The sequence below is a fragment of the Embiotoca jacksoni genome, unplaced genomic scaffold (genome assembly GCF_022577435.1).
Source record: "Embiotoca jacksoni isolate LCO1_2020_lvr unplaced genomic scaffold, fEmbJac1.0.p SCAF_10, whole genome shotgun sequence".
NCBI lineage: Eukaryota > Metazoa > Chordata > Actinopteri > Embiotocidae > Embiotoca > Embiotoca jacksoni.
In genome coordinates, this window is record NW_027185230.1 from 19,302,183 (window position 1) to 19,374,271 (window position 72,089).

Here is a 72,089-nt window from a genome sequence, read left to right on the forward strand (position 1 = left end):
CACACCAAAGCAAAATCACACATATATGCACACAGTAGTGCTAATTAAAGCCCTCAGTGTGAGCGGAGAAATATGTAATCCTGACATTTAGTCAAGGGAGATTTGGGGAGACGAGGAGAAATTCTAGCGCTCGGCTTGAGCTGGGCCTGGGGCAGGCTGGCAGACAAAAGGACAGCGGCAGGCAGAGAGGCTGGGATAGGGAGCGGCGGAAAGGTCATCTCCGTGAAAAGGCTAACGTGTCAGTGCTTTTGTTCCTGGCCCTCGGAACATATGTTTGGCCCTCCTCCACGGCTGCCCCTGCTATCAGGATGAAATCTAACCCCCAGCCCCCCAAACGCAAGAACAAAACACACTTACACAGACTGACACACACACACACATCCACACACTGGACAGTGGTTATGTTACTATACCACAGTTGTTTCAGGAAAATGGATGAAAGTTGGGTTGAAGGTGTTGCCTTACCACTCTCGGTGCTGGAAAGCAACACCAATCAGGAGCACCTGTCTCGACTGTGCTCACAAATCAAGATAAGAAAGAGGTGACAAAAGAGGAGAAATTAACAAGAGTAATACTCAGATTGAAAATCGGGTGAAGGGACATTCACACACATCTTCAGGTGAAGAAATCACTGATGTCCAAAAACAGATGGGCATGTTTGTCCGTCCTACAATACATAGATAGATAGCAGGTCTAGTCCAGGTGAGTAGGTGGCACATGCACTGTGCCTATTTTTAACGGTTATTATACTGTATGTCTATATCCTGATTGTGTGAGCTCAGTTCACAGTGGTGAACATAAATCTATAGAAAACACCTTGGCATTCATTGCAATGGCAACGCAGGTGATATCACATATTGTAGTACGCAACATGGCAGCATCTGCTTCCTGTCAGATAGGCCTGATTAGAAGTCTTGTCTGTATCGTTTATGCTTGACAATATTTGTTCTATGAAAAAGTATGATCACGCTACGATCACACGTAGTTGACTTTAAACTGAGCCTGACATAACTTGATAAAAAATAGCCTCAAGCAGAATGAGTCAATCCGTAGATTGGTTTACAGGCTGCTCAGCCAATACTGTAAATTTCACATTGTATTGGACTGATGATGAAACATAATGGTACTTCCTGTGAGGGATCTTCAAGTGAACATGTTAGTACATTTCCTTTTATCTCAAGAATGCTTTGTGCTGGTCATAAAACGTCATAACCAAAATATTCCTTTGTCCAAAAGTGTAAAGTGTAAAAACACATGACTTACTACTTCCTGTGTATTTCTTCCTTCCTTGTGCTCTTGTTTACGGCCTCTTTTATCCCTTTCCTCATCCTCTCATTCTCACTGACTAGCTCACTAGGAGTCAGTGATCTGGTCAGTGAGAATGAGAGGATGAGACTTCCTCTGCTTCCTCCATCACACTGCCAACACAGCAACCTCCACCCCCGTGAACCGTCCAACTCACCGACCAAACAAGATGTCACAAAGCATCGAGAACGAGGCCAAAATGACGTCTTTGTGTATGTGTCTGTTTGTCAAGTAGAAAAGTAAAGAAAAGGTGGGAGGTCACTCTCATTAGTGAGCCACTGTCACTTCAAGACTGTAGGTAGTCACCAGATCACCAAAGTGCACCAACCGCTCAACTCCAATCTCTAGCTCTGCTTCCATAGCACCCCCCCACCCCCACCCCTCCACCCCTTGGCACCATTTGCATGTGCCAAGCATGATGACCTACATTTGCATAAAGTCCCTGTTGGCGGATTGGATTGGTCAACAAATCCATCTACTTATCACTGTCTGGTGGTCAACAAGCACACCTGTCAGAAGAGGTAACAGTATGAGGAGCGTTAATTGTCAGTGATGTGGTGCGACTACAGATGAGGCTACTGTTCGCTCTTCAATGTGCTTTTTCTGAGCATGTTTGTGTGTGTGTGCATTTTCATTTTGCGTGTCTTAGACCTCGCCTTCGGTGCTATCTGGGTCCTCTTCCCTACAAATCGGGAAAAATCTGAGTGCTGAAAGCAAAACAGGGCTTGAAAAGGGGTAAATAAATAAATGATGGTGTGGGGACAGAGTGCAAATGCGAAAGGCAGCAGGAGATGCGAAGGGTACGAAGATAAAAGAGAAAGAAAGTGATTAGGCAAAAGGAGCTCTGGTGATAGGCCTGTCTTCACAGTGTCTGCGGTCCCTGGAGATGAGCCTGAGAGGCGGTCGGCAGCCGACATGGCAGCCTCTCAACCCACATCAGGCTGTCGCCGACTGTGATGCCCACCCAAGAGACCACGGTATGCTCTCCATGAGAGGGAACAAACTCATAAAAGCTATTATTGCACAGATGGTTTGTGCTCTTTTTCTACTCAAAAGCTGTCAGTGACAGAGCTCAGCATTTGGTGGCAACTACGGAGGAATAAAGTGAAAACAGGGGCAAGAATTTCAGGAGTTGTAGTTTAAGGTAATAAATGTTCAAGTTCTCGTCTATTCAAGGTCATCTTGGTCTAATCATGTCACTGACTGAGCGCCCATTTGTTTGTGCGTCTGAGCCGGTATGAAGAGCTGAGCGTGGTGCTTAGCGTGACCAAAGGGGTGTGCGTGTAATCCTTGGGTACTAATTCTCAGAACATGCTGCTGCCTCAGTGTTGTGTGTTGACCAAAGGAGCTGTCTCACAATCAGGGCGTGAAATGCTAAAGAGCTTCCAGCCAACACGCCTGCATGGTGTTTTCTCCCCACTACTGTTCATTTGACATTTAGTAAATCATTACTGCAGTCATGCCCTCAAGGTACACTCTCACACACTGAAAACACACACCCCGCATGGACATGCACACACACACACACACACACACACACACACACACACACACACACACACACACACACACACACCTTAATGATAACTGTTTATTCACAAGTTAGGTGACCTGATTTCATTTCGTTGCCAAAATTATGTCATCCAGAGGTGTGTGGTTAAAGCCCTCAAGCGTGCTGTCATTTTATGAATCTATAAAATCTATATTTTTCCTCCTCCTTGAAAGTAAAACTGGATGAAATCTGTGTAATTTCCTGGCAATAACTGTCAACATACCAGCCGTGCAAGTCTGGTCTAAAAGTGTTTGAATAAAGACATCAACTAATACTTGATCTTCTGTTCCACGTGGTGTCGCGGCCCATGTGGACAGGAAGGCCCTGTCAGAGTTTCCCACATCACAGATGTGTGATGTGAAGCTCTCTGATGATTGCTGGGTAGGAGGGGGGGTGAAAGATGTTAAAGTCCCAAATGATATGGTGACCACACATCTGTCTGCTTGCCTCTCATCTCCTCCCATCCACACGCTGTCAACAGCTGATGGACGCTTGATGGCGAGAGAACGTTTTGAGATATTGACAGGTGACCGAGGGAACTCTCTCACATGTTAAATGCCTATTTGAACCCAGTAATAACCTTCAACGTGTTTGTGGTCCTCTACACACAAACACTGTTTTTCATCCACTTGATGTTTGCCTTTGCTTGCACATTATAAAAGTAATGTCCTAATTCTACAAAATGCAGACTTATCCTGGTACCATCTTATCATCTCTTCAAGTAGGTCCGACCCTCAATTTATCAGCAGCACTCTCTTAATTGCTACAATACAAATCATCACCCTCTTAATTAATGCAAATGGAGCAAGCAAGCATTGAGTTTTACAAATAATCCTTTTGCCTTTGTCATTATATTGTTTTATAGAAGCGCTTTAAGCCCATTGTCTGTATGATTAGCTAATAAAGAGCTCCTAATGTCTTGTCTTGCACTCACGGCACACATCCTCCTTTTAATCCATAAGCTCTTAAGGCGGCTAATAACTGCCTTATTCATGTCAGGCCAAGAATGAAACCAGTAAAGGGTACTGAAGGAGCCTTTACAGTCCACACACATTCACACACACTTTATATAGAGGAGCGAAGAGCAGAGAATTGAGTGTGTGGGGATGAGAGCAATACCCACCATCAAATAAAGATGAAGATGGGAAGCAAGACATTTTAATGTTGGCCTTGAGAGCCTTGAGTGGGCAGAGACGTAGAATCAATAGCATAAGAAAACAATATATTCTCCGTGTGTATTCCATGTGAAGGGCAAAATACACTTTGGAAATTCGATAAATTATAGAAATATGAAAATGACTCCACTTTTTCCATGTTATTGAGAAATGGAGAACAAAACAAGGACAAATGGTCTCACTGTCCTGCATTTACTTCATGCATTGTGTTTTTTTTGTTTTTTTGTTGCCTTGCAGCACTTTAGAACTGAACTCGGTCTGTAGTCCTCAAAGATGTGACGTATTCAACCCTCGGTAACCCGCGGTTACCTTGACGCCAGCCATAATAGACTGCCCCAACACCTCATCATCTCTTCGGCTCAGACTAAAAACCCCGAGATGATGCTAGATGCTGGCTGAGCTCCCCGTTGTCCTCTCAGTGCGTATTATTTGTGGGCTTCCTCTGTCCGACACACAGGGCTATCTGGACCGGATGAAGCAGAGGAAGACCGCGGTGTCCGTCTTCGAGCCCCAGAGGCAGGATGAAGAAACACGCTGAGGTGGGGACTCCAGAGCAGAGATGCCACGGCTCACACATAGTGGACCTATTTCACCCTCAGGGTATGTATGAGTGTGTGTTGTTCGGGAGTGGGAAGGGGTGTGTTTAGCCGTCTCCGTTGTTGTGGAAGTAAACTGGAGGTAGAGGGACTGAGCAAATGGACAGAAAGAGGGGAGGGGAGGGGTCAGGGGTGGTGGAGGAGAGGAACTAGGGAAAAGAATAGAGGGTCATTAGGATTATTGTGAGGGGCGGGGGCTGAGGAGACGATGCTGCCAGTGCCTCGAGCCTTTGGTCATTTTCTCAAAACAGATTTGAAATTAAAGGGGAGAACCACACCACAGAGGACAGACAGGGGCTTATCTGGGTGTTTAACTATGTTTGACGTGGTATATTTTCACTACATTTACCTTGAGGGCAGAGTGATGAGAAATTCTCTGTGTCCGTGCATCCCTTCCTCCTCTTCCTCCTCCTCCTCTTCCTCCTTCTCCTCTGCTGAAGAAAACCAAGCGTCCTGCATGCACAATAAACACAAATCATGATAAAATCATAGCTGTGATTTCAACAGGTCACATCAACCAAACTCAATTGAACTTCATGAGGTCAATTTCCAACCTTTTTTTTTTTTCTTATTCTAAGTGTTCATCCATGCTAGCAGCATGGCTGCGGGATGGCCTGTCTGTGACTCGGTCCACCTTTCAACAGCAGTTGGATGGATCGGTACTAAATCTTTTTTTGCTTTCCAGATGATGTATGCTAATGACTTTTTTGATCCATTTGTAATTGTTTTCAGTGGTGAGTCTCAAAACTGTGAGATGGATTGCCATAAAAGAACCCTTAATATTTTGTCTGGCCAACGAGATACCTGACTTTCTCATCAACCTCAGATGATAGGAAATATCAAGGTCAACATCATATTTGCTAAATATCAGCACGTTAGCATGATGACATTAACATATTTTCTCCAAGCACCACTTTGTCTAAGTAGATAACTGGCTATGCAAAGTCATACATTGGACAAAGGTCAGGGACGGATGTTAAGGCTCGTTGTTAAGTTTGATACTTGTAGACTGTTTCCAGATGCAGCGTGTGCTGATCGCTCCTCTGAGTAAGTCAGCAGTTCAGCTTCAGCCTGCAGCCTTGGGGGACAGTTGACTTCCTGTCTGGGGATCGATGGCTGTCTGTCTCACATGCCTTCATCATACGTTGGCGTCAGCTTTGTGTCCGTGTATCTGATCCTGTGATCTGTTGTTTGCATGTGTTGTTTGTGGATGTCAGTGTTGGTCCTCCGTGCCTTGTTGTATATACAGTGGTATACTCAGTGTTACAATGTCCTGACAGATTGTTAACTCAACATTGTGACCTTTGACATACCACATGCTGTGCTGCGTTGGTCCTTTTTCTTGCATTTCATTGGGTCAGGATTTCAGTGTAACCATCATTGTCTAGAGAGGCTTGATGTGTATTTTAATAAGGCTGAAACAGAAGAAAACCAGGTCTGTTGTCATAAACAGCCAGAGGATTTACTATTCCATCACTCCCTGGTCACCTAGATTTGGTTTCTGCAAACCTCAATGTGGCCTTTTCTTCTATGTGACTAAGCTAAATGCTGTCTTTCAAGTGTTTGTAACCAACTTCATGGGCTACAAACCACTGTTCCCGGGGGTAAGACCAACATCATCGTTGGTTGCAGCTTCGCTGTTAATGATTAGGGATGCACGCTATTGGATTTTTGGATTGGACCGATATCCAATATGCCAATATTTTCTAATTCTTTTAGTCGTTTGCCGATATCGATATATGCACATTCTACCATCAAGTCTCTCCTGTAGTAGGATTAACACATTTTTATGCTTACTACCATCGTGATGGCCCAGTGGCCGATGCAGACATGTAATATATTCAAAATGTGCACATTTACTGGGAAAAATAAGAAAACTACTTCAACTTAGGTTATGTAAAACATGCTATACATGTCATATTTTTTAAGCATTTAGGCATAACTGAAACATAATTTTATCTGCCAGTCACATCGGCAGAAATGTTCATTTTGAGTCGATGTTGATATTTCATTTTAAAGTTTATATCTGCAAGTACCATTAACTTCCCGTACGATCATGTCTCCCTAATGATGATCTCACACATCGACTTTTGATAACAACATTCAGAAGCCACCTACTGCTGATTGCTTGCCGGCTTCAGCACTGTGTGGCAAAATCAGCACATTATGAAAAGCTGGATCTCTTGATACATAAAAAAATTCAAAATGTAAGCAATATAGTGCAATTTGGCAGTTCAGCTTTATCCTGATTTTCTACACAAATCCTATATAAATGCTGCAGAGCAAAACGCTGTAGTTTAAGGGGATTAATACTACAAATTTAAGCAGCAAACGTTCTTTGACAATTAAATGGGGGTAAAAAAAAAAAAAAAAGGTTTTGAGAAGCCCCTAATCCTGAAAACGTATATTTAGGAAAAATGCACAGAACATTGTTTTCATGTGCAATCCGTTTTTATGGGATTTTTGTTGATCTACTCAAAATAATCCATCATAATTTAAAGAGTACAGGTTGGCTGCATTAATTTCTAAAATGAAATGAAACAAAGATGGGATAGGAAAAAAGGAGGGGGCATTTCACAAAGACATTTTTTTTCCCCTTAAAAACTGACATGAAGTCAGTTCAAAGAACTCTTAGTTATTGCTTAAGTTCTTTCACAAAATGAGTAAGTAACATGATATCCTCACAAGTTCCAGTGCGTAATGCATCACAATATGTTTCATATAAACTACTGTAAAGCGTCTGTTGTTTTCAGCTATTCTTGTTTTGTATACATATCAATTTACTTTAAGATTTTATTCTATTGTTTTGTCAATAATCGAGTCAATATATGCACTAACCAAAGGGAATAGAGAGTCTAAATGGAGGGACGCCTGTGCAGTAAATGTTGTCAAAAGAGCAGCTGGGAACCGGACGTGGATTCACTGGGTTTCACCTAAACACTCTCTGAAGGTGGAAACCTCAGCACTTGATTTGCCTACAACTCGAGCCAGAACGAGATATGTATGCAACCACACATTCCTACACCCGAGCATGTGTGTGCCGAAACATAAACACAGTAAGGCAACGCATGTGCATTTATACTGTGAATGGACATAGAGACTCTCACACGGAGGCTAAGGAGAGGAAAGCACACCATCTCAGTATTAATTTTTCATAACATCATGCTCAATACAAAATGCAATAAGTGTTTCTTGTAAGACGACTCCCAGGCACTTATAGCACTTGAGTATGCGGCGAGGTTCTCCTCAGAGCTCCGGCCAGCATGTTTGTCTGACTTACTTTGTCTGTGGCAGGATGACATCCGATGCTGAAGAGACCCATGGGCTGGAGGAGAGGAGAGGAGAGGAGAGGTGAGGAGAGGAGAGGAGAGGTGAGGAGAGGTTTACATATATGTGTGTATATATACATACACACATATATACACTATACAGACACACTTTCACACACACACACACATATATATGTAAGTACACACGTACAACCCACAGGAGTGTTTTCCCAACCGTGAACCGTGTTGTGCTTCAAGCTGACTAGTACTACTATGACTGACCTTCATCGTCACAGCAACAGAAAATTCAAATATTTTAAAAATGTCCTTGTGGTTGTAGTCTGGAAGGAAACATCGGTGTTCTCCGGGACACCAGATTGTCGTTATTTATCCGACAACTAGAGGTCGCTCAACTTTAAAATGTATCTGTGGGTCGTATTAAGCAGCTGATTGTTGTTTGGAGGGGGACAGAGTGAGGTCCAAAAGTTGGAGACCGCTAGTGAAGATGCTTCTATTTTGCATCTGCGCTGAAATTAATACAAAATCATTATTTACGAATTACGATATCAGTTTAAAATTTTTAGTGAAAAAATTGATGTCTGAAGAAAGTACACGCATTTCAGAAATATGCAACTTTTTGTTATTTCCCCCAATTAACATCAATGACACCATGAACTCAAACTGCATGGCAAGTTTGTGCAAATCCTGATGATCCATTTTATCCGAGCATCATTTGACAATATTCCAAAGAGCTTCTGGTCATGTCAGGAATGTTTGGTTCTTTCCATCTTAAAGTGACCCCATCGATGTATAATGAGGTTTGATCCTTTATCCTGTTCACCCTTCTGTAGCTGCCACAAATCTCAAACTTGGATTTATCAGTAAGTAGGGATTTTTTTTCCACCATCCAAATGCTGGAATATCTTCGGTCACCCCGAGAATCTGGCCTTGTTTCACCTTCTGAGAAAAGGTTTAGAAACCACTCGTCCTCTTTTGATGAGACTTTTGCTGATTCAAGTCTTGAGTTTTTTTATTTGCCAATTCTGGATGTGTGATAAAGTCGCTTTTCTATCTCTCAGTAAATAAAGCATCAGAAGAGGTCTTTCCCTGCCTGATGGTGCTTTGAATACAACTGAACACAAAGCGTTTTAGGGTGTCACGCATTGCTCCCAAAGAAACCGTTACTTCAGCCATAATTTAATGGAGAAAGCGCCCCTTACTTTAAAATAAGACTTGGATTTGACACAGCCATACCGGTATATAAAACGGGTGAGCAATGGCTGCAAGTTGATTTACCTCTGATGAGAAGATCATATTTAATAAAAAAAAAATAAAAAAAGAAGTTGGAAGACAGTAAATTAGAATCACTGTGATCATCCAAATCCTTCATAAGTAGATTCCCAGCACTGAGGAGGAACAGCGTTAATCTCGTTGTCCAAAAACATGATACACAAATAGATTTCCAGTCTCTCCATTGCTCATCTGCACAGGTTAGGCCTTCAGTTTTCAACACATCAGCTTCCTCTGACCTGCTCGGTCTCCTGGATGGATGCAGACAGCTTTAATATTCTTTTAAACCCCACTGACCTCCACCTCTTGGAGATTTGCAATCAACAATCACTTCTGTTACAGCTGTCTTTCTCTTACCTATCAGCATGTACATGATAACGATGATGTAAGATGACCCAGTGAAGACAAGACTCCACTTCCAAAGACGAAAAGTGGAACACTTCATGACTAGCATGACGAACGCACGGCAAGATATGATGGGAAGTAGAATGGCTGTGAAGCAAATTTGGGATTAGGTACCAGGAGGCATGTATACCTGGAACTCTGGATGAAATACTGGAGCATAGATTCTGACATTAAATATCTTAGGAAACATCATTACTTTAATTGCCTCAGTTCAAAATGAGGGATTATTTTGTATTTATTGAAGAAGCTTTTTAGACTTCTCTGATATTTGTTATCCAACCTGTTCTCATTGTAGGGGTTCAAATACTGCCTGTTTGTCACAGCCAGCTGGCGTCGCTGAGATACGTGCACGGTGCCTTCGTATTAGGTACCGAGAACCAAGAACCATGTGGTTATGTGAAAGAAAAGATCATAGTTCGGGTTAAAATATATAATTCTCACAGACTCTGACACTGGTCTCCTGTGTGAAGTCCTGTGTTTGTTCCATCCCTCAACTCCCGATGTCATCTGGCTCTGGGAATGAGAATGGGATATTTTATTGTATTAGGAAAATACTGTTAACTGTGATCTGACAACGCACCATAACATTTATGCAGTTAACTACTTGTTATCTGTAATCAGTTGTTAGGAAGCGACGGGCGTTTGAAGCAGTCACCACGTGGAATAAGTGCATTTTAAAATAAAAAATGTCTTGTTTTGTTTATCTTATTTCAGGTATTTCAACATCAGAGTGCAACATTTCTCTCCGAAGTAGCATCGAGAAATTCCTCTTCGCAATTAGCTTTCTGGCTAATTGGTATTAGTGCAAAGGAATCACAGCAATCTCAGGATTTGTACGAGTCAGCTGTATGTTTGGGAAGGCCTTGAGAGAAAAAGGACATTGACATGCAAATGATTGTCTTGAACTTTATTGAGCGGGTACATTTAAGTTAATTTGCCGTTGGGAGTGGCTAATGGAAGTAGGCTGCTCCAGTAACTCTTAAGGAGTCAATCCACCTGATTTAGAGGAAGCAAGTAAATAGATCTCTTGATTGACAGAGCTGTTACTCTGTGTGTGACATAACTGACTGGCAAGGGGGGGGGGGGGGGGATTTGGGAGGTCCACTACTGGTCGTCCACTTCTTGCAGCATATCAGGACCCCCTCATGGGCAGTATGTTCCAGATGTTAGGGTTATCCTGTTGGGAGAAGTATTGTTTTAAAGCCTTCAGGGTGACTCATAAATGTTGCAGGGGGAGGGGGGAGGGGGGACTTATGAAAAATGCAGTACATACACCCCCTCAACTAAAACAGAGTCCTGATGGACCTCAGGGTATGAAGCATGTTAGTATAGCATCATGCTACATTTACAGTCATAACAAGGAAGGAGCTTCAAGCGGAGACGTTGGACAAACAGGAAGTTAGTTCACCTCGTAATCAGAATCACTGCAGTGAGCTGAAGGCCTGAACTCAAGACATTCAAACTGCATTCTGCAATTTAACAGAGGAAAGAGTCTGTTTGTGAAATTGTGGTGAAGTTGAGTTTGTTAGTATAAGTGGTATTTTAAAGGCTAAAGCTTGCTCATGCCATGTCACTGATGATGCAGCTGGATCACGACTTTAACACAAGATGATGACTCTTATGACGTGACACCCCACGAAAGCTGTTTGAGACAGTTTGATAAAAGAAGTAAAGCTGAAAGTCGTCAGCTCTCTCTTCAAGTGTCTTTCTGGTGTGTGCGCACAAATGTCTTTTTTCAAAATGTGCTTGTCTGATGATGCTCAAACACACTCGTCTAAGTGTGTGTGTGTGTGTGTGTGTGTGTGTGTGTGTGTGTGTGTGTGTGTGTGTGTCTGTTTGCCCTTTTATAGATGTGTGTGAAGGACCCAGCAGAGGAGCTAAAAGTAAAGCGTCAGGGCATAATTGGGTTACAGGGACCAGTGATGGATTAAAGCACGGCTAGGGAGACGCTGCAGCAACATTAGGGTGTCTGAGATGTCAGGGGCAGAGCGCTCTCATTAATCGCCTCGGCCCTTACATTACTGCATTAGTTGTATTAGCAGCTAGGAGTCGGCAAGCACTTTGGGATTTCTCGCTGAGGCAGGCCACATTCCTCTCTTTCCCTTCTGGTTAGGACACAGAAGTGGGTAAGAGCTCTCACTTTCTTAAAGGAAAGTGGGGAAGAAGGAAGGAACGTTCAAACAAGACAGGAAGGACCATTCATTTTATTTGACGTCTATTTTTGTAATGTTTAAAACGTTTTTATTATCATTATTTTGAGCAAAGTGTCTTGAATATAAACTGATTGAAGCAAACATTTTGTCATGTTTTGGTTTGAAGAATATCTCTAAAGTCTAGAAAGTTTCTGTTGAAACTTATTAAGTAATTTACAGTAAGCACACAAACACAAACACACACACACACACACACACACACACTCAATACAGTTTCCAATCCGTCATCCCACTTCTCAATAACCTAATAGTCCTCCTGTGTGAAAATAGATTTTTAGGAGCCTGCTCCGTGACCCCGAGCCCGGACCACCACGTCACAAACCCACGCCACTTTTTCTTCTTTCACTTCCATCCATCTCCCTCGCAGTACGTATATTTACCCTGCAGCTGTTATTAATAAGCAGAAATTGATTTCTCTGTGCAGTAAAAACACTACATGAGGAGTCAGGGTGGTGTCGGTGGCTGGGCCTCGCTGATTGTAGGTTGGGTGAAGTGGGTGGAGTTTCTGTCTTTGCCTGATGGAGAGGACTGGGTGGGGCAGAGGTCATGAGGGAAAACATAGATGAGGATGTATAGACTAACGTTAGTGATCCTGAACGTTCAACCCTTGTCCGCTCCCTCTTTGCACCCACCCTCAACCGCCACCTCCCTCCATCCTCCTCCAGAAGATGAAGTAAGTGACCTAATCACAGCTGAAGTGTCCCTGATTGTCTGAGAACTGCTGGTGGCCAAAGTAAAAACCTGTAATGTTCATCCAAGCAGACTGTCTGATCATGTGATTAATTAGCCTCACCTTTGCTTTGACACCTGTACTCATGAAACCATCCACTTTAAAGGATCAATACACTCAAATTACAAAACACTTTTCTCTTTTCTTCTTTTAATCGTATAGCTATCAGTGTAGAGCAGTGAAATAATTACTTGTTGTGATGAGTCATGTGAAGATTTCAATCACCGGTCGCTCTGCTTTGACAGGTGTGTGAAAATCACAGCTTCAGTGTGAGAACGGGATTTCTGTGTGCGTACGCTCATTTGAGCTCAGATAACTTGTAATGGTTGTAGTGTAAGGCATGTAGATAGTTTTGAAGTTATTGGCCCAGGTTTGAGACACTTATCTCTGGGATTTATTTCATTACAATAGAGGTGAATGGAAAGTGCTGTCACAATTGAAAAATTACACTCAGAAATTCATGAACAGCATCTCTTCCTATAAACAGTGTCCCAGTTACTCCGCAGACATTGTTCTGAAAAGTTTTCATTCAAACTACTTTCTATAGAAAAAATAGACCCTATACAAAATGTTGACCATTTAACGAGGATTTAATCTGTGCCCTCTGAGAGGGAGCAGGAAAGGCCATCATATCGTTTTCTCAAAGAGGGATGAATGGTGAGGAGCTGAGGGCAGCGTGTGCGAGGAGATGGGCAGAGGAAGGATGGTTATTGGATCACAGTCGCATTCAGTACAATTTCCCATGTGTGTCCTTGGGTACCTGATCTGCCCAAAGAAATACTGGACCCCCTTCTTATTGTTCCTCACACGTACATGCGAACGCACACACATGCACCGTGACTACACACACACACACACACACACACACACACACACACACACACACACACACACACACCCACAGGTATCTGTTTGACTTGTGAGCGCCTCTGTTCACATGGAAGGGGTTGTCCTCCTGCTCCAGGACGAGGTATTAGCTTTCCCCTGAGGGAGAGTTCTAATTAGGTAATTGACTGATGTATAAAGCAGGTGCATGTATCCGTTACAGCCGGCTCGACCTGTTCATTATTAAACAGTGACCCTCTCCGCCACTCGTGCCAAAGCCTTCGGTACAGGGGAGAAAGTGGCCAGGAAGAGCTTTCACAGGGGATCAGGCGGATTCGTAATTACACTTGCTGGTTACCTGAGTCTCACTCCTTCACTGTCGCATGTTGAAGGAGAAACCTAGTGCTCCGTTTCCCACTGATTGATTGCATTGTTGCAAGGCTGACATTAAAAATACTTTATGAAAAGTCGAACATGATGTAATTTGAAGGGAACAAATAGTTTCAGTTGTCTTTCCAAGGAATCAATGAGATTTTGTTTTGTGGAAAATGATCACCGATTTGCTGAAAATAGCCTCACATGACAGGTCTCAAAACTTTTCATCGTCACACATTTGTACATTGACAGGCAAATGAAACTTGAGCTACACTTGGCCAGAAAGGAGAGGGGAGGTTTGCCGAGTGCCAGCAGGCAGCACTTCATCCTGACACTTTGACATCGGTGAAATATATAAAGTATTGGGTTGCTGTTCGGCCTGTAGGCCAGTTTATTCACATCAGGAGGCCAAACGATCGAGATATGGATTGATAGAGGAGACTGGAATTGATTCAAAATGTGTGTGTGTGTGTGTGTGTGTGTGTGTGTGTGTGTGTGTGTGTGTGTGTGTGTGTGTGTGTGTGTGTGTGTGTGTGTGTGTGTGTGTGTGTATGTGTGTGTGTGTGTGTGTGTATGCTTGTGACAGCAGTTTCAAAATGTGAGCTGACCCATCAATTTTCATTCAGCAAGTTACACGTTTCCTGGCGTACAAGTTACAGAAGATGAGTGGCAACAGCTTTTGAATGAGTGAGACCTGAACTCCGGCGATCTCATGAAGTGTTACCATAGAAGAACTTTGACTTGTCGGAGGATACCGTAAATCCAAGCAGAAAAAAACACTCAAACCTCCTGACACTACTGCTCTCTGCTCCCCGCCAATGGCTGTTGTGCAAGGATTAGTTTCTGAGTCTTATTGAATGTTTATTCCATACAATCCCTAATCTGATCTACACTATACCTAATCCCATCTACAGAGATTACCGACGGGGGATCACCTTACACACTCATTCACACTAACGCCATCGGCCGACCACACCGCCTCAGAGAGGTAGGAGGGCTCATTTTTGACATTTTTCTTTTCAGTCAAAAAAAAAAAATAGATTTGGAAGTTGCATCGAACAATATCAATAACAGTATATAATTTTTGTTTTGCATTTTGTTTCAGTGAATTTATGAGTAGCAGTGAAACACTACACACAAAATTCAAATTTCGTCCTACAAATGAGGTGCAGCATTTGTGAATTTAGACCCGACTTTGCTCATAGATTTGAGGCAGCACTGTTGCCTTGAAAACCATTTAGTCAGCAATAGAGTCATACAGCATTAGAAAATGATCATCTAATCCACTTTTTTACAATCATTTTTGTACCAAAAGGAATTGTAGTCACTGTGTCCTTTGATATGTACAGCTGTTGCAGACTAGTAGACTGGTGAGGTTATAGTTTTCAGATCCAATCACAAAGGCTTAGGCGTTATTATGCTCTTCATTAGACAGATGCAGCCACTCTTGACCACCGGGCTGGTCAACATCTCTTCCAAAATCTGAAACAATCAACCCTCCCTCCCCAAAAAGAATTACAGCAGCAGTATGGCTAGTGCTTTAGATTGGATTGGTACTGATTACAATTCCCAGAACAGTAAATAAAAGCCTTTGTTGGTATAGCACCCCTAAGGGGATTTACTCGACAGGCAAGGCATACCTATAATCCATTCAAGCCTGTCAGGAGATTTGTTGGAGCCAAATTAAAATGTTTGGTGATTTTGCATCATGTTCTAGTTTTATGGTATTTTTGAAATTGTTCCTACATTTTTATTAAGCAGTGTTAAGCAACAAAGTGTGATTTCTCTCCTTTTTACTTTGAAAAAACTTCATCCTAACTTTAGAAATCGTTCTTTCCTGAATATCGATGATGATGTTTTTTCACAGCTGCTCGGTTGTTCTGTTTCTGACCAACTTCCTTCTCTTCTGAGACTTCATTTAAAACGACTGCAACCCTTGATAACACTTTACCAGTATCTCTGTTTCACACTAGATAAAAAGAAGTCATTAAAACGCCCAAAAGTTCACCTCTATCCAGTCTGAACCTGACCTCTGGCCTTTTGGAAACTCTGAACTCCCTTGAACTCACTCACAACCTCTTCCTCCTGCAACCACTGTGTCCTGTCCCTCGAAGAGAAGGGCAGAGCTTCTTTTACTCCCTTCCTCTTCTTTCAAATACCTGCCTGCGCACACACAGAGAGGATTGTAAAAGTGGAAAAAGGGCAAATAAAAATCATTTTTATGAGATGGTAGAAGGAGGAAAGAGCCCCCTCTCTGTGAGCCTCTGTCAGGTTTGGATTTGACCATATGTACCCCTTCTTTTTGAGTCAGTGTAGAAAGTATCTGCAAGGATGCACAGCAGCCAAACAATAACATCAGAGTCAAAGAGACAACCTTGTAACATGGGGATTAATAGATTAAGTTGATCAATCTATTAATTAATATTAAAGTCTCTATATGCTACAGACTTTATCTTTCATTTGCCAGTTTCCCTTTTGGGCCTTTATCATCGTAAAACAATGAAAAATGGAAGTTCAGTCAGAATGAAATGGCGAGCAGCAGCCACAGAGGTGAACCAAGGCAGCAAAGGATTAAATATCTCAGATCCAAGATGCAAAGGATTGTTGCTGGAAGAGTCCAGAGGTCATAAAGTCATCCGCACAAAGAGAAAAAGACACCTCCCTCTATGATTAAAACAATAAATCCGATTAGCCTTCTCCTTCATTTTTACAAGGAGTCTATACGATGTGTGGGAGCTAGTGGGTATGTTGGATCCAACTTATTTCATTCCTCTCTCCAGGTGTGCCGATGCAGCATTGTGAAACCTGAGAGTAGATTAAAGTGCCAATCCCAGAGAGGAAAAATGCTTTTAGGAACTTTTAAAACTGTGTTTAACAGTGTGTTTTTAGTGCCCACTAAAACCAACACACCGCACCACATGGCCAAGAAGGAGAGATGTCGTCCTCCAGAGTGAGAGAGAGGAGGGGAGAGTGAGATAGAGAGGACGGGAGAGTGAGATAGAGAGGAGGAGGAGGAGGGACTTTGTTTCTTTTCATCAACAAAGACTCACATCCTGGTGCCCTTTTCATGACACAAGTCTCAGGCTGACTTGCTTCTACTCAATGAATAGCAAAGCCTGAGGAGTATAAAGTCAGATGGTCAGTCATCAGTCAAACTGTGTCCATCTATCTATCCAGCATGCTGGTCTAAAGTTTGATATCGCTCAACTTCTATCAGATAGATAACTATTAAGTTTGGTATTGATATCTGGTCCCCAGACGATGATTCCTAATGCTTATTGCATGGTTGTAGTGACCCTCTGACCTTTCATCTAGCACCAGTCATCCCATTAGGATGTGTGTAACTTCAAAACTAGCGACAGAATATCCATAATCTTTGCTGTGGTATTCTTGGTCTCCAGAGGCTAAATCCCCTGAGGTTTCACACGCAACAGAAAGAAAAGCTTTGACTGAGTTACTAAGAGATCCTAAAGAACAAGTCATCGGTAGTTCAACTTTATTTTACAACACGTCTTTGTATTAAAAAGATAAAGAGGTCGATTTCCTCTGATTCCCAAAATGACATGATCATTTTAAGCGCCCTCTATAGGACAAACACATCCTCACACCTAAACACTCACGGTAACGTTAATAAAGATGTGAAGTGATGTAACTTCAGCAACATATGTGACGTATGTTAATTACACGTTAAAATAAGTCAATGTTGACTTGTTTTTACTCTGAACACGAACAGCGGCCTTCTGGGTGAAAAGGATTTTATGATATCGTAAAAGTATGTACACATAACGCTTTTATACAAACACAAAGGTTTTAAAAAGAATTTCCAATTCCACATTACTGGATAAAAGGTGTTGGGGTAACAATACCAGTGAGCTTAACATTCATGGACAACAACCAAAGAGGAAGTTCAGGCTGTAACTATTCAATGGTATCGTAAAGTTGTGATGCCATCGGTATGAAAGCGAAAGTCATAAATGACGAATGAGTCAGACACGCTGGCAACATCGCTGCTCTGGATGAACTGTGGACTTTGTTTTGTGATGGTTTTAATCTGTGGTCAGCTGCCAGGTCAGTATGAGCCACAACAGGGTGTGTTGAGGTGTGAACATTACAAAACATTTGTCAACTTTCTTCCAATAAAAAGACGAAATAACCGATTTGATTTGAATTGCTTAAAAGAAAGTTAAATAACTAATAGTGGTTGTTTTTTTAATTATTTTCATTATATCAAACTTTTCTTTGTAATATTGTGACACACTGTAGGAATTCATAGCACCTTCTGGAGAACTTGTGCTTCATTCAATGGGCGCTGAGTCAGCATGCACTTCCGAAGTGATAAGAATGAGACCATTTCCTTGGTTTGGTGCAACATCAGAAGAGGAAGTTTGCCTTTCTCTTTTGAAAATAAAAACACACAAAATACAAAGTTATATGAATGGTAGCATTCTTATAACCTTTTATAATCAACAAGTCATAAAACAGGAAAGCATGGAAAAACCTTTTCTTGTAAATAAAAGATCCAGAAGTGTCTCCTCCTCCCTCTATTCTCGTCTGTGACCGAGCCGCTGACGACGGGGCTTTTGACCTCTTCGTACCTGTGCTTGTAAAAGAGGCCACAGGGGGTCCCAACAAGGGAAGAAATGGAAGCCATGTGACACAAGACAGTGCCTATAAATATGGCAGAGATCACAGGGGCACTCTATGCAGGGGTGGGCAGACTGCTTTTTTACCAGCGCGTCTACAACATCTTAAAAAGTTTCTGTCGTGTCATATGAAACCAATAAAACCCAAATACTTCCTCCCCGGCAGGGAAAGGCCTCCTAACCTACCACAACTCAGCCTCTGCTGTCCTGCCAGACTGCTCGTTTGATTTTCATTCTTCTGTATTTCTTTTTGTTACTGTTGGTACTGTTTCTCACCACGGCTTTGATTTATTCCTCTTTCTACATTTTCTCCTGCCCTTTGATTACCGTACCGCTCTCTCTCTCTGTGTTCCTGTAAACTCCTTCACATGCAAGCAACGGAGGATACTGTACGTCTGTGGCAGGAAATGGGTGCTTGAGAGGATTAAGGTGAGAAGGAGCAGAAGCCAGAGAATATTATTTTACATGCATGCTGGGTAATCCTCCTGTGACACAGACTCACAGATGCGCTGCATAGACACATACACACAAAGGTAGTCTGACCTCTGTAAAAGCAATAAAGTGATGTACAGGAAGAATCAGAGGGCATGCAAGACTGTTTCATACATGCAGGAACCCACCTCCCAAAAAGGGAAAATATAGATTTAGGTAGCTCATTAAAGAAAAATTTGAAAAGAGCAGACACTTTCAAAAACATATGCAGGTCTAATATCTAATTAATGATGTAATTATTTTCAAAAGGACCAGCAGAACACTGATCAGAAGGAGTGAATTTAGCGAATGACACTATGATGATGATAACAATGACTTTATATGTCATGAAAGAAGTTGGCGCTTTTTTTGGCACCAGAGTTTTTGAAACCAGCCCCTAGAGGTCCTAAGTAGCATTGCACTTGTAGGCACTTCTGCATTGACTTCACTATCAAGACACGGAGACTACATTGAATTTTATATGGTAAGTTAACACTCCACCACCTGACCTCCTGCGGTGCTCCTGTTATACTACGGCCACTTGAGGTTAAAATAAATGTAAATAAAGATTAATTTAACAAACTTCAACAATCAACCAATGGTTTTTTTATTTTGGTTATAAGGACAGGTTCAACCATACGGTTATTCTTAACATTATGTTCTGAGATCAGGGTTCTGTGGAGTCCAACCATCTGCTATAGGACTCCTTCTTGTCCCTGGCAATAGTTTTTGACTCCATAATAATTACAGATTTCTCCATTTATATAAATTCTGTTTTGTAACGTTATGATTTTCAAGCTGCTGCCCTTCAGACATGTCATTACACTGTGAACAAAGGGACCATACAAAAGCAACAACACCTCCTCTAACTGGGTATGCACTTGCGGTGTGCAATACATAAGGACACGTCTTCATATTTGCATTTTCAACTGTATGTCTACTGTGTAAAATTGTATTCAGTGCCACAGATTTTCCAACAGGACACCTGCTGAGCAACAAGTTCATTCAGACTACTCACTGAGATTTGTATTTGGCGCTGGAGTCCTTCTTCATACCAGAAAAGTACCTCTTGTGCCGGTACAGCTGCAGATTACGGCTTTGTATCTGTGGACAGAGGGAGGGAGGAAAGAACAGAATGGCTCATTAATAACTTATAATGTATACTGTGTGATGAGCTCAGTGTTTCCACAGTGGCCTGTCAGGTCACACTTAAATTGAATAAATGTTTCAGTGTCTTTATCAAGGTGTCAGCTGGATTTTACTCAAGCAAACAATTTAATGTTTAAGCATGTTGCTGAAATGTTGTTTTCGCTATAACATTTTATCAGATTTTATAACCATTTATAGCAGGAAATGAGAAAAACGATGCAGTGGTGGTGGAACTTCCCCTTAACAACCTTCGGCTGGGTTTCACATTCTTAAGGGTTTACACACTTGTCACATTAAATGAAAATACTGCAGCAAAGCCAGGATGGCGATAAATACACAAACCTTATCTGATGTATCACTGACGTGGACAGCAGTGGATTGAAGATCCTCCGTCTGTGTCTCTCTTTGGGACAATGAAAGTCTTTAATCAGGCCATGGCCTGCTAATGAACGGAGGCGGGTAGACGGCCTAAGGAGAGGAGAGGCAAAGAGGAAGGCAATTTCTGGAAATGATTACAGACTCATTTCCTTGTTTATCCTGCCTTTGAAAAGAGAAAGAAAGACCCCCTGCCCTCCACCCCCACAGGTCCTCCACTTATTGTGTCACAACCCCCAATCCACCCCTCCCCGCCCACCAACAGCACCCGTCTAAATCCCTCATTGGTCCATCCTTAATCACTCTCGCTCCACGCTCTTTCACTTTTGCTCCCGTGCTTTGGCAGATTTGTTTCACTGTTTCAATAAACTATTTTCTTCTTTCCTCCAACCTTTCTTTCCATTTCTCTTGTTGTCCCTCTTTCTTGCACTCTTCTCTATTGTACAACTGAGGGACCCACTTGTAAACAATTTCCCCACAAGATCAAGCTGGGTCCCGTCCCTTTTCATTTCGGGGCTCTGGCCTGCCCCAGCTCTTGTCTGCTTCAAGTGGGCGAGCTGGCTAGGACTGAAGCTAATGGCTGGAAATCTCTAACTAACCTCTCCAACAGCTGTCCCCATAGTTCCTTCTTTTTTGTGCGCTCCTTTAACCATGTGTCCCCCATGCTTTTTCTTCCCCCCTCGCCATTTTGCACTCTCCTTCTCTGCCAAAAAAGTAGGTGATGAGGGCGCTAGCTGATTGGGGGAATAACCTCCAGGAATTTTTACAGAAATTTGCCTTTTCCTCCAACAAGTGGCTCAAGGCCGGAAGAAAACGAAGGCAGTAGAGCAGGAGGGAAAATGAGGCTCTAAAGCTTCTTTTTTCTCCCTTTCTCTCTTCTCTTTTCAGTAAAAAGAAGAATAAGAAAAGACCCTCCATTGGACATGTCTTTCATTTTGAAACACAGGTTCAAAGGCACTGAGGGGATTTGGGCCCTTTGTGAGGGTTTGAGGGTAATGATGAGAGGGGAGGAACAACATCCAATTCCAAACAGCTTCCTGGCCTATTCTGCATAGAGTCTCTCCAAGCCCTCGGCTGTAGAGCTGAGGCCTAATCCACACAAATCTACACTAGCTCGAGAAAAGCTGTTTCCAGTCTTCAAGTGGGTGAAAGTACTGTTGGAGTGGAGGCTGCTGGCTGACTGCTGAATCCTGGTGGCTGCCTGTTTAGCTTTCGAGCAAACACATAAATGGAAGGTCAACAGCTCCTCTGGGTTTATAAGGTAATGGGTACAGTCATTAACACAACAATGAATTATCATAGAGAATTAACGCAATTCCTCTGTGGAGGGATAAAACACAGATTTTCTGATAAAATAAGTAAAAAAAGACGGTTGAAAATGTGCCTCAACAAAGAAGTTTGAGAAATGATTTTATCTGGTTCTTTGAAATACTGAGGGAATATAAGAAATACCTTCTCTCCGGAAAGCCTGAGTTATTGGATAAGAAGTGGGCATAACTGCTTTTGTTTGGTACGCTGCTCTAAACTCGAAGGAGTTTGAATGGGTCCAAATTCCAGCTCAAACAGCAAAAATGTCTAATACGAGAAAAATTCGTAAAACATGGGACAATGCAACTTATTACTAACAACAAACTTTTAGCGTTTATTTTGATATATATCAAATGTGACCATGAGCTCCAACATGTCACATGACAAACAGAAGAAAATGTGTCAAATGTGTGCTTCACCGTGATCACAGTAGACACAAAAGGGATTTTTATATTACTCCACCAAATCTCATCTGTGTTTCAGGATTTGTGTGTTTTCAGAAAGACTATTTGTTTGTCTCGTGACTGTACAATGAGAGTCCACTCTGCCGTCCTCAGACACTCAGATGCCCCGAGGAGATAGGTGACAACCTCCCATCAAGCCACATCACGCCCTCTCGGTGCTGGTGACACATTTAATTTGGCCTGGCAAGTACAGTAAGCATTTAACCCAAGATTACATTCGCTGACATTTTAGGCCAACTGGCATACAAAGACGCAGACTGCACATGGACTCACATACCTGCACACGCTGTCACATTTGCACCGGGAAAATGAACGTTTGGACAATTTTGTGTGTTTGGAAATCTGCCACCAATGCATCTCTGTGATGCATTGTACATTTCCTAAATTTAAGCTATAGGCTCTGACTTATACTCATTCACACACCGGCACAATAAAATGCAAATCATGTCCTTGCTTCTGTAGGAACACTACGTGTACATGCATACACATAAACAAACACACTGGCACGTGTATGTGTCAACGGCTCCGAGCACACGGCAGCGTGAGGTCCCTACACACTAACACAAGGATGACAAAAACAACTTGCAAATGTGTAAATATGGACGAGCGCACACGCTGCCCCTGTCCTGTCACGCTGATGGTGGTCGCAGGCCATGAGGAGTGATGAGCAAGATCTCGGCCGACATGCCCTGAAAGGAAGGATTTCTTGTCCTCCTTCATCACACCTGTTTTTCTTTCACTCTTGGCTTCTTTCGTTCTTTTCCTTCCTCTCTCAAGCCCTCGTTCCATTTTTCTTTCACCTTGCTGAACACATATTTCAGTGCCACAGGACCCTTCAAACCAGCCCCTCGTCCCTCCCTCCCCCTCCCTTCGTCCGGTCATCAAACATGGGCCCCGGCTCACGATGCCACCCCGTTGCCACCTGCAAACCACAAACAAAACCTCCTTCCTTCATCTGTCCTCAAACAAAGAGCTCTCCCTCTCTCTCTCTTTTTTTCCCGTGGACTGTCAGTCCTGTCCAGCTTTTCACTTACAATTAGCTGTGGCGGGCTTCGCACTCATCAACTGTCGTGAGTTTAGCACCCAGTCATGAGGGGCCTTGACAGATCAAGCTAAGGCACCCTGACACCACTGGTGTGAAAGAAGATTCTAATTCCGGATAATTAGCTGACGAGAGCATGTAAGAGGGCAGGGGGAGGGGAGGGGAGGGATGGGAGGGGGGGAGCTGAGGCGAAGTGGCAGTGCGTCGTAAGCACTTTCTGTCAACTTACTGTTGATCTCTATTCTGTCTTGCTGTCTCTCTCATCCATCCATTTCTCTTTCTGTCTGTTTTTTTTTATTATTTTTTTTTTAATCTTTTCCTTCTCTCCTTCTCCTGACCTCGTTTACACATCTCTTCCTGGAATCAGCCATGAATTTTTCACATGATGCTCAAGACTTCATCATAACCCCGCCCCCAGGTAATCCTCATTCTTTTAATGGAGGTGTGAAGTCCATAATTTTGCTTTAAACCAAAATAAACCAGTTAATTAGAGCAATGTGTGTTTGGAGATCAAAACTTAAATTTTTGCGTACAATGAAAAGATATGCCAGAACTTCAGGTTTTACTAAACCGGTACAGTTATAACCATGCAACAATCTAAAACATTTATCTGCATCAATTTTCAGTTTGTTTTTTTTATCAGCCTATGTTTCCTCAAATTAGTTAAACTTCCGTATATTCCAGTTCATTCTCCTCAAAACATTATGACTATCAGTCAAATCTATGAGTACCAGGAATGTCTCCCAGATGTGAAATTGCAAATTACTAATATGCAAGTAAACATGTTTAAAAAAGAAAAAAAAAAGCGTGCATTCGACGATATTCATTAAATATAAATGGTACATTAACTCTTACGTTGGCCAGCACAATGAATGACCTTATTATTTGCTTGTGGCATATCGCCACTTGGCAATTCTCTAAGCAGATTGTCACGCGCTGCTTGGATGTCCTAGTTCTTACAGTAGCAGCTAGTAGTTACTGTAATTACATTGAGCAAATGGCAAAGATGATGCTGATGATGTTGATGCTTCCCTTTTATAAATAGTGGTCCATCAAGGCCAACAACGTAAACTGCCACAACAGGCCCGTCAAAAGCTTTGATCTGTGAGTCTTCTGTATGGAATCTATACTGTCTGCTCGCACCAGGTCGCTGTGCATGATGCACATGCCTGTACATACACACTGGCACACGGATATCAACACGAGTTACAAAATGTAGGTGCACACACTCACACTCACACACACACACACACACACACACACACACACACACACACACACACACGGGTCATTGCCAGAGAGCCTAGTTATCTTGGAGGGAGTCTTGATGTTATGTGGGACTAATGCAGAGTGACATTTGTGATGTCAGATTCTTTGCACTACCGGCTGGGTAGTTAATGGCTATTAGAGGCTGTGTAGCGGGTCTGATTGGTGATAGAAGACAATGTGACCCAGTGTGTGTGTGCTTGTATGCGTGTTTGTGTGTGTGTGTGTGTGTGTGTGTGTGTGTGTGTGTGTGTGTGTGTGTGTGTGTGTGTGCACGCATCAGTCACACCTCCGTGCGAGAGTTGAAACGGTGACCGAACCAAACCAGACACGGACCATATCCGTGCATTTATCCCAAAATTTGTAAACCCACCTCACAATGACGGTGATTACGCCTGACCATATTCTCCACCATGCCCTCACTCAAGCTCTCTGGCCATATCAACACATTTATTGAGTTAACCATCCATGAATGTCTACATATCAGACCGTGACCCAACAGTTAAGCCCGGCGCCGGGGCCCCTGTGTGCTGCACGCGGAGTGGGCCCATCCAACCGTGGTCAAGGTGGGCCCCAGCCACTAGGCTTGAGCCAGACACAATGGGTAGAACCGATGATTTTGAAATGATATCTATTACTGTTAGTGACAGCAGTCCCAGACAGCGTGCTTTGATGCTCCGAGAGACTGACAAGCCGAGCAGAGTGACACTGATGGCTGTGGGCATAAATCAGAATCGCTTTACCGCATCGGCAGCGCCCCGGCGCCGCTACGCTCTCCCTAACCCCAACCCCAACCCTCTGCCCGGCTCGGCTATCCTCCCAAACCGAGGGTGAGAAGTGGGGAGATAATTCAGGAAATGTAGGGAGGCAAGAGGAACAAACAGAGAGGGCTACAGAGAGAGAAAACAAGGGAAGAATGAAATAGCAAAGAGGTGTGAACAAAAGGAAAGAAAATGTGCATTTGTGAGTTAATTTCTGAACTTTTTCTCCTTTTCTTTGTAGGATATGTTTTAAATTTGGACTGAGGTTGTTTTTAGAGATAGAATGAATGCACAAAGATAGAGCTTCAGGAGAGAGAGGACGAGTGAGATAAAGCACAAGAGAAAAGAAAACAAAAGAGGGAAAAAAAGACAGAGAACTGTCAGGATGTGGAGCGAACTTGCTTAATACCTCAAGAATGAGCCATGCTACTGGAATGGATTCCCCAGTGGGGAGAAAAGGCCAGTTAATCCGGGATGTGTTGACATTTCTTTGGCCTGAAGCGCTTCCATTTCCACCTATAATTGAAAACATCTTAAAAAGCGGAAAATTAAAGTTGATCTCCTCTAACACGTAGCCTTAACTTACAGATTCACCAGAAAAGCATTGTTAAAGTTTGAAGAGTGAAGTCCCCAGCTTCCCTGATTTCAGGGATATTATCTGAAAAGATTGCTGCCAGGGGACTGCAGCAAAAGGTCAGAGCAGCATTCACTGATCAAGTTAAAAAATATACATTTGTTATGTTTCTGCCAACATGTGCTAAACATCTAACTTTACCACGACTGGCACGTACATCATGTCTGTCATGTATCATGCACAGTTTGCCCGCTGGCATTGTGAAGAAATCTCATCAGTTAAGTGATGCTGTGGTCTCAAGATGTTTGGACTGATCAGAGCTAACAAAATAAACAAAGAATAGACACACAAGAAAGCACGCTAAATACATAAATGCATCTCTGCGCACACACCATGTAAACACCAGCGCACACACCGTGGCACACACACTGTGGCACACACACCGTGGTACACACACCGTGGCGCACACACCGTGGCGCCCACACCGTGGCACACACACCGTGGCACACACACCGTGGCACACACACATAACCGTGGCGGCGAGGTAACGCAGGCGGCGAGGCCACAGCGCTGTCTGTCGGGACGTGTGCGTGTGAATGTGTGTATCTGTGTGTCAGACACACTTCCCAGCATCTGAGCACCAGCATGCGGCTCCTCGGAGGGAGAGGGGAGAGGTAGTGGTGCCCACTCAGCTGAAAGGCCTCTGGCCACCGTGCCAGCACGATCTCTTCAGCACTTCGGGACCCCCGTCGCTCGCTGTATCTCCCGTTCCCTCTCTGCCTCTCGCCTCTCCCCCAACCCGCGTTTATTTCTGTCAGCTTCCATATTCTTGTCTTCACAGCGTGTTTGCCCGTACTCACGAGACATTTCTAGTCCGTGCAGACGAGGCGCTGCCGTCGACTGTAGGGACCCCTGGTAAGATGGTAAACAGGCACACCAGCTTCTGTAGGCAGGCTCCCCAGTTGTACCCGGGGCCTGGGGACACGTCGGAGTCAGACCTTCCTCTTATCCTTATTCTCTACAGGGACGATCAGCGGGCCTGTTAAGGCCCTGGTGTGACACCGCCTGTCCCATATGATACACCAACACAGGCACCCGGCTCTTCGCCTGCAGTCGTACGGCCTCCATATGCACACATCACTACAATGAGGGTCCTTCAGTGAAGGCCCCAGCTTTCCGGATTTCAGGGATATTATCTGAAAAGATTGCTGCCAGTGGATAGCAACAAAAGGTCAGAGGAGCATTCGCTGATCGTGACCATGATGAACACAATACAATCAGGGAGAAGCATTTGTGGGTTGAGAGCTGCTATATGTGGTTAAACATTTGAAGGAGGTTCTGTCATGATTATTTTAATGTAACAGTGAAAGATACAGAGTGTGCATCATGTTTCTCCTTTACTGGCCCTTATCAGGAGACTGAGTCAAACCATGCAGTATGGTACATACAAAACATACAATATGGTATAAAAGTATTTCAGAGTCAGAAGATTTCATTAAATATTCTCCCACCTTTTAAACAAATAATCATGGTGTAACATGAAATACTAACAAAGCAGTAATTATTGTTAGTATTCATAATTCCCTTACACTTAAACATCCTTAATTCAGAAAAAAAAACAATTATTCTTTAACATGAGCTATCCTGTCATGTTTAACTCTCTAATGGAGAGAGAAACTCTTGCTGTGATTCAGGGTCACACAGAAATTCTGCAGTCTCAGCTTGGGGTTGTCACGACCCATCAAGGCTGCCGTTAATTAGGGGAGACCTGAGTTCAGCCTTATAACGATGCACCGAGGTCGAGGCCCTCGGAGCATAATGAACATATGAACCATATGGGAGCGAAAAGAAGGAAAGAGGGGCTAAGAGGAAGGTGATCAAAGACAAAGGGGGATTGGATGATGTCGAGAAAGAAGAAAGAATAACAATAATAATTCCTTGAAAAACAATAGGGCTTTCACATCATCGGTGCTCAGGCCCTAATGAGAAATTACATTAGTTAAAAAACTGAAGATGACCAAAAAAGTCATTTCCATGAGGTCTCAAATTAAAATGTTTCTATCTCATCTCTTCAGTGGGCGTTTCGCCCTGTTTAACTGTATCCACGCAGTTTTTTTGATGGTCCTTCTCTGACAAACCTGCTGCAGCCAGCAGGTTCATCTATCTGCCCTTTAATGAGATGAGCAGGACGGAGGGCTCCAGGAATTGATGGCTGACATTCGTGTAGGTTCCCTCCTGTTCCTGCCTCTGTACACCAGTTAGGGGAGGTAAAGGCCATATATAATGACCAACCCCAGCGCACTGATTTACAGCGTTTACCCTCAGCACGCCCTTTAAGACGAGACAATCGTCTCAATGAAGGAACGTACACCAGATTCTAGCGACTGGCCGTTTCCACCCCTCATTCTGCTTTATGTACTCTATTGACCATTTCAATGAAATGACTGAAGAACAGATGCAGACGTCAAGAACTGAGGTGGGCCATTCATGCAAGAAAATATAACCAGATATCACTGCAGTTTGAGAAAACTAAGGCTGTAAAAGAAAGAAGAAGAAATAATATATCTGGAACACAAACCCAGGTATTTGGACCGGCTGTACTCTACTCTACTCAACTGCTCTCACTTTTGGTACCAGCTACTTTTCCAGATTTAGATTTCCACTGCAGAAATTCCCCAAAATAATGTTGCTACTGTCGTGATGCCGCAGAAAACTGCCATGACATCATGTTCAATGAGATGCACGCTTGCTGAATCCAGAAACCTCCTCGATTCGCCGTGGTCTGGGTTTTATAGGTTGCCATTAATCACGTAGTCAAGCGAATAAGATAAAAAAATGTAGGTTTGCTATAGCAACTTGTCTAGTTAACAGTGACAGGTTTGTGTGGGATGTCCGGAGTAGCGCACGCAGTGATTCTCCCTGACCAATCAGTGGTCTGCTATGTTTTTACGTCACTTTTTAGAATCAGCTAATGTCTACAACTTTCCTCCAATAAAACCACATAAAAAAAAAAAGCCAACAAAGTCAAGCTGAGTTGAGCTGATAGCTGCAGTGGAAAAAAGTTCCTATGACTTAAAAATGTTTCCAATAAATTATCATGACAAAAATATTTAAGCTAAGAACGAGTACATAAAAGTGAAGGACATATGGTCTTTATTCATTATGCAATGGGAGAGCTGAAAGTAGCTGTTGTTGGGCTGAGAGAGGGACTCAGGTGACAACCTGTGTCTCCTCTGTAAGGCCCAAATGTGGACCTCCACTGCCTCGCTACAGCCAGTGTTTTCTGGCAGGTCATAAAAGATAATTGCGTTGCCTGGGCTTTTTAAGGGTTAGCCAACGAGTGCTCCAGGGTGGCCAAAGGGACTTAATGTGCGTTTACCACGACACAGAGACAGTGAGACTCTACCTAGCCACCCAGTAGACAGCAGATAAGACATCAATCTACTCCACCTCTCCAATTTAGGGAAGAGAGGAAGAAAGGATGGAAAGAGAGGAGAGGCTTTTTGAGGAGTTAGTGCTGCTGGCTCCTTCCTATACGCGGTAGTTTGGGGTTGCACGCACTGTAACTATCCACTGAAGAAGTGTGTGTGTGTCTACATGTGTATACGTATGTGTGCATGTGTTTCTGTGTGTGTGGGCCACGGCAGACCCAGACCAGCGTTCTACAGGGAGTCGTTGCCCTGTAGCCCCAGCCCTGCTATAACTTCATTAGGTGTAGGTAATGGCACCGTGGTCCAGGAGCTCGTAACATGGAGCCAGAGGCCCATCGGCTGCCCGCCAGCCCAGCCCACACAGGTACTACACCGGTATGCTGCTGTCTAAACTTTGGTTATATGGGCAGAATTATTGTTTAGTGAGGAGCCAATGAAAGTTAATATGATACCTGTGAAACTTGAAGTGAGTTGAATTTTTGAGCAACACTGGAATTAAATAAGTAGATTAATTCTCGCTAGACATATATAAGTCTGCCGGGCGATGTGAATAAACGGCTAAGAGCGAATGTAGACTGGAGAAAGTAATTGATTCTCAACTCTTCACAATCCATACCTTTCACACCACTGATGTAATAATGCTCCAAAAGCAGTCCAAATTCTGCTGACAGTCAGGTTGTGGTTGCTGCTTTGTTGGAGACAATGAGAACATGAGCAAAAAATGTGCTGCTTCTTCAAAAAATATATATTAAACTCCCGGATAAAGCAACATAATCTTAAAATGTTGCACCCGGAGGTGTAACAATCGATTCCAAGTGGAAAGGATTAAATTGCATTATGTCATTGTCTGTAGCCTATTGTTTTGTTAGTTGTCACTCAGCATTGGCAGGCAGCCAGCTGAAAACAAAGCCAGAGAAAAAAAGAGAGTTTCTATACAACAGAGGTGTATTTATATAAATCACCGTTAGACACACAGCAGACACTGTCCAACTAGATTATACGTAGATATACATATATCTGCTTATTTTTTCTACCTTTTAAAAACTCTCCTAAACCTTAGATCTTCCAGATATGTTTTATTTAGTGAACTGACAAAAAACAAAAACAAATCAAAACTTGCTTTGGAACTTCAACTGAAACTAAAACAACTTAATATGCTTCATTATATCATAAACGATGTATTAAGGCCAAAAAAAGAGAACATTCAGTGTAGACAAAGGACCAACAGGGTTCACTATCAGCTGCATGTCGGCTCTGTCTGGTTTGTTCTGTAGATTTAAAGGTACAGTTTATTTGAATAATCACACACACACACACACACACACACACACACACACACACACTGATTGAGCTGCACATCCCATTTCCGAAGGGGCCCCTGTTTATTTATTTGCTATATGTCTGAACTTGCCTGTCTTGATGTTGTTGTGTTGTAAGTGAGTCAGAAAGGGGCCCATAATTAAATCACTGGGCTCTCCTGTTGGATTGAGACTATCCCACAGATCTATGGTAATACACAGCCTGGGGTGGAGGACAATTCCATTAGTGGAGGACAGGGGCTGGAGCTGATAGCGCTACAGATAGGAACCCCTTCTTACTACAATACCTCCTGGCTCAACTGGCCGTTAGCCTGTTTTGCCTGAAGTTTTATGGAGCAAATTTGCGCTGTTTGCACAAGTCCGAATGCATCCGCCTGTTGTGCCAGAGCGGTAGACATACAGCAAAGTGTTGTCAACGGGATCTCTAGTGAGTACCTGAATCTGTATATGATTTGTAGGATATAAAGAAAGCTGAAGGGAAAGTTATGAACATTACTTTGGCCATAATTCCCGTTGATAATGTTGCATTCAACAAGTTAATTGCTGAGAACACGACTCCCCGGCTCAACTTTGACCTACATTATTTACTAGTTCTCTGCTCACAGTTTGTTGTACAGTTAGTTTTTATTCGTGCTATTTTGGTTCCTTCACTTTTGGTTTTACCTCCAAATAAACTGCGTTAGAAAATCTTGGCTAAAGTATCGTCTTGTTTACACCCACTCGGATCATTTGCCTGCTTGTGTTCGAGACCCAGAATGAACATCGCCGTTTTCCAGGATCTCAGCGATTACGTTGATGAGTATGATAAACAATGAACATGATGGCCCAAAATTTTAATTTCTATATCAACATTGAGGCAGAGTCTACTGTATATGCTATTTGGAGCCACTCTGAGCACACAGTTACATCTGTTTAAATTTTTTTCGCTAACCTTTACAGACTTAGGCCAAATGAGGGAGCAAGAATAAGCCAGGCTTTGGTAAAGCCTGTGATGAAAGCCCACCACTCTTGTTTTTATTGTCCACTCTCCACCAGGCGGAGTGTTGTGGGAACTCCGGAGAGTTGTGGCTGCTGTTTGATCACACTATGGGAGTCTGACCTGTCACTAAGTGGTGGCAAACACGGCCCACACACAGAGCAGCGAGCGTCTATGCCTGTATATGTGTGTATGCGTTTCCCACACACAGCGCCACATACCTCACCAGAGGAGGCAGGTCACAACGTGTCAGAGTGTTGAGGATTCATAATGGCCATTTAGCCTTCAACAGCTCATATCAGCGCTGCTGATTTATAAGGAATTGAGTTGTTCAGACTCTGGACTCAAAAGCCGCTTCATCAAACCTGTTCTACATCAGCCGGTATGAACAAAACATAAATATACACACAGATCATATACTAAATAATAATAAAAACATATGTATAAACTGTGGAGTTCATGCAAACACATACCATACATCCATACATCCATCCATGTTAGGTAGCACGGCAATGGCTCTGGTAACCAGCTGTTTGCAGCCAGGCAGAGTGACAAGGGACTGGAGGGGACCATTGAAACTCTGGGGACTATGACAGAAGCGTGGTGACAAGTGATGACGACGTCCTCCCTCATGCATGTGTCCCTAAACTGCATAGGACAGCACCCTCAGCAACAAGGCAAGACGGAGATCACGCACCATGCTAAGCTAATAGCCACGAGATGCTCTGCTGAAGTCAGCTCTGATCGAGGCTCGGCTCTGTGATCACCGCTGATAGGGGAACAATGTGACTCCTAGATGTCAGATTGCATATAAGGAAATGGCAACTTGTCTCGCCGATAGTTTCTGAATGAAAACTGGAAAGGAAATTTGGGGAAAAAAAACTCCCTGAGTTTGATAAATAAGGATCAGTAATTGCTCAAGATTGGTGATGTGCAGGTTTTGACCTCAAATTCACCTTCAAAACAAAGTGTTGGGAAGTATCACTGCGGTGCTAATGGAGACTGTGTTTGGTGTTTGTTAGCTCTATTTGTGGCAGAGGCATTGTGTAAACGACATGCGCGTGACGGTTTGACTACACACACACACACACACACACACACACACACACACACACACACACACACACAAAAATCCAGTTTTGGCTCTTATAGCTTACATTCTTTACCCACAAACATACGCACACGACTTGCCCCTGTGACCAACTGCAGACCAGAGAGACATTGACATGACCCAGATAATAGGCCCAAAGTCTTGCCTCCACAATTTGATCAATTTGCAGTTTCCTCACAATCGCAGGCACCGCGCTGTCCCCCGCAGCTACTGCGTAGCCCCCCCACGCCCAGCCATGCAGACACATCACTGCTCGCCACAGCAAAGATGCTCTGCCTTTCTCCCCTTTTCCCCCCAAATCACCGCTAAGCCCGCCTGATGCCTGCTGCCGGGACACAAACGTGCTCTTGCTCCTGTCATCTCTAAGCAAGCGCAGACAGGAGGGAAAAAGGCTGACAGTTTGTCTTGTACCATATGCCACGTGGCAGCAAAGCCTAACTGATATGGCCGGAGTTTGGGCCGCAGCCAAGGGCTCTTTTTTTTCGATCTATTTTATTTTCTTCTTACTTGCATGTGCCTGTGTCTTGGGTGGAAATGTGAAATAGAATCACTGCCTGGCCCTCACCAGGCTGGATTTAGTGTCTCTGGCCAGCCAGTTCTGAAAACTGCTTTGATCGTTATTTGAGCAATATTTCAGACAGGACTCACGATGGGCCCGTGGAAGCCACTGAATGCTGAAATATCTTCTCCCTTGCTGACGACAGAGCTGCCGGGCTGGGGAGACTCCAGGAAAAAAAAAAGTTTTCCACAGGAGGAAGACTAGATGAGGAGGTAACGATCCCCTCCTTTGTGCCTCAAGAGATGTTAGCTTTCAGTGAGGCTCTCAGTCATGACCTGTGAGATCTCTCCACACCCTGACTGGAATTTGAACAAAGCTGTCACTAACTTAACATTGACTTGTGTGGTGGTCTTAGTGAAGGCAAATTTGTTGCTGTTGATGTTTTTAACCCTTGAGGTAGCATTGCTCTGATCATTTCCCTCACAGTAGAAAGACAGGTCAAACCCCCTCAGGCTGACGACAAGTCTCAGAAAAGTTAGGTATTTGCTTACAGCTACGAGCGGGATAAGGAATAATGTTTTTGCATTGCTTGGTCTGAAATGATGGGAAATGAACTGAAAATGATATCCTGCTTTGTGCAGAAGACAAACTGAAATGTGTTTTCTCACTGTCAAAGGATTAAGTGGCAGAAACATGATTGGAAAGTGGTGAGGTGATGATGGTGCATCATCATCTTCAACACCGATCGGTCCCGTTTCTATCTGATACCAGAAAGGAACATTTTTAGATTTTATTTTTTTCCCAAAAATTTTAAAAGCTTTTCATAGATTGCAATCAACATGTTTCAGCATTTTTCACATGAGGAAAATGTTAAAAATGTAATCCTTCTTCTTTTAATAAAACAATCCAAAGGATAAATAAGAATATTGTACAGCAGGAATGGTCATTCTCACCCAGTTTGACTGCTATCAGACTATTGAAGGTTAAACGTTAAGACCTTTCATGCTTTAGAAAACCATGTTTAGCGTGACAGAAAGAGTCACAATTTAACAAGTACAGTTATTGTACATATGTCTCTTTAACACTGATGCAGGCATTGTTCTGTGTTAACACGGCCAGAAGTTTTACACAACACACAGACGACAAATACCAAATTCTTCAAGTGTGTCAAATATTTAACTTGTAGATTCTCTTCACTTCACTGCTTCCGTAGAGAAACCTGGTTTAGTCTGAAGTGGCTGTCAGTCATCACCTCGCCGATGTGTCATCCTGCACCGCAGCTCAACGTGGAACTGGGACAAAATGGTAACCGTTTTCGCTCCGATGGGTCCTTTCCCACCTTCGCCACGGCCGTTGCGAGAAGGTTTGGAGGAAGGCAGGAGTTGATGAAATAAATGACAGGTGAGTGACAGATGCCGTAAGGAACAAGAGGTGGGAGGAGTGGCGGAGTGCGGGAGCGTGCTAGCCAGCGAGGAGCAGCGTAGTGCCACAGGTAAAAAGATGCCAAAACAGAAGACTAACGCACCTTGATGGCACCGGCAGGCAGCGGTGACACAGGTGAGGCGCCGAGTCGGGGTCCTTCCAGGCTCCTCACAGCTGTCAGACAGATGCACAGAGAAAGCACCCTTTCAGTCGAGGCAACGCAATCATGTGTTCATTTTCAACATGCTCGCTCTCACACACACACACACACACACACACACACAGAGACACACACACACACACACACACACACACACACACACAGAGAGACACACACACACACACAGACACACACACACACTCACACGCACGCACGCGCGCACATGCACAGTTTTTTTCAAGACGATACGGACTAAAAGAACAAGTCGATTTCCAGCTTTCCTTGTTATTGTACTGAATTATTTATTTCCTAATAATCCAAATGTTCAGATATAGTTGAAAACTTTGTTTGTTGGTTGCCTGAAGACATTACGTTGTGTGACCTTTTAGAATACACATTAGATTCATAATCGACAGTTATTGGCTATTGACCAGCTCCTACCACGTCTTTTCTTCCTTTACCCCCCCACCCCCCCCCTCACCCCTCGTTTCCACTTTTACTCCCACAACTCCATAACAGGTGCCTGATGTGACCACTGACCGTGTCACTCTCTCCTCCCCTCTTAAATCTCTATTGTCTCCTCCTTCTACACCCATTTTAATCAAATTTGACTTTCATTTAACTCTAGATAACCCTAACATTAAGCACTGAATTTCTTCTTCTGAATTAAATGAATGTGGAGCCGGCACAAATATATGCGGGTGACCATGATGTGACCACCATGTTGTATGAATAAAGTATTCCACAAAATCTCACCTTTCTTTGAGTTAACCCGAAATAAAACAATATATCAATTTACAACAACATACCAGCAAGGCAAAATTAACATTTGTAACAGGAAAAATAATATAGAGGAGGTGACACCCAGGTTATCTAGTAAAAAGAAATGCAAATTATGTTCGCTAAATTAGAAGTGGAGAAAGATATAGAGTGAGACAGAAATGTAGGTGAGTAGTTGAATGATGTTGAAGCAGTAGCTATACATTTTGATAAATACACGTATTTATCGTTTCGCCATAAGTTAGATGTTAGAAGATCGATAATCATTCTTTAGTCTGTTCCCAACCAAATACGCCCACCATCACCTCTCCAGCTGGTTTCATCTGTAAAAAAAAAAATAGTAAGCGTGGTAATAACTGTAAAAACAACAAAGGGTAAGAATATGTTTGTTTTTCTTTTCTACAAATTAAAACATTATCATATATTTACTGCCATGATTGTTATAAAATGTAATGACTGTAGTTCAGCAACTTCATTGGACCAGACAATTATTTAATCAATAATCAATGATTTGATATAATTTACTATCTAAAGTGTATTTCTTCAAAGAAAAACAATGTAATGAATGGACCAGCATCAACAATAGATGACATGTGAACAGCATCAAAAGACAATCTTTTCTCCATGCAGAAGAAATATAAATTAGTCAGAAGTGTGATATTTTATTCAGGGGCCCTCAGTAGCAAGCGGGGCACCCATCTGTCTCTCATCTCTCTAGTCAGCCATGTCATGTGGGACCGAAGTGAAAGAGAAAGAGAGCCTCTCTGATTGCCTGCCACCCAGCTCTTTGCTGCTGCTCAGTGTCACTGCCACTCACCCGCCGTTCTGATGTGTTCGTTCCTCTCCACCTCCATTAACGTCAGTCTTGGACGACACGCTCGCAAATGGAAAGGCACGCAGGCCTCCAACATAGGGAGAAGAGGGAGCGCTTCATTTATGTTTTAGGTGTACATGGACACTTGAAAGGCAGAACAAGAGTGATATTTTTTTTCCTTTAAGTAGGCTCGCATTAACAAAAATGTCTGATCCTGCAGTTGTTTTCCTAGCGAGCGAGCGAGCTCAGGCCCCGCTGTCGCTGAATGGAGATGTTTCAAGCAGACTGAGTGACGAGGCGCATAAGAGGTCAGCATTCTGAAGGGGTGACCAATTGGATCATGACCCATGAGGGACAGATATGGGCAAGGGATTTAGCCCCAAAGGTCGCGCTGGGGTCAAGGAGGGTCCTGCATTCCAGACTACTAATCCTTTCCCGGCAGTCTGGAACGCTGGCCTTCACTGCTCCACACATGCACGCCCACACACACATAACCACGTACACCTCTCACATACGAGCACAGGTTGTGGTGATAGATTGGATAAAGAGACTTAAAATAAATGTATGCCTCCTGGCCGTCCTCCTCCTCCTCTATGCCTTATGTAGAGCAAGCATGGGCTTTGGGTGCCCTCTCCACGCCTGACCTTCCACTTAACCACCCACCTCCTACCAGGCCATCGAGTTTCCCCCATGCTGAGACACCCGAGTGCCGGGGATGTAGGTAATTTGTCAGGGAGACCCAACCCCCCACTTTTCATGCTTGTGTGTGTGTGTGTGTCAGCAGACAAGCTTGTGTATACGCCCGGGGCTTTCTCAGGGATTCTCTCAGGCTATGTCGCCAGCTCAGGCGGTCCCAGACAAGTCAGTGTCAGTGACTGCGTAAGCAGTGATCATGCTTGTAGCCTAGCATTGGAAGCTGGGGCATCCTGGTCATGGCAATCTGAGCCATCCGTCACATGAATGCCACCCAACACCGTGCAGCATTTGCCCCCCCCCCCCCCCCTCCCCCTCCCCTAAACACTTATACGTCACATGCACGGACACAGCATACAATGGTGACTATACAACCGAGATGATTTTGGACACTGAACCCGTTTATTTACTCGGCAACTCGGCCATCACACACTGAAAACACAAACACGGCGACAAAATTGCTCCATCTGCCCCTCGGACGGCACGTAACACAGCAGTTTGTGTGGAGCAAAGCACACCAGGCATCAGCCTCCTACTGTTTGTGTTGGAGTGGCCCTCCTGCTGGGCCTTCAATTGTACCCCCCTCCCCCCCCCCCTCACTTCCTATCCCACTACACTATACCAAACACAGCCAAATAAAACACAGGCTAACATAATGTAGCAGCATGTCAGTGGTGGGCCCTGGAGCAAGGCTGAAACATGAACCACTCTGTACCAGCCATTAGGACAAGAGTTAAAGCAGCTACGATTTCTTCCAAGCCATGCAGCCCTTATGTTGTCCAGTGCAGGGCCTGTGTGTGTGTGTGTGTGTGTGTGTGTGTGTGTGTGTGTGTGTGTGTGTGTGTGTGTGTGTGTGTGTGTGTGTGTGCTCGGAGCAGATTGAGTGATGTATCCTGTGTGGCTGTGGTGTGCTCAGTGGGCCAGAGAGAAGTCCCAGCAGGGGACTACTTCTCTCTTGGCCCCCGGGCCACTGCACTTCATCAATCTCTCCACTGGGAAAGGCCTGCCACTGGATCTCAGGACTTTTACAGCTCATACACACAGAAAGCAAAAGCAGGCAAACCAAATCAGAAAAGCACACAGAATCCAAGAAATATGGTGACGGAAAATCTAGCCGAATGCTGAGGATAAATTTGTTTTTGTAGTGTTTAACCTCTTTCAGATGTTTTCATTCACTTGTGATTCGGAGCAGAATGCATCAAGGTGTCATCTAAGCATTGATGTAGCCTATTGGTTACTGAGCTTGGAACACATTTTCATTTTACTGCAATGGTATTTTTTCATTGTCTTCTTTTAAATGTTTCAATGGTACAATATTTTTCTTAGATGTTTTTTTTTTTTTTTTTAAACCATTAAAATTTGTATTAAAATGCCATTATTCGTGCTAATTGGTAAAGAATTCATGAATCACAAAGCTTCCTTAGGGAAAGGGAGTCAATAATCTCATCGTGAGTGATAAAATCTTCAATGTACATGCTCTGATTTTTGAATTTATGTTTGTCCACACATAGACCTCGCCTCAGAAATTGGACAGACTTATTTGGTGTTAATTCTTCCGCAGTCATTGGGAGGGTCCATCGAGTATATGAAAGGGTGTGGTGGAGGAGAGTTCTGGCGCTGGATCCCATAATTGGTTGGAATGACATAGATGAGGTGAGAGGTGATAGCTGCTGTATTCAGGCCTAAATCTTCTCACGGTAAGATATACTTTTTGTCTGCTTGCGGCACTGACGAAGTTGTTACATCACACAAGATGCAGACAGAAGAAACTTAAAATAATTGGCAGATATTCAAATTGTGATGTGGTTTGCTTGTTGCGATCACTTGTTTTGACAGGAGAAAAACTGTCCGTGTGGAGACCTCCTCTCCGACCGACTTCACCTCGGATACCGAGTTATTTGGAAGCATGAGCACACACGAGCACATTCATGGTCTGGCAGCGTCCCCGGCTTTCAGATGTGGGTCGGGTGAACAGATTCAGCGAAGGTGAGAAATAGCTAACCTCCTCTTGTGTTGATGATGACTCTAATACTTGAGAGACATGTCGGGAATTTCTCATGCCTCAGCAGGAAGCAGGGATCTCCTCTCACTCCTTCACGGAGCTCTTTGCATTCCGCACAGATTTAGAAGTCATGTTATGCCAATGAAAATCTTCTCAATCTGAATCTAAACTGGTGTTCATGTGCGCTGCGGCTATTCTGGTCAAGTAAGAGGAGATCATTTAAACTGTATTTCTACATTTAAAAAAAAAAAGAAAGAAAAAAAGATTACGTTTATGGCCAATAGCTGAGCAAAGACTTTTTCAGTCGTCTATTCCGACTAAGCAAGCTTTTACGAGTTGAGTCATTGCTTTGTCAAGTCAAAAGGAAGCTGTGGAAGGAAAGAAAGAAAAAATGAACGAGCAGAACGGAACAAGAGCCAGAGCGGGTGAGGAGAGTTGGTTTACAGTGCAATCAGCATTAAGGAAATTGGTTTGCTCTACGGCTGCGAGTGGAGAGAGGTGATTGATGCTAAGTTAGGCTAGCAGGAAGGAAGTGGAGAAATTAGCGGCAGGTCGGGGCACTGAGAGCTGTCAACTACTTCCTGGTCCATCTGGGTGTGAGGTGTGCCTCCACTGCCAGTCCTCGTGTACCACTTGTGCTGATGCCGATTTGTACACAGGCACATACATTTGAATTGATATAAATAAACACTGGCTAAGTATTTTTGCATTATGCATATGCAGGACTACGTAGTCTAAACATGGTTATTTAAAAAAAAAAAAAAAAAAAAGTAAGTAAGTATTTTGAATCACAAAGATACCACATGACCCCTCTCTTGATCTCGACTCACTTGCCTCTGCACACAAGCTTTCAACAGCACATCACAACAACACAGCGCAGTCTCCAGGGCACTGTGTCAAAACTTGGCTCCATGCATGCCAACAGTGTAGCCATGTCAAGCCCCTGACAATAGCAGTAGTAGCATACATGCGGCGTAATTAAGCAAGGCAACAGAGGACAGGCACAGAGGAGGAGGAGAAGACACAAAGATGCCCTTGATACTTGGGTGTCGCACTGACAGCATTCCCTCTGACAGCTTCATCTCGTAGGGCCACCACAGAAGCCCTTACGTCTCCTGACATGTGCTTTACTCATCCCTCCCTCGACTCTCCGTTCCCTCAACATGACGGGAAGGAAGGGATGGTAGGACGGAGAGCTGGAGACGGATGGACGGACAATATGATGGCCGGTGGAGGTTAGTTTCAAAAGGTCAAAAAAGGAATCAGTGGACACTCTTGTCATTGGCCCACAGTGAGGCTGAGAAATGGCGTTTGAGAGTATTACAAAATAGTAAACAATACTTCAGTAGTTACAAATATTACTTAAAATTGGAATATAAATACATTGTTTTTTTTAAGGTATGTTGCTAAGTACGAATCCGGTACAACTGTATGCCTCAATCATCCAAAAAATAAAACCAGAATTTTTAAGCTGACAAAATATATATATATATATTTTACCATCACTCAGGCCAATTCTGATTCTTTGTTGGTTGAGGTTAAGTCAAAGAAGAAAAGATCATTTATTTAGTCAATGCAGTACTGAACGTGGTTTAGTTCTGGTGTTTTTGTTTTTCAGTTATAAAGTTATAATGAAATATTCTTTGGGGCGTCCTTATTGTTTCCTCAATGTGACCCCAAGTTAAAGGACCTCCAGGGACTGTTTTTTTTTCCTCTGGCTCCACACAACATTGTTGACAGTGACCTCACTAACTGGTACACTAGTTCTGGAAATGTTGGTTTTTATTTTTTGTATTTTAAAAGTTCCTTTTCGTTGCTTTGGACACTACTGCACTGGGATGATGGCAGATCGTTTGAAGGCCGACCAAGTTAAATTGAAGCTATTTACATGGCTGGATCCCAAAAGCCATTTGTTGTAATTTGTGTTAACTGATCCTTTAAAGACGGCGAGCAGTGAGAGAGACGCAGAGTGAGACCAGCATAGTAAAAGAAAGATGGCCATTTTATAGAAGCCCATCTTTTACATAGCACTCTGTTCCTCTGAGGCAGGATTGAGTTAATGTCCCTTTCCTCCCGCTCACCCTCTCATCCCTCCACTGCCCCTCCTGCTTTGCTGTGACTTGCTGGCTTGATTTATCTGATGGAAGGAATTCTGCACAGAGGTCTGGCTCTGGTGGTATCCCTATACTGTAACCTTTTCCCCCCACCAGATGTTCCCCTCTCAAAACATGGCAATGTTCACCCCCAAATCCCCGTACAAACATATCAAGTGGTCGCTACATGTTTATGCGGGCCATGGCCGACAGAAGTGACAGGGACAGTGACACGAGTGTTGGGGGTTGGAGGGTAGACGGCGAGGGAAAGGAGGAGAGAAGCAGACAGACAGAGACGGAGATGCCAGACATATGCTCACGCCAGCTGACGACACCAGGATGACCTGGAGGAGTAAGGGGAGATAGGGGGCACAGAGGGGCTGATAACTCCCACAAATGTTGTAATGGGTGATACTTTGAGTTCAACAGTTTGCTGGGATCTGAGCGCCGGAGCTGATTTATTGTATCCTACCCTTTTTACACAGGATTTTCCTTTTACATGCTTTTTTGATTCAGTGCTGAGCATTCCTACAAGAGGTGAAGATGGCTTTTAGTGGAGCTGCTGTAAAACCAGCTTTTATTAAGGATAAGAGTCTGACATTGTGATCATAAATATGTAATTAGAGTTCACAAATATAAAAAGGAAATCCAATTTAAAAAAAATTCCTTGTTTTAAAACTCGTAAAATTCAAAATAAATATATATAAACAAATCAAAGTTTTGGCTAAAAAAAACCAAGATGTATAACCTGCAGGATTAAAACCAAAAAGTTCCATTTTACTGAGCTCTTCCCTCTTTCTTACTTACAGTAGTAGGTTCAGGTAAGTAAGTTGCAGGTAAACATGCAGGTCTCAGCTCAACACAGTGGAGCCAATATGCTGCAAACTATTCATGGATAAAATAATGCAAAGATTTAGCTTTGCATTATTTGCTTTTCCTGGTTCAGATTAGCCGGCTGCACCAGTTGGATTAACTTGAATCCGATTTTAAAGAAGCGGGTCCAGGACCACTTCAAGTCTCGGTTTCATGCTCCCTCAGGCTCGAGAGCTGCACATGACAATAATTTGGCACGTGTGCAAATTTTATATCTATTTTTTTAACACATACTTACATGCCTATAATATCTACATAAATATATCCCTGTATGTGTGCAGATCCCTTTTAAAGAAAGCAACACCACAGGTAAGAGAGGGGATGAGATTGAAGGAGAACGAAAGAGAGAGCGATGGCGATGATGATGATGATGATGATGGGGGTAAGCTATGTCAAGGCCCTGACAGCTTTGACCGCCTCAGCCAATATTTGTCACTTTCGGCGTGCATGAATTCTTGATTTGATGTGCCTTAATTGATTCAGCTCTGCCTGGCACTGTCTGTCTGTCTTTCTGCCCCCCCCCCCTCCCCTCCCCGCCCCCTAACCCTCCCCCCTCTACCCCTCCCCTCCACCCTCCTTCATTCCCCTTTTCTCTCTTGATATTTCTCTAGCTATCTAATATTGCAGGGGATGTGAAGTCTCGGCAGACTAAGATGAATGGATTGGAGGAGGAAGAGCAGCCAGTGCTGCTGCTGCCCTACCTGTGACCTCCTCCATGACAGTGAGCCCCAAATGGCAGACATGAGTGGGGATCAAGTGCTTCAAAGTAAGCCAGGCAGAGATAAAAAAAAAAAAAAAAAAAAACCAACAGGCCCCTTAGATGATGAACGAGTTCTGTAGCAGGAAAAAGCCATCATGTGGCTAGCATGACACCTGGGCTTTGGAGCACAGGCCCAACACATGTCACATCATGTAGCTAAGAGGGAACGGGGGAAGGAAAAAAAAGAAATGTGTCAGCCCGGAGCTTAGTTGGATGTTATGATTGAAGCACAGGTGTATTTCTGTAGTTTGAGCCCAGGGTCAGTGCTCTGTGCACTCGTAATGTTTTTTTAATTTAAAATTGTAAAAGGATTTGTGTTTATAATACTGGCACTTTGTATACAGTAATGACAAGTCTTTGTGATGCACCCATTGAATTTGATCTCATTCAGTTATCTAGTAACCATTGGTTTTCAGGTGTTTAGTTCCCCAATTGGATTAAAATATCACTATTAGCTCTATGTGCCCTGTTACCATGGCGTTCAGACCAAGGTTAGCCATTCTGTCTTTCTCCAAATGTGTGTATTTTATTTCAGGGCTGCATCGTTGCTCATCACATTTACCTTGGTTGTTCTCAAATAATCCATGACTGATACAACGCAGCTCAAAATTAATTTACTCCCTCCTTTATCATAATCGCAGAAATATGAGTCAGTATAAGTGACCCCTCCTCCTGCTCTTCTTAACCTTGGACCAATATGAAATGGAGAGAGGGCGAGAGGGACCAACACAAACGTGTTTCGTAAACATCTCTGTGTGTGTGTGTGTGTGTGTGTGTGTGTGTGTGTGTGTGTGTGTGTGTGTGTGTGTCTGGGGGGGGGGGGGGGGGGGTCAGAGTGTTTCTATGACAAACAAGAAAAATCTTGGAGGAACCCCATGTTGAATTATTGTAGCAAAAAAATGCCGTTGAAAAGTGGAGATGATTGATTACTTGGGACACTTCAGAAAACATAATGTCATATAGCACATCAGCAACTTACTGTATGTGCTGAAACCTGGTCATTTTCTCTCAAATCCACTTTGAACAGAATGAAAAAGGCTCGAGCTGCCTGGACGAGAGCTCCACCACACATGTTAACACGCCACTAAAGATGTGAACGTGCTTGCATGTTTATTAACAAAAATAATACTACTTAATCTGCTTTTTCATGTTCAGTTGAATTAATGTAAAATAAATGCAATCTCAGGTTAGGTTTTCCAGTTTAATGATGAGGTGTGGGTAACAGAGGACTTTTCCTTACAATAAAGCTCAGAAGGCCTTTGCTGGACCTGTCAGCCTGAAATTTAAATGCATACTTAATTGCTTTTAAAGTGGGTGCCACTGATATCCTGCCATGATGTAAAGGCTTCTTTGACAGGTGGTAAAAGCCTGAGAAAAACTTCTCTCAGGCAAAGATCAGGGAGGTGTAATTGCAAAGGAACAAGTTGTAGTTTTATTAAAAAGAGCATCTTGTGTTCCCGGCCCACTGCGCTCCAACCCCCGCACATTATGCTGCTGTACTGATGTCACATTGATTATGCTGATCGTAAACTGCCTTTGTTTGTCCCTCGCCTCCTCCCGTCAGTCATCCGTCTGCAGGGATGAGCTGAAGTCACACTAAAAGCCATCTTTTCCATGTTTCCTGCATTTTCAGGTCGTGCTGCAGATATCACCGGTCCCACTAGAGGCCCAGGCGACTCCCCTTTTCCTTTGCACTCCAGTATATTAATTGCTTTTTAATGTTTCCCTTCTCTCCTGAAAGTTGTCGCATACTAACAAATCAACAACAATAAGGTTCTTTTTGCTGTTGCAGGCCACAGTCACGACATAAAAGGGAATACAGTCACTGAATAATCCATGCAGGATGCATTGGAATGAAGGCTTCAAGCTGATAACAGAGGAGCTGTAACAGGAGGCCATTTGGCTTTCTTTCTGCTTCGTCCCAAGTGTCCTGTGCTCCCAGCTGTGTGCATGTCACAGAATGGGACCTTGGTGCGAGCACGGATGGGAAGATGTAATACTGATCCAACTAATCCAGCTAACCCGATGAAGCATTGTGACATGCCTGGGCCCTCTTGAGCCACAATTTCAGGCAAAATTAGAGTTTTTAGCATTCATTATTAATCTACGCAGTTATGAGGAATGTTTTCCATAGCCTTTTAGATGAAAAGCAACAATCTATTATGCCTGAAACTCAGGAAAACAGATTGTACCATATGCTGGTAAACATTATATTTTAAAGAGGAGGGAAAATGTTTATTCTTTTGTGAAAAACAGACTCTTTACGCTGTAACATTTTAGTTGTGTGCTAAAAAAATTCTGAGATGTTGCAGCCAAAAACATGAAGTCTAATTTTTTTTAAATAAATTTCAATCATACATGTAGTTTGATAATAAGGCATAGAGCTTTATTGTTTGAATATAAAAATATAGATTTCCTGTTTTTTTTGTTTTTTTACAGAAATAGTCACTCCTATTTTGTTGGGTTTAAAAAGTCTAGTTTCTAATTATGTGATAAATTAATTTGTAGCAGGCTTAAGCAGACCTTTGAAATGTCTGCTCAGTAGCCTGAAGCAGAAACAAGAGCTCTCACTGCTTAAGCTGCTAAACTACAACCTGCCACCACCCGTAATATGATTCTGGCTCATAACGTACAGGGGAAGCAAAAGACGGCCGTAATCGGACGTACTTCAAGTTTTGTTATGTGAAAGAGGTCCGAACGAAGCTTTAAGATTAGTAGCCTCACTGTAACTAATGATATTATTAATTCAACCACATCTGTGATTTGTTTAGCATGTTTAGCTCCTACTTTACTGATTCCTAATATCCCTTTTTGTACATTTTAATCTTAATTTTTTTTAAATAGCAATCAAAAGATGCTATAATAATAATAATAATAATAATAATAATAATAATAATAACAACTGTGATATAAGCTTTAACGTTGTGTGTATAAATATTACAGAGGATATTGGCTGAGAAAATGATCATTTAAAGGGAATTGTAGCACAAATCATAGCTGACTGTATTCTAATGTATTGCTACTGTAATATGCACGCAGTAGCTTTCACACTGATATGTAACTATGTGTCAATAATATCTTTAGGCCTTGGAAATAAAATTAGAAGTTGTTTGGAAAGTACAAGTTTGCATAATGCACACCCGAGCTGCAACGCTGCATCAAGTGAGGAACGCACGGGGTGCAAGGGGGGTCATCAGCAAGTGTTTGGAGCTTGAGTTACAGGGCCAGCATCTGCCATCCGGCCATCAGGCCCTCATATCCATCACTGGCCGATGGCGTGGTGCAGCCCAGCGTTTGTAAAAACACCCAGAGGAAATGGAGTCTCTGGGCCAGACAAGAATAAAATTAGCTTGATGACTAAGTTCCTCCTCAGGTCCCAGTGGGAATAGAACTCTGCCATTTGTTTTCATTACTTCCCTTGGCTGTAGGGAGGACGACATGTGTGCGACTGTGTTTGTGTGCATGTATGTTTGGCGTAGAGGGTGTATGTGTGTGTGTCTTGTGTCTGCTTCCATCCCTGCAAAAAAAAAATAATAAAAAAAAAAAATCACTGCACCAATATGAACATTTTGTCATTTCCAGTCCAGCGTGAGTTTAATCAAACATATTCACTCGTAAACACACCACTTTGATTCCCAACCTCAGTCCATGTATAATATTTGTGCTCGGTCTGTAGAGGTGACATTACTGTTTGGACTTGTTCCACCGCCCCTCATTGCATACAATATTGGCTTTGGCCACTTTATTGCATTTGCCTCAGAATATCTAATAAACACACAAAGGTTATAAAAATTGATTTGCTCGCAAATGTGTTTTCATTCATTACCAGTGCTATGACCTAAGCCAAGTTTTGCAGAACTAAATGTGCAACCAGCTTATTTTTGGTTGTTATTTTAATGCCAAAAAGAAGAAAACCATAATATACTTTGTCAATTCGGGACAAAGTTATGAATTTTAATAGAACAAAAGGCCTCTTTTACAGCATGCTTTCGCACACCCTTTTTTTCTCTCTTTCGATTCTCAGCTGCGGATCATACACACATAATCAATTACTGAAGGCTTTAAAAGATCAGTCACCATGCATGAAACAAATAATGAGACTGTTTTGCGCATGCAACTAATAAAGATCACTTGGGACGAGTAAACAGCAAAGGGTAAGTGGTAAAGAGCAACAGCACACATCCAATGTATGTTAAATTCAAAAGGATACTTTCAATAGTGAGTAAACATTTTATCATGCACATATCTGCATTCCCGGTGATGCCGACACCATATATAGAGATATCAGTTGCTTCGTCCATTTAAACATTAATCGGCAGCTACAGTAAATAGCAACATGTACTATTTCACTACATGCTAACTGGCCTTGTTTGTACAGAAGAGGCACAAAATAGAAAATAAGAGAAATAATGTTAGACATACCCTGAAGCTGGGAGAACGCCTCACAACTTTATACAAATGCAACACTCTGCTTTGAACGTGTTACTCTCACAGAAACACACACACACACACACACACACACACACACACACACACACACACACACACACACACACACCTCAGATTAGTTCCAGCTTTTACCCAGGGTGCCTGTTAGGGCTGAAGTGAAGACATCTTGTACTTCTTTAAAGCATGTAGCATTAACACCTTTGCCCCCTGTGTAAACCCTGAGTACTGACCCACAGCGGAGCGAGAAGCACGCAGCTCTTTGGGATGCAACGGCGTGTAACCTGCAGACCTGTGTGCAAATGTTGCCACCACAGCGGAGACCAGCACTTTTCAATCAATGCTCCAAAGGAAGGAAGGAGTCAGGAAGGGGAATATATTGGGAGGTGAAGGAGAAAATGAAAGTGTGTGTTCTGGGAGGGGAGCTGATGAAACGGGCCCGGAGGGTGGTAGGCCTTGAACCTGACGTGTGAACAGAGAGATCCGCTCACACATTTGGCTCATAACTAATTTCAAATTTTGAGCCTCACTGTGGCCTCTATTCATCTCTGTATTTGTCACACAAAGACAGAATCTGTTTTGCCAACAAACATCATTAAAGGATCAGTTCAACCAAACATAATACTACAATAATACGAAATAATAAAATAAAACCTCAGTTTGCTCCGGTGGTATTAAGGCCTGCAAACAACTTTGTTTTTTGCTATGAACAAAACACAAGAGGAGATAAATGGAAATCTATTTGTTCGACACAGTAAAACTGAAACTAACCATGTTAGTGACTCTGTAACACAAAAACTTTAATGGACTAATTTTACCAAAGAAACAGTCTTATTGTCAAAGTCATGTGAAAAGTGTCTCTAAAATATTAAGAAAAGGATCATTTTCTTAACCTATGAAGTTTAGCATGTTGAAAAATCAGAGAAAGATGTTGAATATTTAAAATGTAATTGTTCAATGCTGTACATGGAAACCCATTCACATGCAGGTGGTCACACCAACAACACCAACAACAAAAATGTAAGATTGACATTTCAAACTACCCATAAGCCAAATTGCTTTTCTATTTTGTTTGTTTTGAATTTGTTTGTAATAACCCTTTATTTGCAGATACCTGCTCCAACGGTGCGCTGAGGAGATTATTAATCACAGCTGATTCTTCATCCAATGCTGTCCATCTAATTAACAATAATGACATGCAGAGGAGGAATAGAGCTAAAGCAGTAGATATTTGTGTATTTTGTCTCCTTGATATCAAACTGCTGCTTTTGCAAACACTCAGTATTTCATGATATGAATGGAACACACGGCACAGAACTGGAGTCTATACGTGCACACTGGCCATACCATAATGCATTTAAATGGGCACTTATAGGCAGACAGAGAAGAACGCAGAACACGGAAAATTACACAACTTCCAGAGCCATTGTTGGTGAAAGGGGGAAGTGATTTTCTCTTATGTATCTCTGTGTTGTGTCCTTGTCCTCCCACGGCTGGCCTGCACACAAACAGTTAGAGGTCCTGCAAAACATGGGTCAAAGCGAGCGTCTGTCAGACAACAGGAGAGGCAGAGAAACAGGGAGAGAGAGAGAGAGAGAGAGAGAGAGAGAGAGAGCGAGAGAGTTTGCCAGTGACAAGGAAGTCAAATAAAGGGAAGAAAAGCTCCATTTCCCCAGCTAAATGTACCCCTGGGAGGCGTAAGGGAGGGACAGCGAGCAGGCAAGAAAGAAAGGTTATGAACCGACAATACTCCTCACAAGCCTCCAGATTTACAACTACCGAGCCCTAAGAGCTCCGCCATGCTTACTTCTACAGCCAGTTAAAACAAATTGCAGCCATGTTTCAATCACCCACATCCTCTCCTTTGCTCATCCGCTCAGGCTGGGCTTTTGGCTGCCGAGTTATTTCTCTCTCAATTACTCCTGAATAAATACTTTCCTCCAGTGAGGCAATCTTCATCCACTGGAAAGTCCCAACATGCTGCACATACACCCACACTCTCTGGAGCCCCGGGTACTCGCTCACTCTCAGCTCCCTTCTTTTCCTCTTATGTCATCTCAGTCTCGGACCTGGAGCGGAGTTAAACGGAAATGGAGGATGGTACGAGGAGCTGTCGTCACTGGGGTTTTTTCTATTTTGTTTATTTTAATTTTGTCATCGTGGTGTAACTTAAATCTTGAAAACTAACAGGTTGGTTTGAGCTTCACAGGCAAAATTAGGATTATCTGATACTCTGTTGTTGTTTGTTCTTTAAAAAAAAAAAAAAGTGGGGGAAAAAGCAGCTCCTGCAAAACATGCCGTTAGTTCCATACTGAGTGACTCCGTGACCCCCGGGAGCACGGATCACAGCACAGATCTATACGCCCTCTTTCTTATGTTTGATTGCAAGTTGTGGCAGAAATCTTTGGTAACCTGATACGCTGTTTGATTTGGGCTAAAATGAGAGCGAGCAACATCAGGCAGAAGGGAGCTGGGTGGGGGTCGAGGATGGTTGGGGGCAGGTATGGGGTCATAAGAGTGTCTTTTTCATGTTGCAGATTAGAAGCAGATGTCGGTGGGATTACACCGCCAGTGTCATCACTCACCCCGCGGCTCCGCCTCCATCCATACACATAGTATACACACACGCAAAGAGAAGTTTCACTGTGCTCGAAACCATCCATAAAGCTACGAGGCGAGCAAGGAGCACCAATGACTGATGGGACGCCGCCACTAAATGATCCCATTTTGAAGAAAACTGAACTGTATGAAAATGTGCTGAGCGTAGAAGTCTGATTGTTGAACACCGATTCCTGAACATATCTTTCCTCCGTACACGTCCTTCAAATAAATCAATCAGACAGATCCTGAAGGGACGACTGGAAGACATTTATTGTAAAGCAGCTGCTGGAGTGTAGATGGAGGTGTTCAGCTACCGAATATTGACTTTTTGCTTTATGAAAGTTCATCTTAATCTCGAGTTGTACATGTTTTGTTTCTTTTTTGCTGGTGGATCAGATTGAAGTATTTCCAGGGAAGAATGGATTTCCTTACAGCGCTTTTATTTATTTTATTTTATTGAATGAAGAATCCAATTCATGGAACCGAACACTCACTGGATCCACTTTTGAATGAAAGGATCCAACAGAACCGAACACTTGTTCTGTGACTGACACGGTGGTATTGATGTCTTTTGAGTCACTGATCCAAACGCTAGTTCATGCAGTGCATGTAATTTGCAATTTTTGGATGATGAAAACCACTGACACAACCGAAACAAAATAAATTATAATGGTAATTAATTTACAGAAATACCGAGCTACTGGTTATCATCCATCAATGAAGTGGTTAGTAATCATAACTTCGACAATCTGACTTCTCTGGCATTCAAAATAAAAGTCTAAAACAAATAAAATAAAGACGCCATAAAACGTGACTTTTTGTAACCTCTAATAATTATATATTTGTGGTAACAAATGCCAGTTCATCCCTCTCGTGTGTCGACATCTTTAGGGAGACCCACCCTCCCCACCCCCACTGACCTCAGCACCATGCGCCTCCCAGGGCCTTGAAGTGGTCCTGGTCTGGAAGATAAATGACGTGACTGAGGAACCGCTGTCTACAGAGAGCTTATTGGAGAACCTCTGAGGGCTCATGGAGTCTAATCCTAAGATGTCTGATCCCCTATGTGCTCAAAGATGTGTGCATGTGAACATTTTATGTATGTACAAATGTGAGGAAATACGTCTAATGCCTCTACCAGGCTCCCGAGCGGGGTGTCAGCAGGCGTGGTCTGCTCGGTCCGAGCTGCTTGATGTCAGCGGCAGAGTGTGTGTGTTGGGTGGTGTTGGGTGGAGTTGGTGCAGAGGACAGGAGCCCAGAGGCTCCATAAGAGACAACTGTGAGGAGAAAGAGCTGAATTCTACAGTGCTTATTGTTCCTGACAGGAACCACACTGGGGCTGTGAGCATAGTCACAGCAGCTGAGAATAACAGCACATCACAGTGTGGTTGTGTTATTCTGACCAGTGGAACCGGCTGGTGAAGCCTGGCAGCCTCGTTCTAGTCGGGGTCAGAGGTCTCGACCGCATGTCAGAGGTAACTCAGGATCAACTATGACTGCAGGCGTTCCTAAAAGATTTGTGGTCAGATGAATATGGAAATCGCTTTGCTTCGAGGAAACGGTTCATTGTATTTGTTGTTAAGATTGAGGAGTGGAGGTCGCGTGCAGAAAGAGGAACAATTCAAATCACAATCAAATTGAAAATTGTCCGTCTATGGAAGATTAATAAGATCGACTCATAAATATGCACATATTGCAGAATCCTAAAATGTCACTGTCAGCAGGAAGACGAAAAGAAGAAGTTTTTGTTGATACAAATCAGTATCAATGCAAACTGTCATCTTCTGAAATTACACAAACTCCCAATCAACCAAAATCTGTAAACTATTGTGAAATTATTCAAAATGTCAGTAAAATGTAAAGAAAGCAACAATTTATAACACTACTAATCAGGTGATAACGGGGCATACTTAAAATATAAAGGAAAAATGTTATCTGCCAAAGCAGAAATAAAAATGGCCTCCATATGTGTGTGTGTGTGTGTTGTGAGATCAGAGAGTGCAGACAGTTGAGGACCCAGTCAGTGTCCAAAGGTGGGAGGAGATGCTGTTCAAGCAGCCAGACTGGTGGCGATAAAAAAACTTAAGATAAACATTCATGCAGAGAAGTTCAAAGACGAGAACGTTGTAGGTTTCTTTACGAAAGAACGTCTGAAGCATCGACCGCAGCAGCACTCAAAAGACACACAACTCATTTTCTTTATATCGCTTAAATCATCTGTTTTATGTTCTTGTATGTTTTATTAGAATTTGTCTTGTTTTCGAAAATTCAGACTTTGTAATAACAGATTCGACGACGCAGACAAAGATTTCTGCAGAGTAAACGTAACTCTCTCTGTTCCTGGCGTTGCCATGGGAACGCATGCACACCGTGTTGTCGAACCTCTTTATCTTTTTGTTCTCAATGGCAGATGTTAGAACACTTCAACCAACACAGAGAACCAAGTTGCCCACACAACAGTAGAAGAATAATAGGCACCAAACAGAGACATCAGGAGAGCGAGAGCCAAACGTAATGCTGCTTGTCATAACCTATATTTAGTTTCAAAGGGAAGCTGTGTTCCCTCTTATCTCCTCCACTACAAGGTGACTCTATGCAAGCCTCGAGTGCTTTCTGAGAACGGCCCTAGAGCCCCGAGAGCCCACTCTTAAGCGACTGTCTCCAAGCTCTTGACCCAGCGGTGCAGCATGTAGATAACTTTAACTACGGTAACTGATGCAAAGCAACAAAATTCACTTCTTAAAAACTTCTGTTGAAACAGAGCAGTGAGACGTTCTGTTTTTCAAGTGGCTTATTGTTTGGTTTCTGCTGATATTTCGATCACGATTGATTTCAGTACCAAGAAAAATATACACAGCTCAAAAAAAAAAAAAAAAAAAAACTTTTCCAGAAATTTTTAAAATATAAAAAGAACTGAAAGAAAACAATCGGTGTATTAGAAGTGGACACTATGAAGTTTTACCGTTAGTGTTGACACCTCCGGGTCAAATGCTCCCACTGTGTCGTTCCAGAGATGCATAACATCACCAAACCCAACTCTCAACTGCATACCTGCCAATTCTGTGCAAAGTTTATGCATCATATGATACAACAGGCATAAACCATGGATGACACTCTGTGATCAAGGAAAGAAAAAGGACTGTCACCCTTTCTGATGCACCTATAGTTACAGAGAGGTGATGATATTTCCCCTACAGTCTAAATGTATTAAAGTTATTGCTTTTTACACTAATATTTATTGCATTTATGTGACTTTTATGATTTCAGAAATTCAGCATTATATTCTCTTCAGCATTCCCAATGTTGTTTCTGTCTGAGATATGAGCATTATTTGGTATATAAGTACTTTCGAATGGGGAACTCGATGTCACTACATGTAAGCAAGCATCATCAAGGGTTTCGGGTTTCTGAAAATGACTCTTAATATTCAAGCCATAATTTGAACCAAAACTATTGTAGTTTTACAAGCGTAATGATTCGGGTGCAAACCAATCACACGCTACAGCAACCTGCCCTAATAGCTCCAAAAAGGCCATATATTAATGTTTAATTTCTCTTCATAGCCTTGACCTGCACCCATATCCTGGATTTATATCCAAAATCTGCTCCCTCTGACCTACAATTAATCTGACACAGTCTTTTTTTTTCTGTTTCTATACATGTCCTAAGTGTCCGTGTGCTTGCACATGTATGTTTTTCCACATCCTCTCTCCCCTCTCTTTCTTTTTAGCTTCTCCATGTTACTTTTTAGCAATTGAAATCAAGGTAATGACTGGGCAAGGAAAAAGAATGTTCTTTCAATAGATAATTAGGGAGATTGGTTTACCAGGGCCACTCAAAGCCCATTCAAATGCAGGGCTGAGGCCAAGCCTTGTTGTCTGCTGAGCCCAAAAGGCTCCCAAGAGAGGCATTCGCCTTGGCTTCATTTCTCAGAGCAGGTGCCTGGCAGGTAGTCAATGGAGACGGCCAGTCGAGATATATAAGAGACCCATCCCCCTGTACAAGGGGTCAACATCACAGGTCAGGGGTCATGAGCAGAGGTCACAAGGTCAATGTTTAGTACACAGGACTGGCCAGATGACTGGAAATGCATCCTGACCGGGCAGCGATCGGTTGTATTACTGGATGTGTGAAGGAAATGAAGATACTTCTGCTGTTGATTGACAGATACCTTTTCTTTCACCTCTGTGTATTTTAGCTGCATTTAGCAAGCGCACTTCAAAGGAGACACTTCAAAGATTACCCACTCGAAAGTCTTCATCAGGCAAAATATTTTTACAAATTGTGTTCGTGTCCAAAAGTGTTTTTTTAAACGTCAAAATTGTTTTAAAATTTCACTTTCTAAAAATTTGAAACAGTCCACGATGTGTTTTTTTAATTCTCAAAAACTAACGAACAAAGATACAAAATTCCAGGTGCTGTATAAATGTAATTTTTGTATTACTTAAACTCTTTAATAATACTTTGCATGCACACAGAATTGCTTGATTCCCACCATCTTCCTATTGATTTTCTCATCATAACATCCGCTCTGATGGCTTCATTGAAGCTTTATTATTTTACATTATATGGGACTGGTGGTCCCAGTTCACAAATAAATATGCTCAGAAATCCTTCCTGTGACAACAGCAGAGCAGGATTAGAGGTCAGAGGTGATGTGCACTCTAATTTCTAATTAAATCGCAGTGTGGAAAAGTGGTCTGTCATTGCCCATAGGCTAATATTGACAAGGGCTTATGGCTACAATGGCTTCACACGTAAAGGGATCAGCCCTCCACTTTCATACTTCTCCCAACCACCACCCCTGGACTGGAGCCACCTCGGGCTACTGGGCTACTGGGCTGCACCCCGAGGGAAACGCTATATAAAAGTCAATGCACTGACCACTGGAACAGTCACAGCCACCGCATGAAGCACAGGAGATTTTCTTTCCGTCACTCTAGTGGTGGTTCCTGGAAATGCAGCTATGATTTAGGGTCAGATCTTCTTACATAGCAGTGGACATGAGATTCTGTGATATGAAACTGAAACTCTGTTGGGTTGGCAAAATGCGCACATCCAATCTCTGCATGCACTCATACACATGTAAGGGAATGGTGACAGAGGCGACAGTATACAAAGACAAATCCCAACTCTGTATTGTATACAATGTTCAGGTATCTACAACCAGTTCTCCATTAGCATTTGTGGCAGCAAGCACAGCTACATATCCAATATGCATGTCAATTTTTCTCTCTCTAATCAAATAGAAAGCCTGTGAAGTAAATATCTATTTTCTTACTGCCTGGCTGTTTACAACAGGGGGGAGCAGCTATATAAAAACAGTGTGTGGCAAATGGAAAATTTCTTTAAGGGAATCGGCTTGGCCAGCATATGCTAGATATAGGAAACCCATAGCATCAGTGGCTCCATATTGGCTGCAGAGGTCAAAGGCTAGGAAGGTCAAAGGTGTCATCCTCCTTTCTCATCATGAAGTGCATTAACATCTTCTCCCCGTCCCGTCTTATCCAGATGGCTGACCAGGCCACGGGACAGATGCCTCATTTTAAAATATCTCAGGGATCCAAAACGGACCATCGAGAATAAATATGGCTCCATTTTTAGGACATCATATTTCAAAGGAATATGGATATGGATACGGGCGGCTGTAGGGTGCATACATACACCCGGGCTGTGTTAACCATGCCTTAATTGATTCACGGTACATTTGAAACAGCTTGCTCTTTTCAGTTTGTGTTAAAACTGCTAAACGTTTTATTCATTTAAAGTATTGGAGCAAAAAAGTAATAAAGGGAAAGTCAAACCGATCATGAATGAAAAATCCTAGATTCGATGTGGGCGGAGTCAGACATGTTACGTTGGATGATACAACATCAGAACAAATGTGATTTGTTCTGTACTTGTTTCCAAGAATAAACCAAAAATAATCATAAATAAAAAATAAAAAAGTTTTGAATTTTCCAATTTCATCACGCAGTGAGCAAATGTTAACCATATTTCATTTACCATACTGCCCCACTGTTGAAATCAACAGAGTAAGTTGTTCAAGTTGTTGCTGTTGGCATCAGACCATGATCCATGTTAAGAAAAAGACAAGAGAACAGGCAGGGACTTTACCAGGATGTAGTGACCTCACTTGTGTGCATAAGTAATTAAATCATAGGGTCTTGGAGTGTGTGTATACAGTGTTCTTGCAGTTTTGCATGAATATGTCACATGATAGTCAAACCCACATGATTAATGTTGTAGAGAAGCTGTCCAGTTGGTTGCATTTAAAACTGCCAGAACAAATGTTCGCATACTTGATCATTTTCCTCCAGATTTCTCACAGTTATTGTCATCAAAACTCTTCATTCAGTGTCTCTCTTCGACCAATCAGCACCGCTCACAAACAGATGACCCCGCCTCTCAGAGCCAGTCATTATTTTTACAGCACCAAAACCCTTCCAGGCATGCTCATAGTCAAACAAATGGAGCCTCTCCAAGCCAAATAGACCGAGGCACCCTGCCGAGAGCTTTGGTCCGGCCCTCATGCAGCCTCTCACACATACACACATTTATGTTTATAGAGAAGCAGTGACTCGTACACACATCCAAACACACACACACACAAACATATATGGCATGTTACCCTGCCCAGAGACCTCTGACTTGAACCTGCTGCTCTCACTCAGCAACACATAAATCACTGGGCTCTCGGCAGCACTGCTGGCCCTCGGTGCCATGCTGAACTTGACTCCACGGGAATAAAAGTCTGTAACTAGATACAAAAACTAATCCAGGCCAGAGACAATTGCTGGCATACAGAGGCCTTAGAGGTGCTGATACCCCCTGTGACGATATGCTGGCTCTGTCGTGAGACCTCTGACTTCTGCACTAAGGCCTGCTAGGTGCGACCAGTCCGATCCGGACGGACGGACGGACAGACAGACAGACACAGACAGACAGACAGACAGACAGACAGACAGAGTGAGGACAGAGTGAGGACAGCGGGGAAACAGGATAATGAAGACATAACCTGTCAAGTCATCCTCACTCTTGGAGTTGCCATCTGCTCCCCTGGACGTCCTTTCTCTCCCGGCCCGTACTCTGTCAGGTATAACGGAGAAGTTACAGAGCTGAAAGACTAAAAGCCTCATTTCATTCCTATTTTATTTCTTATCTATTTTAGATTATACCTTTTTCCCCCGCTGTATTTGAGAGGGACATTTTGCACTTTACTTCTTTCGACTGCAAAGAAAAGAATTTAAAAAAAAAAAAAAAAAAAGGCTGTTGTTTGTTCAATGTGTTTTTCTCAGTCCAACCGCTGAATATAAGTTGTAATAATTTGTATATTTAAATTAATATTTCTCATAAATTTCTTTGGATACAATATAATCAGCCTTACATACATTGAGCCAATGTCAAATATGGCGTGTGATTGATTACTTCAATTTTATAATGACATTTCTTTTCAATATTGGTAAGTTTTTACATCATTTAATCAAACATACAGCAGCTACGATGTCATAGTTAAACACGTGCATCTGACATATTCAACAAAAATGTCATTATCACGCATCAAATAAGAAGGGCTACCTAGAACTGTCAGTGCCGTAATATTCGTTCTGTTAATATTTAGAAAAGTGTGTTTCTAAGATGCTGCAAAACACTGCTGAGTCTTCTGGAGCTGTTGCTTTATTTAAAAAATTTTAAAAAAATAAAAAACACTGGCGAATGAAAGGAAGTGTCCTCTGGCTTATCAAAAGTGATAAATGAAAGTTAGAGCAGGTAAGAAGTAATTAGTGCCTTTGTTATGGTCCTGGAGGTTTACGAGGTTTATTTGAAATGCAAACATGATGTGGACGTGTCCGTTTCTTTTTGTTGTCCTGTTAGTCAAGTTCAGCAACTGACAAGGAGGCGCAGCAGAGCTCGAACAATACCCTGCTGCAAATATTGTCGGAGCCCGTCCTGTAATGCTGCAACCACCCTAACACCACTCCCTAACTGTCTGACTGAGCTCCTGCAGGAGCTCCACTGTAAGCCTCCATCCCGAGTCACAGCTACAGGCCGACACCAGCGAGTAAAACAGGAATGTCTCTGTACTCTTCTGGCCTGATAGAGTGGCCACCGTTTAACTGTGATAACATCAGGCACCAGGGTCTGCACAGCCACAGGCCTCTGAGACACTTTTACGACTTAAGTATCTGGGACTGATATCTGCAGCCATCAGCTCAAAACACCCTCATCACATACTTATAGATACTCAGACACTCTATCACTGTCTTCCAGATGCACACGCACACACATGTACACAACCTCACTCTATTTATTGTACTTACCATTATTTGTGTGCAGAAACAGCCACGTGCACATCTGAGTTTGTATAATCTGTAAACAAATTCAATCTTCAGTCAATTTGCATTTCATGCAAACTGTGAAATTACTTCAAATCCTCACTGCTTAACCTTAACATAGTAACTTCAATTTAATCATCAACCAAACCCTAACTCCAATGATCAACTCTAATTTTAATCACATTTAAACCCACTAACCCTAAAACTGACCAAAAAACTAAGCAAATCAAGTCCTCATATGTGTTTTTTCTACGTCTTATTATAATTGTAAAGATATTTGGTCGTCACATTGATAACATACAAGAGTAAACGCAGACACCTGCGTGTCAGAGCCACATCACCAGGACACGCGCAAGAAAAACAGCACACATTTTCATAAAATCACCAGTGACAATGATGCAGATGTGGGTTCATATATCAACCGGGTTAAAGGTGACTTGGCTGATTTTTCCATGTGTAATGGGATTTCCAGATGCATCGCATGTTGGCAGTCGTAGCATCCAAATAGGAGGCAAAGATTAAAGTCAGAATGTCTGAATTATGTCTTGAGTGGATTTGGGTTAAATGGACTTCATAAAACAGCGGCCATAAGAATGTCTATAAAGATAACTTTGAAGACTTTCATCTTGTACACAACTTTGACAAATGTATTGCATGATTGTGATTTCAGAATAGACTTTGCTTTTAGGGGTACAAGTAAAAGAGCAACCGGACTTCAGAAAACAAGCTGGTGTAAAGCCCACATTAAGGATTCTAATGGACTGGATGAAGTTATTTAAATGCCTTATTTGCCTTCCATGTGCACTTTTGTTGACAGATAACAAAATTACTGGAACCCATAATTAAGAATTACCTGTAAGAACCTACTTACTGCTACAGCACATCTTCAAGTGCTGTAAATTATTCTGCCAGTCAAAGGTTTTTCAGCTGCACGATATTCTTCACACAATATGTGAACTTTCCTCTTTCACTGACATGTGTTACTGAATAATATTGTGCTTTCAAAAGCTGTTATTTTTGTGCTCTAGATTTATTGTGTGTGGCTGTGAAGATTTCTCAACTTTTAAAAATTGTTCTCCTTTGATCATTTTTATTTACATTTGTTTTACACCTCACATTAAATCTTAGAACAGTTGAATTACAACGTAAAAGAGCAAATAAAAACAAAAACAAAAAAAACGTCTTTGTTGAGAAGTGAAGCTGTAAAATAAGTTGTCTTAGAAAAGCGTTTCATCCCGTTAGTAAGAGTTGTCTAAACCAGCACCGTCACCTCCGTCAGAGTGAGGAGACACCACAGATAGCCTTCACTCCTCTTTGACCCGGGGAAAGGCGGCGTGTGCCTTCGTGATGGACAGCACCACTTCACTCTCTCACACTGATGGTCAGTCACACAAACAAAAAGAGGGATGAGATGAGTTTCTCAGGGGAGTGAGGATAATAAAATCAGGGTGTCTGTGTGTCCTGAGAGGGGGCGATATTTGATGCTCTAACAGAATGAAGGTCTTTGGCGGCCCGGCCTGGCAGTCTTTTAGCTAAAGCAAGCAGATTTCTTTGAAGCCTGGCCACCTTGGCTGAAGAGCCATTACTCCCGGGCTTTTCTATACATTAACCATGCTACAGCAGCACAAGTGCATTACAGGCTGCCGCCCCAGCAGGGCCCAATTGTACTCCCTCTTGTTAAATATTACCCCAGCAGAGCTTTTGATTTTATTTTCATTTTTTTTCTCCCCATGTCTCTTATCCTCCTCCCCTCCCCCGATCAGATTAGGATCGATTGCTGCGTGGCAGAGCTGGCCCAGACACGAGGACCAGAACAACGCTCCAGCGTGATTGTGCTCCTCAGGCCCCGCCTTGGAGACTATTCAGGCGACTAAATAGAATGATTTGCCCTTAGATGTCAAATTTCCTCCGAGACAAGGATGTCAATACCAATTAGATTGTCTGCAGTTGCCGTAGTTACGCCAGCCTGCCCCACACCACCCCAACCTCTTTCCCTCCAAAGATACACTCGCTCTCTTTTAACATCTCACTCACATCTCTTTTTTGGAGGCAGAGTGGTGGTCTCGGCACCAAGCCTTTAGCCTCAAATCAGTTTTATGACTGGCGCTGTGCAGACATTAGGCTAACTCCATTAGCCTCTCTGAAGGAGATGGCCTGAGGGGATACTGAGGGGCCAAGATGGGACTCTGTGTGTGTGTGTGTGTGTGTGTGTGTGTGTGTGTGTGTGTGTGTGTGTATTTGGTGAAAGGGTGAAGGGGTAACATTGTCTTACAGAGTCTTCTGGCATCTCTTTAAAGGTCACTGTCTGCTGGTCGGAGGAGGCAAAAGCCCACTGGAGCAAGAACATAAACAAGAAAGAGAAGTGGGCAGAAAATGGATTAATGAACAAATGTAATTAGGAGAAAGGGTGGATGGAGAGAGTGGGAGAGAGGACTCTGTCTCCACTTAGTATCGTGGCTCCTGCAGGCGCTTAAGTGCCAACATGACAAACAGATGTGGCCATGGCAGACCAGACATGGGACTGCACACTCACACACTCACTCACATATATTTACATATGTTCAAACACCGGCTGTCTCTTTCTCAGTCTCCAAAAAATAAATGCACGAAATGAATACAAATATTATTTCATTAATGTACATTAGTTGTTCTTTAGAATAGAATGTGAGCAGAGGGATAGACAATATATATACTTGGAAAAACGCAAATAAGCAGCGGTGCAAAAGTTAACTAGATGGACTCGGAGACCTCCCCCAAAGACAATAATCCACTCGTCTATGATATGCAAATCTGCAACTGCAACCAATATATACACCAAATCTGGATACTTACAATCATTGTTACAACTGTGCTGGTTCCGGTTCTCCTCTATGAAACGACCACAGAGGAGAGCAGCCATCGCGGCGGCTTGCTGTATTAAGTTTGAGCCACTTCATGTGTATCCGGGCGGGTTATTAATACCAGTGAATGTGAATCGTAATACAAAGTCATCGTATTTCTAAAAGTTGCCTGTTCTGTCTCTATTCAACTTTACTGCCATCTACTGGATTTTAAGTTGCATTGCATTTAGTTGGCCAAATATTCTATCTCGCAACTTTAATGACGGTGAAAAAAAAATGTGTGGATCTGCTCCAAAATTTAATGGGTTCTTCTTTGGCCTGTTTTAAGACCTTTCATGAAGTTTCATTAAAATCGGGCTGTATTTTTCCTTAATCCTGTTGACAGACAAACTTCACCAAAAACAGAACTTCGAAAACATAACATAACCTGGCAGAGGAAGTTCAGCCAGAACCGCTCTGGGATGTCATCTTAGGGATCACTTGAGACAACAGAATGACGTTACTATTGATATTTTTCCAGCCCTTGATCAGTCCGTCCAATGACAACTTCATTGTGTCATTGAATCAGCTGTCTATTAAACTTTTATGTGTTTCTGTGAAGTCATCTTGTCTGGATTCCAGAAGAAAAAGCTGCTGCTGATAATGTTTTCAAGACCATAAGAGGTACATCCTCAGTTGATAAAGTGCTATTTGCTTCAATTAAAATGAATTTGCAGATATTTTCTCGCAGCAATTTGTACATCAAATATTTATGTTCATTTCTGCATTAAATCATTAATATGTGTAGAACTTTCTCCTGTTTCATTTACATTGTATTTGTAACAGGAATATGAAACCTTATACTTTGTTTTCCAGGTTTCAATTAGCATCTACAGGCACTGTTGACTACTGTAATTTACTAAATCAATACCTTCCCAGAAAGCACCCGAAGCAGTTTGAGAAACATATCGTGCTCTTTTTTCAGTTCTCTATTGGTATTTTTCATCGGCCGTAAACGTGAGGGAACCTTTTGGAGCATATGTGATAGTATATCTAGCCAGAATTTAAACATTTACGTCTATCATAAGATTTACAGGAATATACTTGAACCACTGGTGGATGTTTTTGAGGTTCACAGTAAAAATGACTTCACCATTTGTAATGCAGCCCAGTATTCTCAAAGCAATGCAGATTCTATCCCTCGCTTTTTAACGTCAAAAGCACACTGTGCACAACCAGCAGACACTTGCAGACTAATGCCTGCCATGACCATTATTGCAAATCCCCTTCTTTCAATGCTTTTTTTTCTTTTCCTCTCCGAGCACTACGCTATCAACTGAGCAGCGAGGAATGGAAACAGGGCTTACATTTTGAAGTTGGTTTAACCTTGCGGTGACACCTATTGCAGATGGTTTAAAATGGTTGAGAAGAATAGTTTCCGCATGGTGGAATCTGCAATTAGGCAGTACATCTGCAGCAGCAGCAGCAGCACCCTCGCATGCCCCCCCAACCTCCCAAATCTGGCATTCTCTCCGAGCTTGGTGTTGGTTGGCAGCCAACACAAACAGTTCCCACTATACATAACTGTGAATAATTTTATGAGATGGATTTCAACTGGACAATTAGATGGATTTCAACTGTAAATATTTCAATAGCGCCACACGGTTCACTGTCCAATCAATAAAGAAGGGACAGATCAAGTGAGCAAGAGACACGTGGTTACAAGTTGCAGGAAGAGGAAGAGGAAGAGGTTGAGCGAAGTGAAGAGACAAAGAAGGATAAACAGCATGAAGGATAAAAGAAGCAGGAGGAGACGCAGCGACAGCCATGAGACAGGAATTTACAACCAGATCATCAGTTAACCACTCCAATCACAATGGATCAAGCCATTAAATGAAAAAAAAATGTCCAAACGAGTTCCCGACTGACAGTAACTACAGATCATGAGCTCGTATTGAAGGCTGATGGAACTCTACACAGTCCTCAAAGTCTGAGAAGTTCACTGTTTGTCAGTTAATTCGGCACATGTAGTCCGGAGCAAAACAAATGCCTGTCCTCTCAACTTACGTACGTCTCATTAAATGCAATCCAGTTATTTCAGGCTACAAGACTAATGCCTCCTGCTCTCAAGTTGGCATGTTTACCTTGCTCTCGTTTTTCTTGTGCTGAATAAGCACAGAATGTGACCATTAAATATATTGCTGATGGAGAGACAAGGAGAGGGAAACATCAATATTAAAGTGAACTGGAGTTACGGCCGTCTGTGTTACGTGACAGGCTGTCCGTGGGTGACATCATCACCAGGTTAAATGAAGAATATGCAACGAATCTACACTTATAAATATGAATCAGAAACAGGTTAATTGACAAAAGAGGGTTTTCCGTTTTTTTTTTTTTTTTTTTTTTTTTGGTGTTGTGGTAAATAACAGACAAGAACAATCTAGAAGAAAAAAACAAGTCAGGAATCATTCATGTAAAATAGAAATTTACAATATTTTGAATATATGATTTTTTACTTTTGCTTTGCGTATTTTGTTATTCTTGTTAAATTCAAAAGATGAAACTGAGTATGGGATTCAACAACGTTTCTGTAACTAATGCTGACTTATATCAGAATCCACTAATGCTCCGTGAGATCAGATCGGTTGATTCGTGCACACATGAACTTATCTCCCAAAATCTGTTGAAAATCAGGAAAAAAAACAACACGTATTTACTTCCCCATTATCAATGCAATTAGCTTCTGTGTAATGAAAAGAACATGTGAAACAAAAGCACCTTAGACGTGGCATACTCCATAAAATCCTACTTTCAGCACCTCTGAAATTAGACCTAAAGTCCCCCAGAGACGCTATTAGATGACAAATCCTTGCTATTGACCAGGTTCTGGCCTCTTCTTGCTCATGACTGACGTCCCAACCTCTTTCATGTCCCTCGCCACAACAACACCAGCTCCACTTCCTCTTCTCTAGAAGGACCAAAGGTAAGTTTCCCCCTTTTAGGACACTCAAAAAGGAGCAGGAGAAAGTCTGAGGGGAGCAGAGGGGACCCACAACATTCAAAATAAGCCAGATGTTTGGGTCCCTCGCATGTGGAGACATGCGCTTTGCCGTGGGCCTGCATTAATGAAGGTAGAGATCCATCTGGGGGTGCTGATAGGCAACGGGATGCGGTGTGATAGGCCATGGCACATACACACACTCACCCGGTCACATGTGCTAGCAATAAGTTAGCGTCGCTGTCAGTCTGCTCAGACAAACAGATGCAGCAGGGCTGAGGAACGTTTACTGACGTGGGAAGTAGAAGCATACTCTACTGAAATGCTGCACACGTTTTAATATTCCAGCTAACTCTATCAGCAAAAGAGCATATTAAAGTTATATATTTGTTCAAAATAAACATATAAAATCTGTGAAAGTTATTGTCATTCATTGCTGTAAAACAGCTGGTGAGGCGACAAACCTTTTTATATGTTGTATGTAACTTTAAAAAGGAAATGCAGGGTAGTGACGGTGCTTATTTAATCTGGGCATTGGTACTTTTGAGTTGAAAAAAGTTACACTGTGAACTTTCCTAAATTCTTTAGGTTAGTTTAGAAATAATTAATGTAATTTTTACAAATGCAGTTTCTCATCAAAGTGGCAAAATGAGAACAAAATAAAATGAATTCGCAAATTGAAGCTTCTTCTGTCAATAAAACTTCTAATACAACAGAATAATATCATTGTACAAGAGCAGAACTTAATTTGTCTTCATATAATTCAGACATACATTTCGGGTATACAGTGAGGGATTCACTTTTTGAATGGTGGAGCAATACAGTGACGGATAGTTCAAGGTTAATATTTAACTTACTCCTGCTGCCTATTCAATCATAATGCTATTTCTGTGGACATTAATTATGCTCATTTAAAATTTATTCTGCTATCTAAACCAAAAGAAAAGTGCCATCTCAGCAAAAGAATTGTTCCATTTCAGCCAAGAGAAAGACTTTGTATGTCTCCTGCCGTCTCTCGGTGACACGGGGCACAAAATAGCAAATCAGTACAATATTAACTACAAATTACAAAACAATTTTTATTATTGTTGTTAGAATTATTTCCAAACTATTTAATATTGAGTACCTTTCACTTTCTTGCTGAGATAAGTAAAGAAATAACTGTGTGTGATAAGTAGTATTAAAAAAAAATAAAAGAGCCTATGATGAAAGGTGAGAGTGAGAGAGTGAGTGAGTGAGAGAGTGAGAGAGAGAGTGAGTGAGAGAGTGAGTGAGTGTGAGGATGAATGAAAATGTAAAGATTGCATGGAATGCTCTTGCATGAACTGTAAATGAACCCCTGAACCTCCATCTCCACCTGACAAAATCGGTTCTTTGCCCTGACACACAACCACAAAGGGCTCGCAACCAGCATGCAGGAATGTCACATTAAGATCTTTATAGGCTTTAAAAATAAAGATTTCCTTCACACGTAAGGTTGCAGAAATTTGGCCCCTCTTTAGTTGGTATTTCACTATTCTTCTTTTTATGTTTGTTCGACATCCACTGAGGTCTCGCCAGGGAAGCGTTGACAGTTTGAGATGAGTTCAGCATATTTTGGAAAACAAAGAGATGTCAAACACATCACAAAAGAACAAAGACATAATAATTACCCCACTGGGATATTCCTCAAAAACATTTTGTGATTGTCTGACATGCTGGAGTTTAACAGCTCTGAGATGTGTGAGCTTTCTGATCCCTCATCAGCTGTCATCAGTGACTCATCACATTAGGCTGCGACTGAACTGAGCTAATGATAACCACAGCTCCAACACTATTTAAGAAGCCTAATGCTCTGTTTGTTTTCCTTCGCTCTCTCAGAGGTGCTGCAGCTCAGCCAGTGTTGTGATTGGTTGTTTTTTGTCTGTACTTTCAGAGACACTCCCTCTCCTTAGCTGGGCAGGCCTTTTCCTCTCTCTCTCTCTCTCTCTCTCTCTCTCGCTCTCTCTCTCTCTCTCTCTCTGTGTGTGTGTGTGTGTGTGTGTGTGTGTGTGTGTGTGTGTGTGTGTCTCCCTCCTTCATCCAGTCACTCACTCTTTTCTTTCCTTTTCACTTCCCCTCTTTATGTCTGCATGTTTCCTCCTCCTCCTTTCTTCTGCCTCTCTCCTCTCTCCTCCCACAAGAGCTGTGTGCATTCCTGCCAGGAGGGGCGGAGGTGTCTGCGATCTGGGCTCGATAAGGACCAGACCTCCCCTCCACGCTAACCCTCCCCTCGTGTTCCCCCTCACCCCCTCCCTGGGAAAATGGGTGCACCCTCCTCCCTGGCAGGGCACCGACTCCCCTTTGAGTGTGCTGCCAGCCATGGCAGCAGAGACTTAACATGATTTGTTTGTCTGCTGCTGCGTGTTTTCACCAAGCCCCTGCACCAACCCCCATTACTCCTGCCGGAGATCCAGAGGGCTGGTTTGCTGGTACAAATCTGAGGTGAGGCTGCTGGGGGGTGTGGGTGGAGGGTGAAGGGGGTGTTACAGCGGGTGAGGTAAGTATGTGTGGGGGGGGGGGGGGGGGGGAGGGGGTTCGATTAGGGGTTAAAATAAATATAAATTATAATCTACATGATGGAAACATTTCAAAGAAAGTTCAGATGAAATGGGCCAGACTGGAGATAAAAAGAAAACATGCTCTCTCTCTCTCTCACACACACACACACACACACACACACACTCCTAAAAGTATTTCACTAATCACTCAGTTTGCATTCACAACGATTGAGGGTTTTGTCATTCTTCCTTTTTTTTTTTTTTTTTTTTTTTTTTTTCTGGTGTTTTGTAATTGGCCGGCTTCCTGGTGCAGTGGCAGACAGCAGGCACAGCAGCGGCTGCCCAGCCGGCCCATTGATCTTTCATCAGCCCATAGAGTTAAAGCTGAAGGCATGAGGGAAAGGCTGAAAAGGCAGCCCCTTTTTATGGCAGCCCGCTGGAGCCTGCCGAGGATTGTTCCCTGTTTCCTCAAATTGTTTTTCATTTAGTCAGGGAGCAGCGCTGTGCCGCTCTGAGGAGGTGAGGTGGAGTGTTGCAGACATTTAGGGGAGCACGTAACAGCTCCAGTCTTGCATAGGTGGACACAATGGGAGAGCAGGGCTCAGGTCGGCTGATAACATTTTAGTTTTATGTGTGCGCGTTGGACTTTTTGGCTGCATGCTTTACTTTAAATGTGGGGCTGTGGGACATCTCGATATTTTTACCCCAGATTAACTGACCAGGATTATTGTAATAATTTCTTATGATCATTTTTAATATTTAGGAGAAATCAGGTGTTCCTACCCTGAAAGACTGGCAATGAACTCAGATGACAAACAGCAGTTCCAGTAATGTAGTGGAGGATAAACTGTTTCACTTGATATCATGAATCTTAGACTATTTATCAAAACCATTTTACACTTCGAAAAAGTAGTAAGAGCTCTTAACACAAATCCCATTTCACTTAAGGGGCTAAAATTACCTTGATCAATTTGCATGAAAGCCATGGTAGTGGTCAAGTCATCCATGTGATATCCAATCAGAGGGTCTAATCAGTGTGTGGGTGTGGTCCGTTGTATCCCCAACAGTATTCCATTGATCTGAGCTCCGGCCCTGAGCTTCAGCATGCATGTGGGCCTTAACTTGGTCATCTAACTGATATGTGATATTAGGATCCTTCTTCATGGCAGCTCCACGGGGATCTGGTTAGAGAGAGCGAGACAGAGAAGAGAGAGAGAAACAGACTTCAGATCAGCAGATCAATTTTCACTGGACTTTGAATATTTCATGTCGGGAGTCTTGCAGCAGACACACAGATGGGCTAAATAACAACAACCTCATCCAGTCCCTCGCATACACCTGATTGTGTATGCGTAAAGGATATGAAAATAAAAGTCATGCTTTCCATCTGATTTGAACATACAAAAGAGGAGTGGAGGTCAAATGTGGCCTCGCAGCACAAAAAACAAAGTCCTTCAAATTAACCTCCCCAACAAATAAAAAAAGGAAATAAACTACCACTTTAATGTTATTCATATCAAAGCAAATATATTACAACGATCAAAAAAAAAAAAAATATCTGTGAGAAGATGTTGCACAGACACACATACGCACATGGCCGCTTCACCCAAAGGGCCGGGTTAGGGGAATCGTGTCTGGATTATGTTTCTAGTCCCGGCGAACATGTGGTCGATGTAAATCTGTGATACTGACTCAGCCCTGGTCCTGAGAGCGGACACGAAGGACAACATGTTTAAAAAGCCCAAGATATAGATACACCAGATATGCCTGTTTTAAACATAAACTTTGTTGTTCATTTGGACATTTTGTGTATTCAGTTGATTTAGTCTTTGGTATTTAATCCCCACTAAATGGTGCAAGATGACAAAAATCTGGGACATAAATGTCGGATGTATCTGAAGGAATTCAAATTTAAATTGCACCCCATGTAAAACAGACTGTAAATCTATCCAGAATACCAGCAATAACAATACGACGGCACGACACGCTCTTGCAGCAATAACCCACACCTGACCCCTAAACCTTCGCCCACAGAAAGGATGTTGTTTCACCGACTGTCTTCAAATACTTTCCTCTCGGAAAGACATCGGTGAAACCAGAGCTTGTCAGGCTCTGTATTTGTTTATTAAGTATGCTCTTGCACTGGCTAACTCCCAGGATGGCTGTAACTGAGAGATTTGTTCATGTAGGCATTAAGGCTGGCTATCAGTGGTGAATTATTTATTGAAAAAAATCTTCCTTTCCTTGACGGATGAGAGAATATGTAGGACTGCTCACTGACTCTGCCACATATTAAGAGGATGATGAAAAATGGTTAAGCACTACACACACTGATGCTGAACAGCTTTTGGCAGAATCTACTTCTGGACAACAATCCCCAAAATATTGAGGGTGAAAAGTGCAGTTAAAGAAATACACTGACATGACGTGGAGAAAGATAGAACTGGCAGTATGCCGGCCATAGTTTGTTGAATAGCCTGTTAAATTAACAGATTTATAATTCAGATTTTAATAACAGAAATTGATTGCTACATATTTTTGTTTGATTATTTCGTATGGTAAAGTTATCTAAGCAGTTGTGTTCTATACTTTCATTATTTCAAAACTCTCCCAAAGCTGTGTCAGCCTGTCAGTGCTTCGTTAAAATGTTTGACTGATGTATTTTTACAAACACTATCTTCCAGAATAAATACGATAAACCTCAGTGAATGCTGTTTATTCCCACTGACAGGACCGTCAGGAATTCCACACAGGAGAAGCTGTGGTTGCAAAATAAGTGCTCCGAGAACCTCAAATTTTTGGTCACGATCAAATGTGAGCAAATAAAATGCCACAAATCTAACAAAATAGGACATCAAGACATTCGGTTACTATCAATATCTCTTGTCAAAATTAAATCACAACTGATTTGTTCAAATCAGAATAAGTGGTAATTTTCTCTGTCCTCTTCACTACCTTAGTTTTTGCAGTCTGCAGCAGTGAAAGAAAAAGAGACAGGCAAAGGGGCCTGGCTATTGTCATTCAATGGCCGAGCCATTTTAGAAATCACCGCTCTCTGTTTGCTCCTGCTGCCTCCCACTCTGTATTCCCTTATGGCTGTAGATGGAAGGCTTCCTTTTATAATTTCCAAGTTGCACATACGCTGCCAGTCCGCCTCCGTCTCAGAAGACCAGACATGTAAAATGATTGAATGATGGGAGCAAAAACTTAGGAGGAAACTGTTTAAATGTATCCAATAACTTTCTGGAGACATCAGGATACATAAAGATATTTAATTTAACAACAAAATACAAGCTGGGTTCTCTCAGGATAGTTTACAGCTAGAGACCTCTACATATCTGCTGAAACCCCCTCTCTTACCAGAACGGACAAATAATCTCCCTCGTGATCTATGCCTATTCACTCAGCAAATAATCAATCATGCTTATTTAGTGCCTTTATAGTGGGATTATTCTAAGGATTTAACAAAAAGATCTCCAGGCAAACCATCATCTTAATCCTAATTTATGTGATGTTCAGGTAACGTGATCTGAAATACACTATATCGTTGGATATAATTCTGGTTAATGGAATATGGGGGCTTTGTAAGCCTCAGACCTCATTTGAATAAAATTACTCTGGCCCTGTGACCCGGGCTCATCCAAACAGTCTCACATTGTTACACAAAGAGCCACTAAAAGGGGCCCGTGACCCATTTTGGGTCTTAGCCCATATTTCAAGAATAAAGTATGATGCAAACAGTGAGTCAGCATCCTGAATGAAAAAGGAAAAATTCAAATATATATATGGAAGAGCTGAACATGTGGATGCTGACAGTCTGCTGCCTGCAGGTTTTAGAACAACCTGCACGCTTTAGTTTGCACAAATCAGGCAGAACGTCCACACTTCCAATCTCACACCGAAGGGGATTCATTCTCATCGAGAGGGAATGAAATTCACTGGCGTGACTACTGGACACTCTGCCTGTTTGGAGGTCAGCAAAGTGACCACTGACCTTACACGCCAGTCTCTGCAGGTATGTTTGTAGATTGAGTATCAGTCAAAGAGAGAAAGAGGAGAGGAAGACAAAAAGAAAGGCTGGTGGTATTTGTGCTGATTTTAAAGTGAGTAGGTTTTTTTGGGGTTGTTTTTTTTTTGTTTTTTTTACCTTTGCAAGTAAGAGGGGCTTTTAGGGAGTTTTAATTCTGTTTGAAATTGTGACAAACAAAATGAAATTGTAAATGTTGTGCCATCTAATTTAGTCATTTTTGGTAAATTGTTGAATATGATTTGCATATTTTCTGTTTATTTCCACAATTGAATTAAAGCTCAAAATCTGGCATCACACACTGTATTTTCAGAGTTACACTCATCACACTGTTATTTAGGTGCCTGCATGCAAACAGACACCAGGTGATACAAGAGGAGAGAATATAGACATGTCATCAGCCCTGTAAGGTGCCTAAAGGTGCTGCCAGGAATGCTGGAAGACAAGATGAAAAATTAAGATCTGATGAACTAACGATGACACAGCTTCTGCTGTAATGTGATGAATGGATTTCACCAAGTTGAAAGGTTTAGAAGCAGACATATGCATGCACACTATCACTCATGACAGGTCAACATGCTGTAACAACCATAGTCACCTCAGCATAGTTTCTAAGCCCACAGGATGACAACCATCATCTGTTATGAGGAGGAAACAGCAACAGGTAAAACCGGGGTCAGAACTTGGTATTAATGTGTTTGTCTTCTATTTATAATGTCTTTGTAATCATCTTTTAAATTCTGGGTAGGACATGTCAGATATTGTTTAATCAAGCTGTTTAATTATCAGAGCATAAGGTACATCCTTAAATAAATGTCTATATCAGCATCCTGCTTAAATTAAGTGTTATATCGAGACTCTGGGGGTTTATGGCGAAATAACTCGTTATCTTTTTTCCAAATGTCCATCAGCGCTTCCCAGGAGTCTCTCAAACACGTAGCGATGACATCAAAGGCTCATCAGTATTTCCGTGACCGGGAAGTATCCAGAGAAGTGTGTGGAAATGAGTGAAAAGCCAAACAGTGCTGCTGCGGCTTCATCACACGACTGCTGGATGCGTCTTGCCTCCAGCGTGGAGTTTGTGCGCCAGGCGCCGAGGAGAATAATCCGTTTACAGTGTGTGCGTTGATGGTCATTTTTTATGATGTTGTTTAATCCACAGTGGAGAGGGGGAGGAGGGATAGGGGGAGGGGGGGCTGTGTAGCAGAGCCCCAGACAAGCTGGCTCCAGTGGCCATCTCTGTAGGCTATAGGCTTCTCTATTTGAGCAGAGAGACAGGTGTAAATCTCTCCTGCGATCTTTACTCTGCACTCTGCGCGACACTCACCTGAAGGTAAATAAATGGTTTATGGCAAAGTAAATGAACCACCTCGCTGTTTTGTGGGTTTGTGCGCAGAAAGAGAACAGCCCCGGGGTAGATGTCATTGTCATGCACTGAGGTGCAGGGAAAATGGCCAATATGGTCGATATAAACATGAATGTTTAAAGTTTAGATAAGATACTTAATATAATAGCAAAATGAAGTGAGAATTGCGCCAATTGATTAATAATGAATCTTTTTTTTTTCTTTTTTTTTTAACAATTTACCCCAAGATACTTCAAAATATTACGAAAGTAAAAAC

General features: G+C 42.5%; 1 long non-coding RNA gene across 1 annotated transcript; it reads right to left on the reverse strand.

Annotated features, from left to right (window-relative positions):
• Positions 1 to 19,866: 19,866 nt before the first annotated feature.
• On the reverse strand, positions 19,867 to 34,793 carry LOC138211988 (uncharacterized). The gene is made up of 3 exons (XR_011179385.1): positions 34,650 to 34,793; positions 20,341 to 20,466; positions 19,867 to 19,953 (listed from the first exon to the last, which is right to left on the reverse strand). It is a non-coding gene; the product is annotated as an uncharacterized lncRNA (long non-coding RNA).
• Between the last annotated feature and the right edge of the window lie 37,296 nt (positions 34,794 to 72,089).